The 72089-nt window shown below is 41.9% G+C and overlaps 1 long non-coding RNA gene across 1 annotated transcript; it reads left to right on the top strand.

Moving 5' to 3' along the window:
- Positions 1 to 24575: 24575 nt before the first annotated feature.
- LOC140694548 (uncharacterized) lies at positions 24576 to 43841 on the top strand. The gene is made up of 3 exons (XR_012070152.1): positions 24576 to 24773; positions 27833 to 30430; positions 41940 to 43841. It is a non-coding gene; the product is annotated as an uncharacterized lncRNA (long non-coding RNA).
- Positions 43842 to 72089: the final 28248 nt, after the last annotated feature.

A 72089-nucleotide genomic window follows, 5' to 3' on the forward strand; every position in this document is an offset into this window, starting at 1 on the left:
TTATACTCAGTTTACAATGTTGTGTCAATTTCCAGTGTAGAGCACAATTTTTCAGTTATACATGAACAAGCCTTTATTCATTGTCACATTTTTCTCACTGTGAGCTACTATAAGAACTTGCATATATTTCCCTGTGCTATGCAGTATAATCTTATTTATCTGTTCTACATTTTGAAGTCCCAGTCTGTCCCTTCCCACCCCCTTGGGAACCACAAGTTTGTATTCTATGTCTTTGAGTCTGTTTGTTTTCCACTTATGGTTTTTTTTGTTTGTTTGTTTTTAGATTCCACACATGAGCGATCACATATGGTATTTTTCTTTCTCTTTCTGGCTTACTTCACTTAGAATGACATTCTCCAGGGACATCCATGTTGCTGCAAATGATGTTATGTTGTTTTATGGCTGAATAGTATTCCATTGTATAAATATACCACATCTTCTTTATCTAGTCATCTGTCAATGGATATCTAGGCTGTTTCCATGTCTTGGCTATTGTAAATAGTGCTGCTATGAACATTTGGGTGCAGGTGTCTTTTTGAAGTATGGTTCCCGCAGGAGCGGGATTCCTGGGTCACGTGGTAAGTCTATTCCTAGTCTTTTTTTTTTTTTTGTACTTTATTTTTTTATTTTTTTAATGATTTATAATCGTTTTACAATGTTGTGTCAAATTCCAGTGTTCAGCACAATTTTTCAGTCATACATGGACATATACACACTCATTGTCACATTTTTTTCTCTGTGAGCGACCATAACATTTTGTGTATATTTCCCTGTGCTATACAGTATAATCTTGTTTATCTATTCTACAGTTTTGAAATCCCAGTCTATCCCTTCCCACCCTCCGCCCCCCTGGCAACCGCAAGTCTGTATTCTCTGTCTATGAGTCTATTTCTATCCTGTATTTACTCTTTGTTTTTGTTTGTTTTGTTTTTGTTTTTTAGATTCCACATATGAGCGATCTCATATGGTATTTTTCTTTCTCTTTCTGGCTTACTTCACTTAGAATGACATTCCTAGTCTTTTGAGGCAACCTACGGAATGGTAGAAAATTTTTGCAAATGATGAAACCGACAAAGGCTTGATCTCCAGAATATATAAGCAGCTCATACAACTTAATAACAAAAAAAAAACCAAACAACCCAATCCAAAAATGAGCAGAAGACCTAAAGAAGCAATTCTCCAAGGAAGAAATACAAATGATCAATAGGCATATGAAAAAATGCTCAGTATCACTAATTATCAGAAAAATGCAAATCAAAACTACAATGAGATACCACCTCACAACAGCCAGAATGGCGATCATTCAAAAATCCACAAATGACAGATGCTGGAGAGGCTGTGGAGAAAGGGGACCCCTCCTACACTGCTGGTGGGAATGCAGTTTGGTGCAGCCACTGTGGAAAACAGTATGGAGATTCCTCAAAAGACTAAGAATAGACTTAATGTATTTATCTACTTTTTAATGGAGGTACTAGGGATTGAACTCAGGACCTTGTGCATGGTAAGTACATGCTCTACCACTTGAGCTATACTCTCCCTTCACTCTTTCTACATAACTAGGACAGAGATCCTTAAATTTCTGGAAGCCACAGATGCCTCTGAGAATCTGATGAAAGTTTTGAGCCTAATTTTTTCCCCCAGTGGATTTGCAGGTATCTATAGTTAAGAACAATATGGTTATTAAAACATCACTGGAAGTCCATATAAGGACCATGGCTTTTTAAGTCTGTGTTGTGCTCATTTTTGTTTCTCTCTTGAATTTAATAGGAAAGCTCAATAAATATTTGTTACAATAAATCATATTGAAATAGTAAGGTGGTGAGACTAAAAGAGAATTATGTGTTTTCTCCTTGGGGCTTAAGGATAAATTTCATTAGTTTCTAGTCACCTTGGTGTTAAATCTCTATTCATGTCAAAACACAAAAAAGGCAAACTGAGAGGCCTTCAAAATACATTTGAAATAAACTGTGATCTTAGTCTTTTAAGCACCATTAAACATCAAGCATTTTGGTGAATCCTTCCCAGCAGTTTGCAATTTCAGATTTCCTCAGTCAGAGGACTGCAGATCTGTAAGCAGTTACAATCTAATGTTATTCCTCCAACATAGATTTGTAAGAGATTAGTTCATGGGGTAGGGGTAGATTGGGAGAGGATAAACCAGGCATTTTTCAAATAAGTCTGCATTTTCAGAAAATACAAAAATGCTCTCTGAATGAAGAACAGTGTTTATACAGGCTTGCATGAAAAGCCAAATCCTGTTGACAGCTCTCGAGATCCTTTCTGGCGATGTCACGACAGGGAAAATATTTATAAATGCCATTAACCCACAGGGAGATCTGGCTCTTGAGGCTGGTGGCAGTAGGGAGCAGGGATTTGCCCGCTGTCTTAACTAACTGATCCACACTCCTGCGCTTCCTGTTCCTAGACTGCTTCTTGTTTGTTTCCCCTTCTTTCTTCATAGTAAAGTGAAACTGATGCCACAAAAGGTGCATAGTTGGTTTGGGGGGCATTCATCTTTTATTTTGAGCTTGGGGTTTTTCCGCTCGGTGCAATCCCGTGTGGTCGCTGAGAACAGCGACTCGGTCCTGTGTCCGGGCGTTCTGTTACTTACTTTCTCTGATTGCACCTCCATCCATGCAAACAAATGGACCCGCAGTTTGACTTACCACGCGTGACAGTAGGAGCTCAATATTTCTGTTGTTGATGCTGGTGTGTTGTGACAGCACAACAGGCACAGATGGGAAGGTGATGCTCTTTTTTGTTTGTTTCTTTGTTATTTTTATTTTTATTTTTTAATCTTTTTTTTATTGAGTTACAGTCATTTTACAATGTTGTGTCAAATTCCAGTGTAGAGCACAATTTTTCAGTTATACATGAACATACATATATTCATTGTCACTTTTTATTTTTTTGCTGTGAGCTACCACAAGATCTTGTATATATTTCCCTGTGCTATACGGTATAATCTTGTTTATCTGTTCTACATTTTGAAATCCCAGTCTGTCCCTTCCCATTCCCCACCCCCTTGGCAACCACAAGTTTGTATTCTATGTCTATGAGTCTGTTTCTGTTTTGTATTTATATTCATTTTGGGGTGGGTGGTGTTGTAATTAGGTTTATTTATTTATTTGTTTTTAATGGAGGAACTGGGGATTGAACCCAAGACCTCATGCATGCCAACCATGCTGTCTACCACTGAGCCATACTCAACCCCCTTGACGTTCTCTTTTATGACACCAGTTTTCAATCTTCCGTGTTGCTCTGTCATTCCCAGTGACCTGAGTTTGACTCATCTCCCCACAAGTCATTGGACCCAATTTTCTGCAGCTCAGTCCTAGATTTCGTTTGTTCAAACTTATCCTTCTAAGAAAAACAGTGCAAAACCCACCTGGTTTATGGACAACATACAAGAAGTTGAGCCCCTAGCTCAAGGGACAAGAAGTTGGCTGAAGTGTTCCTGTCTCGGAGAAACTGGCCCTGAGTCTCAAGATGAGGTTGGGCCCTGCTGTTAGAAATTCTCATACCACTTAGTTCTTTACAATTTTAGGATTATCACAATCATATTTATGTAGTTAATTATGAACTTATTTGTTTACTGTATTTCTCCATAAGGAACTGTGTGTTTTTTTTTTAAAGAAAAAATTTCTCTATACCTAGGGTTGAAAAAAATACCTAGAATATAGTAGATGCTCAAAAAGATTCTTTGAATAAATTATTGTTATTACTACTACTACTACTACTTAAAGTAGTAAATATTTGTAGAGTTCTTTAGGTTTACAGAGCACTACATATTAACTAATCATGGAGAGATCTTAAAAACAGTGCTGAGTGAACAGTACACAGTTGAAGCTCTATATCCCAATACTCTTTATGTGTATTTAAAACACATAAATATACAGATCAGCCCTTTATATGTTTTAAGGATCCCTACTCACCTAAGCACATATAATGAACATATTAGAGAGAAAGCCTGTGGGAAGACAGCAGTGGTGTAGAAAATAAATTGAGAAACATAATCAAATTAAGCAGGAGTGAGGCCTCACACAGACTACGGGTAATAGGATATTGGGGACTGAGAAATTATCTCAACTCTGACATAAGGCCAAAGAGAAAGAAAGAGGGGAGAGATTTGCCTAGAATCGATTTTGGAAAAAAAAATCTAAAATAATTCTTTGTACCATATTTTGAGTACATTCAATTCCTCCAATACCTGACTCTGGACTCAACATCCCCTCCCTCCTGAAAACCTTTGTCCTGGTCCTCTTCCTTGTCTCTCTCTCTCTTTTCTCTTGCTCATACAGTCTCAAAATGTCTTCATCAAAACGAACGGATTATCCATGCAGCAACATAGGTGAAACTCACAGCATGATGCTAAGTGAAAAAAGCCAGTTTAAAAAGGCTCTAACCTGTATGAGTCCATCTATATGGCATTCTGGAGAAGGTGAAACTCTAGGAACAGAAACAGCTCAGTGGTTGCCAGGCACTGAAGGTGGGGAATGAGATTGACTTCAAAGGTGGAATGGTGGAATGATGGAATGTTCTATATCTTGATTATGGTGGTAGTCACATAACTATATTAGTCGGGTAGGACTGCCATGACAAAATACCACAGACGGTGGTTTAAACAACAGAAATTTATTTTCTCTTAGGTCTGGACATTGGAAGTGCAAGATCAAGGTGCCGGCAGGGTTGGATTCTTCTGAGGCCTCTTGTCCAGGCTTGCAGATGGCTTCCTTCCTGCTGCATCCTCATTGGCCTTCCCTCTGTGTGAGCACATTCCTGGTAGCTTTTCTTCTTATAAAGGCACCAGTCCTATTGGATTAGAATCCTCCCTTATGACTTCATTTAATCATAATTACCTCCTTAATGGCCCTGTCTCCAAATACAGTCACACTGAAGATTAGGACATCAACACCTGAATTTTGAGGGGGTGTATAATTCAGTCTGTAAGAACAAATGTATGCTCAAAATAAGGTGCACAACATAGAACTGTACCCCTTAAAAAGATGACTTTTACTCTATGTAAATTATCCCACAATACATAAAAAGAATGAATTATTCATTTATGCAAAAATAGTACTGTGCATCTAGAAAAGAAAACGATTTCTATGAGTATCCAGAGAACTAAACTTGTTCATTTTTATGATTTCTTTAATGTGGAAAAAAAACCAAACCTTAGACACCTCCCCTGCAGCAGTAGTACTGAATGAGTTAAGTGTATCCTTGAAGTGATAACTGTTTTTGCTTCTGGAATATGGTTAGTAAAGAGAACAACTCAGGGCAGAGAGTCCTTGCAGAAGAAGGCTGCAAATGTAGGCTACCTTAGGAAGCCACTGGGAGACTGGTCTGGAGCAGCAGATGGGAAAGGCTGCAGACAGCGGTGGTAGTCAAATTCACACTTTCCTGGGTAACTTGTTTGAGGGCTAGTGGAAGTCAAACTTGAAATAACTGAGGACAGATTCGGGAGCAAGCAGTCTGGTGCTATGCAACGTGTATGGCCTAAAATTAAAGCTTGGATGTAGATGGGTTGACATTGGCTTTAATATTGGCATCTCCACTTATTTCCTTGGAAAAGTGTCTAAGGAGTGATGAAAAATTTTTTTTTCCTCCTCTAGAACCCCAGAGCTTCTTTCTGGAATTTTTTGATAAGAATCTTTCCCTTATTATGACAAAGTTAGTACCTAAGACCTAGGGATGTGTTTTTTTTTTTCACCCAGGAGCATTTGGCCTCTGAGTCAAAAGTACTTCTTCTGCCCTAATTGGGGTTTCCACAGGATCTCCCAGGCTTGAAAGCAGTAGTCCAGTTGTGGGGTGAACACACGTCATTGGAGAATGTTGGCTGGGAAGTCCACTGCTCCATGTGGTGGGAAGCGTTCTGCTTTAGAAAATAGGAAATCTGGGCCACTGAGCAGGTTTTTTTTTACCCTATGTAGGTGATTTGAGGTAAGGAATCATTCTTCTTTGGATTTCATTTTCTGACTATGTGAAGAGAGCATGTTGAGTTAATTGATTTTTTAGGTCCTCTCCAGGTAAGATATTCTAATATTCTATGGTTCAGAACTGGAGAAGGACCTTACTGATTGATTTATACAAGGCTTGACATAGTATTGTCTCTAAGTGGAGCCCTGTGTGGTGTTCTGGACAGTCAGTGATGAACAAGCCAGACCCACTGCTCTCCCAGCCTGAGCCTGTACTTCTGTGGCAATGCTACCTGTCCGGGGTCAACTCCTATTTAACAGTCTTATCAGTGACATAGAAGGCATGTTCATTCCATTTGTGGGAGGTTCAGAGCTGGGAGTGGTGACTCTGTAGAATCTGATTCTTGCCGTGTCAGGCTAAACAGCAAAACAAAACAAAACACTTTTTAAAATTTGGAAAGACGGACCAACACTCACAAGATAAATACATAAGGTACAATTAAGTACAAGTCGAAGGAAAGTCTTTAACTCGGCTTAAAAGAATTTAACTTTACAGGTGCAGAATACGACATACAGGGTGATAGCTTTAAGCATCTGACACGCTCTTCTGCTTAGTCACTGGGGGTTACAGAGTCACAAAGTGACATCAGTCACAAAGTTGGAAAAGAAAGGATTGAGTCTTCCCAAGATCTCTCCGCTTGACAGTTTTATATCACCAGCCATATGGTTGGGAATCAGGCCCTCGTCTCTCCCTCTCAGCACTCCTGCCTCCTCTTTCTTTTCTTTGCTCCTTTGAGAGCAGGATGTGCCTTATCTAACACTGTATTCACTCCTGCAGTTCTCATTTGCATCTGATAGGCAACTTTTCCCCAGTGAAATTTACTCTTGATTTGGGGACCAAGGAAGGTCCCCACACAGCCCTCAGCTCAGGGGATGGAGGCACCAAAAAAAATGGAATGAGGACCCCAAGCCCTCCCCAGATGCGGCAGCAGGGAGAGGAATCCCATGATAGACAATTAATACAGTAAAGATAACACCTGATTTTTACATCAGTCCATGTTAATTTTAATCGATATCAGTTAACCATGTGGTGGAGCTGCCAGGAAATACCAAGATCATCTTGGCCTGTGTTAACAGAAGTGGACAGTGGGCAATAAAAGAACTCTGCATGCTGTGCTGGGCAGACATGTTCACAAACATTGTGTCCCATTCAGGATATCACATTGAATGAAAGACAGTAAAATCAGAGACTGTCCAAAGAACACTGAACAAATTGGTGGTTATCCACTAAGGCTATCCACTTTGAAGTCAGACAGACCAGCTCAGGTCCAAGCCCTGGCACTTAACTAACTGCATGCACTTGGGGAAGTTACTTAACCTCCCAGAGCCTCAGTTTCCTCATCTATGCCATGGAAATAATGAACTGTACCTGTCTTGTGGAACTCTGGCAAGGATTCTGATGATGATGGTAAATTATGATCTGCATTTGAAGGAGTTAGAGTTATTTAGCCAGAAAGTTGAAGACTTGATGGTGGCGGGGGTGAGGGAAGTGAATGGGAGGTGAGATCTATCTTTAGATATTTGAACAACTGCTATTGGGAAGAGTTATCAGACTTATTTTGTGTGACTCACATGACAGAATTAGGTCAAAGAGAAGGATTTGCAAAGAAGATAATATTGCCTCAACACGTGGCAGAAATTTTCGACAATTAGCATCGTTTAAAAATGCAATTTAAGACCATGCCTGAACGCTGAAGCAGGTGCTGGTTTTCATGTCTTAGGATGGTTCAGGGGGGAGTCCTGTACTGGGTGAGTGAGTTCGGGCTTTTAGGTTCACAAACTTGGCTGTGACTCGGAGCAGAGCTTAGGAAATTCTAACAAGCCCTTCAGGTGGTTCTGATCATGCCAGTCCCTACACAGGCAATTTAGACCCGTTGCACTGGAGTATGGGTCCCCTGGCACTACATTAGGATTCTGGTGGGGAGGTCCTGAGAGCAAGGGGACAGGAAGAGAAAAGAGTGCCAGACATATTTTGGAGTCATTTGGGTCAAATGGAGATTTCGAGTAGAAGGGTGGTTGGAGTCTGGTGGGAAAGAAGTTAGGGCCAGGGTGTGGAGAGCTTTAGATGTGAGGTTTGGGAGTTTGAAGTTACCAAGCAGGGTTCCATGAAACATGCAGAGTAAAGGAAGTTATGAAAATTCCTCATTCTGAAAGGGTGAACTGAGTGATGAATAAAGGTAATTCCAGACTATTTCTTTCCTCTTGGAGTTCACCTATCTTGGAACCCACAGCTTGAATTGTCACTCCCATTTTCCTCATTCCTGAGCTGCTGTTAGTTGGACAATGTGTGGTGACTGATCCATGACATTAAAGCACCTTTTCATCCCCAGGACGTAGAAAGGAAGGGAGGGCTTTCCCGTTGGTACTTCTCCCAGGTAGTAGAGGATGCACCCACGAGTCTGCTCAACTGAAAAGCAACAGTCTCAAGATCACAGGCTTGAAGACGTCAGAGATGCCTAGGGCTGGAAGCCAAAGTTCAGCGTTTTCCACTTAAGGGACAAGTTCTTCTGCCTACGTCCAGCCTGCTAAATTCCTTGATGTAAGCTCTTTCATTTTTAATCTCAAGGCACTTCTGAAGTTAATGAGTTGCAGTTATTAGCCCTGTTGTAGTAGAATGCACAGTAACAGAAGGGGGAAATGAGGCCATTAGGGAGATACAGTTGGGTGTTCTGAGACAGCATATGGAGGAACTGCAACTGATCACACTGACCAATTTGTCTTAAAAAAAAAAAAAGTCTAAAACCAAAACCTACTCCCAAATCCCTAGAGAGCCAAGGACACACGGAAGTTCAACATGTGAGGCAAATACTGTACTTGCACAGTGTCCCTTCTGACATCTGCTCACATACTGAAGGCAATGTCCCTGAGGATTGTTTCTTGTGGGAATAAATCTCACCAGGCAGAAAGAACAGTGGAGCTTGTCAGAAGCTCTAAGTTTAAGGGCTTGTTTCTCTTTCTCAACTGTGGGATTCAGGGCCAGCCAGGTTCCATCATCTGTTTTGGGGTAGAGATAACAACCTTGCAGGGTGTTGTGTTTTGTGTGTGAAACACCTATGGCCATAGCTACAGTTTGATGAATGCAGATTGAGTTTGTGGTGGTCTCCACTGCAGCCTGGCTCTCCAGCTGGGCCAACACATGATTTGCTTGACTCCACCTTTGTGCCCTTCGAGAAGACACTACCATTTTCTAGGATTGCCCCCACTTCTAGTAATGTTCCTGGCCAAACATGTCTATATTTGCATCTTTTCAGTGAGCACTGTAAGAATGCGCTCAAGTGTTTGGGAGTTCTACTGGTTTCTTAGAGCTTCTCTAACAAAGTACCAAAACCTGGATGACTTAAAACAACAGAAATGTATTGTTTCATAGAAGTCTGAAGCCAGGGTGTGAGCAGAGACGAGCTCTCTCTGATGGCTCACGGGGAGCATCCTTTCTTGTCTCTTTTAGCTTCTGGTGTTTGCTCTCAATCCTTGCTGCTCTCTGGCTTGTACATGTGTCATTCCAGCCACATAGCTGTCTTCTCCCTGTGTGTCTCCACATCATCTTCCCTCTGTATGTGTCTAGCTCTGTGCCCAAATTTCCCCTTTTTATGAGGACATCAGTCATTTTGGATTAGAGTCCACCCTAATGACCTTATTTTAACTTGATTACCTCTATAGAGATGCTATTTCCAAACAAAGTCACAATCTGAGGTACTGGGGATTAGGACCTCAACCTAACTTTTTGGGGGGATGTAGTTCAAACCATCACAGAAGCCACACATATCTGGGTTCAAATCTTGGTGTTGCCATCTCTTAGACACGATCTTGGTCAAGTATTCATCTCTGTAACCCTCAGATTTCTCATCTGTAAAATCAGGACTATATTATTAACCACCTCAAAGGGTTGTTTTGAGGATGAAAGGAGATACTGTTTGCCAAGTGTTGGCAACTGATGAAGGAGAAAGGCATTTTCATGGACTTTTTTGGGGGGAGGGTAATTGGTTATTTATTTATTTATTTATTTATTTATTTTTATTTTAATGGAGGTACTGGGGACTGAACCCAGGACAGTGTGCATGCTAAACACATGCTCTACCCCTGAGCTTACACCCTCCCTTCTGACCCCCTTGATATATCACTGCTTTTGAGACAGAGAAAATCCTTTCCAGAAGCCCCCTAAAGAGCTGGGTTCTGTTCCCATGTCCACAATACGAGAGGCTGAAAGTGAACATCTGATATTGTCAGTCTCAACAATGGGAGATGGGCCCTGCCAGCTGTAAAAAAAAAAAAAAAAAATTAATACCCTGAAACCTCAATTAAATATTAGGGCTGGGAGACCAGAAAAGGATATTCTCATGCCCTGTGATGACATCAGAACATCAGAGCCCAACAGGAAGAAGGAGGACCCCTCTTCTTTCCTGGTAAGGACAGGACTCAGCCAGTGAAAAGCCATGGACACTGTTTACTGTAGCCTTCCCCACTTCCTTTTCTTCTCTGCAAAAGCCTTCTCTTTCCCTTGCCCTGCGGGGACCTGCACATGGCTCACATGGTTCTAGACCCCAAATTGCAATCCTCTACTGATCCTGAGCAAACCCATCTTTACTGGAGAAATATCTCGCCATCTATTTGTTTTAGGTCAACACAGCAGAGAAGAGGTGGGTATGGGTGGGAAATAATCACCAAGTAGGCAATCAATGGCGTCTGCTGGAGCTAGATAGCCAGATACTCTTCCCTGCCAAAGGGAACTCAGGCTTTCTCTGGATATTTTGTACAATAGATACTCAGGTATGAGTTGACTAAGGGTGGACAGTGGTAGAAGTGATGTTCTTTCCACAGTGATATACAGGGTCCTGAGTGGTAGTCCCTTCATCCCTTTGTGACCTGAAGTATCAGGTTTAATTGAAGAGTTGTCCTTTCCTCAGACAAGGATACAATTTTGCCATCAAGGGCACTTGATACATTGGTCCCTTTTCCATCTCAATAAAGGGCTAAGACAGAGACCAACCAGATAAGTTGGGAGCTTACGGCAGGGAGAGGTTATTCCTCAGACTTTGTTCAGCCTCAGAGACTAGACTTCAGATCCCCAACTGCCCAGGAGGGTTTAGGAAAAATAATAGATGAATTCAGGAGGATAGAAACAGTTATTTTCAAGCATGTTTCTTAACATGGAATACCTTCTTCAAATAGAAGTTTACAGAGAAGCTCAATATATAAAATATATTTCAGCTGAGCTATTCTGCTTGGAACAGGGTTGGCTGGGAGACCCAGGCCTCATGTGTTTACCCTATTCGTTTGCAGGGTCCTTAGCGACTCAGCCACCCAGGTGTTCAGAGACCACCGGGTTCAGCGTTCATTGATGACAATGCTATTTCCAACCCAGCTCCATCATGTTGACATCTGATTTTAAGTATGAGGAAGGAGACTGGAACCTCTCTAAAGCAGCAGGGAGCCCACAGGCCAGCTCTCAAGGTCCTGCAGACCTGTGGGCAGCCTCCTTCTCTGTGATTTCTTTGGAATTCTACAGGGCTCCCTGATGGAGAGGGCTCCCTGTGTTCAGTGAGACCGCCATGTTTCCCCCAGGCATTGAATCAGACGCAGACCCTGATACTGACTTCAGGGTACAGAAGATTTCTTGGCCTTTTGGTACAAAGCTTCTAGAACCTACATGGTTCAGTTTTCCTACAATGCCCCCAAGGTATACAGAGGGAACCAGCCTTCTCCATAGCATTGCTTAGGATCACAGGCAAGCATTCAGATCCTTGCAACATCTGAATGTGTATTCAGATCATAGTCTGGCACAAATCTGGTTGTGTGCCAATGTAGGCCAGAAGTAAAACCCTACACCTGCCACACTGATTTTCAACCTGTCTTTGCATCTTTCTAGCTGTACAAACTTGGATCAATTGCTTCTCTACTTTAGTTTCATTATATATAAAAAAGGAACAATCGTATTCCCATCTTAGGACTGTCGTGAGTTTTAAATGAGGTAATGTGTTTAAAAACACCTGTTCTGGTGTCTACTCTCACTAAGCTCCCCTATTGCTGCTGGGGTAGCATCTGGCAGGTGTGCCTTCAACCCCGTCAGATACTTTGAGTTCCCAGCTGAATCACTGTCACCATTTTTACTATTAACATTACCTTCAACCACTTGACCCTTCTTTCAAAAACATGATCATTGCTGAAAAAGCCTCAACCATCCCATGAGGCAGGCCAGTTAGAACGTCCTGTAGTAACCACGTCACCACTTCCAGCTGAGTATCACAAGTCGAGGGAGAACAGAAAGAAACTGGGTGGGATCTTATGCATGCCTAGGTACTCTGTTATCTTGGCACAGGCGTGGGCAAAGCAGCTGAGAAGTACACAGTGAGACGGACAGGAAAGGCCACAGCAGGAAGAAGGATGTGCTGTGAAAAAACAAAACAAAACAAAGTAAAACAATGACCTTCTGGCTATCTAAAGCCCCAGCCTGAACACTAAATGACTGGGGACACAAAGGCAATTTACGTTTCTCATAAAATCCAAACCTGGAGTGATAACGGTATTATAGTTACAATGGAGTTGGATGCTTAAGTAGTTAAGGGTGAAAATCTCTCCCAGACTTCTGGTCCCAATCCCAGATCTGCTAAAATAGACTCTTAATAATGGGACCTGAGCATCCACGTTTTTCAAAAGCCCTTCAGGTGATTCTGTTTAGCACACTCGGTGGTTGATTAGGGGGACCCATGGTACCTACTCCAAACCCGCATGCTTGGTTATGTGCCCTCCCAATGTGGTGTAGAAGTTCAGAGGCACAGGATTTCTTTTGATTTTGAATAATGATTATCATGTGGGCAGCATTTCGTAGTAACTGAAGGAACTCCAGTTTGGGAGTCTGAGACCTCAAGTCTGATCATCAATTTCTTTCAATTTCCCATGGGAATTTGGACTAATCATGTAACTGCTGTTTCTCAGAGATAACGATTGCTCCTTATCCTACTTTATAATCCTCACAAAGTGTTTGTGTAATCTCAGGGGCAACCAGGATTATCTCTTGTATGCAATGTTACAGAATTTCTTCTAATCTTAGATTTTTCTATGCTTCTCAATTTCTTTAGGCAAATTATAGGCTGTCACATTTTACTTATCCTGAGCTTGACTTCACACAATCACAGTTAAAACACCAGAAAGGAAAAGCACATTTATATATCCACACACATGCAAACATACACTCTGTGTGTGTGTGTGTTTCTCTCTCTCTGACATACACACCTTTAATTAAACAGCAGACCACATTGCACTAAGTCTCAAGAAACAGGCCATGGCAGTAATCTTAGATCCTTATTCAGAGCTGATTTGCTCTTACTTTACATGTAATTCTAAAAGAACTTGGGGATCTGACTCCCAAGACTCATGGAGAATAAAAGCAGCAAACAGAACAAAAATGAGATAAAATGGGTAGATATGTTGACAGCATCAAAATCTGAGCATTGAATGTTCAACAGTTCAAAAGCAAGCAGAAAAAGAAGAAAGAAAATGATTATCACAGAGCAATCCAGAGCCACTGAGTCTGGGGACATATTACCCTTTGTGCCTCTGTGGACCCCAGCAATACTGTGCTACAGCACAGTCTGATCCCTTCTGTTTTGAGGGTGACCCCGCATCATCAAGGAGGCTAAATTAAGTTCTGTGTTTTCTGTTTATGAACTATGGACATTGGGTCCTCTAGCTAAGAAAGGTTTATATCTAAAATGACAAAGAACCTTCAGACGAGCATTGATTTCTGAGAATCATTAGAATCGTAGTTTTAGAATTGAAAGGCACCCCAAGTACAATAAAATTATAACAGATTAAGTAGCTCTCAGACAATGACCTGCTCCGTTGAGCTGACCGACCTGATGTGACCTTCTGCTACTCATGCATTGAAGCTGGTCACCCAGACAGAGGAAGTCTTTTTGCCATCTCAGTGTTAGATAAATCTTAGGATCTTCTCCAAAAGCATAGAGAAGGAAGTTAGAGGTAAAGGAGAGAATTTATAAATTGCAACACAATAGCACATGTTCAAACAGCCTTCTTATTTCTTCCCTGTAAGTACCTGGTATTCTCCACCGCACTGACAGCATCCTGTCCGGATTCTATCTGCTCCACCCTGCCCCGCCTCAATGGCCCAAATCTCTCTCTATTCTTCAGTCTAGCAGTGCCATCTCCTCCAGGAAGCTGTCTGGAGCCTTCAGCTGTAACTGATCTCGCCTTCCCTGAATTTCCGTGGGATGTTACTGCTCTCTCTCATGGTACATTTCAATCTCTACATTACATTACAGGGTTTTTTTTTTTAATTATGGCATCTTCCTCTAAAGAATCTGTAAATTGCTCAAGGACAGAATCTAGACTTGATTCATATCTGTGTCTTCAACAGCACCTGTCGTGCTGTCTCACGTATAATAGGTGTTTGATAAAAACCTATTGAATAAGTAAATGAATGAATCAAGCCAGTCAGAAATCTATCCTTTGCACTTGTCAATGCTCCCTGGTTGACATACAGAAATAGGAATTCTAAGGGAAACACGAATTTATAGAGAAAGGCATTAATATAGAAAATGTGTGCTCTGATTCCTTTCCCCTTAGGAGAGTAACAACAGTCCCTCTTCTTAAAAAGTGGGTCTGAAGACTGGTGTCTTCTCTCAAATGAAGAGAAAGTCATTGAACATCATGATGTGGCTTTGCACTTACTGTATCTTCAAAGCACATTTGCTTGACACTCTGTGGTTCGTTGGTTGTCTGACAAAAGCAGTCTAATGACACCTGATTCTTGCATAACAAATTTGGAGTTTTCAAAATACTTTAATATATGCAATTGCTCTTGGCTGTCATAACAAAGTATGATGGCAGGTAGGACAGTAGTTAGTAGCCTGGATTTTCAGGTGAAGATTCTGAAACTCAGTGACCCAGTATAAATTCCATGTGAGAAGTGTCAGAACGAGGGCCATTTTTGCCCCCTCTCGGTCTGGTGCTCAAGCCAGTAGAACACACAGAAATAACGAATTCAGACCTTTCTTGTTTGGTTCAGTCCCAGCGTCCTTTTGCGTCTTTGAATACCTCCAGTAAGCCCTGACCTTATCACCCATTTTACGTTTCCTAACTTGTATTGCCAGTTTTTTGTTTTGTTTTGTTTTGTTTTTAAATACAGAGATAATGTGATGGTTAATATGATATGTCAACTTGGCTAGGCCATGGTACCCAGATGTTTAGTCAAACATCAGTCTAGATATTGCTGTCACGGTATGTATTTTTTAGATGAGATTAACATTCAAATCAGTTGGCCTTGGGTAAAGCATATATTACCTTTCTTAACGTGCGTGGGATTTACCCAGTCAATTGAAGGCCATAAGAAAAGAAGACAGAGGTTCCTCGAAGAAGAGGAGGTCTTGACTCCAGAAGCCTTGGCCTTGAGCTTCAGCGTCAGCTGTTCTCTGGGTCTCCAGTCAGCCTGCCTGCCCTGCAGATTTTAAACTTGCTGGGCCCACAGTGGTATGAGCAAACTTCTTAGAATAAATCTCTCTCTTTCTCTCTCTCTCTCTATCCACACACATCCTACTGGTTCTGGTTCTGTTTCTCTGGAGAACCCTGACTACTGTGGACAATTCCTAATTTGTGAGGATAATTTGTTTTATAAATGCATTTAAATTAAAGGAGGACCCGATGAATTCAGCATGGTACCAGACTTTCAAAAAGGAAGTAGAAATCTTCCCACCGAAAAACAGCAAAAAAAAACTTCAAAAAACCAAAACAAAAAAACAAAATAGAAACTGTAGACCTCACTGGAAACAACTAGGGTTTCAACTCCTTACTCTGAAAATTGACCATTAAAGGGAAAGAGACAAGTGTTTATTCAGCCCTTACTATCCTAGAGAGTAAGTCCTAATTGATAAGGATCATTTTTCTCTACAAAAGGATTCCAGTCAATAAATTTGGAAGGAATAGTGTAATTAGACCTATTTTCTAGCTTCTAATGCAACCATTCATTCACGGATGAAACCATGAAATGGTTGAATGAATGGATGAGAAACTTTACAATGACTCAGTCATGTGGACACCACATGAATCCACTTGTCAATGTGTGTATTACTGAAAGCAGGGCACCCAGACACTGTGTACCTCCCTACACGAGGCAACATACAGCACCCAGAACCATCTATGAAGGATTCTTGCCAAAAAAGAAGTTGAACGTGAATCAAGCCTTTAACCAACTTCAACATAGAGGAAATGCAGCAGCTGGAAGAACAAATGTGAAACAAGCGAACAATGAAACAAGTGAGCGAACTCCAAGTGGGTAGGGAGAATAAGAATGAAAGGGGTGTTTGTTATTCATAATTGTGCTGAGACCAGAGGCCCACTGGGACTGCACCACGCAAAATGAGAAGAATGCTTATCATAAGAATCTGAGTTTGCTGATTGCAGTAGCTTGACCTGATTTTGCTCACCTATTTCCTTCTTCTTGGCATTTAGTCAACATTCAAAATCCGTCTCCTGAGTCAGGCCAGACACTAGTCCTTTGTCTGCTGAGTCTGCAGTAGACACTGAAAAAACTTGCCCACTGGATCCTTGGAACCTGGAAGCATTGCATCTCCTCGGGCTCCCAGCCAGAAGTAGCCCCATGCCAGTCTGTTGGCGTGGAGGCTGCAGGTGAAATGCTCTCCCAAAGGCCTTTTGCCTTTCTTTTAAATACTTGTAAAGGTAATAGATAGTCATTGTAGAAAAAATTGAAGACTGTATCTAAGTAAAAAAGAAGAAAGTTTTGCAATTGCCCAGGGTTCAATACTGTTAATATTCAAGTGCATGTATAGAAATGTTTATGCCAGTTATAAAACTCTGGGTTTTGAAGTGAAAAAAAAAAGTGAATGAAGGGCCACAAATAGCAAAATATCCTTCTTTCTTATGGGTGAATTTTATTGCATTACATATATGTGCTGCATCTCCTTTATCCATTCATCTACTGATGTGCACTTAGGATGCTTCCATATCTTGGCAATTATAAAGGATGTTGCTGTTAAAAGTGGGGTGTATGTATCTTTTTGAATTAATTTTTATTTTGTGCTTGGCTTTATTCCTTTGATAACTATGTAAGTTTAAAAAGCTAAAGCTCTAAGTGGTCCTAGAAACAATGAACAGTACATATATGTAAATTTTTTTAAATGTGCAGTATAATGTGTATATAGATTTACATGCAATACATTGTATATGTGCAGTCAAATTGTAACAATTCTACCTAATAAAAGTGAAAAATGAAACAAAAAAACAAAAACAAAATTAAAGGAAAAACTAAAAAAAAGAAATTCAAGTGCATGTTCTTTTAAACAGACATATGTACATTATACTTTTTGTACCATAATGGAATCATATTGTAGATGCTACTTGGAAATTTGCCTTTTTTCACTTAATATTATATCATTAACATACTACCACATTAATGAATTCACTTGTACCATGAATGTATACTATTCCATTGTAAAGATGTACCATAAGTTATTAAACTACTCCTGTTTTTGAACATTTAGCTTGTTGCCAACATTTTGCTCTTTATTCATCTTTGTGTGTATTTCTTATATACTCATTCAATTTTTTCCATAGAAGACATTTCTGAAATTGGAACTACTGGGTCAAAATGTTTTCAAATTTTAAAGGCCTTTTGGCATATATGTGTATATATATATATGTGTATATATGTATATATCCATATCTGGTCAAATTGATTTGTAAATAACTTGTACAAATGTACATGCCCAGCAGCATCATGTGAACACTCATCATCCACATTGTCAACATCATCACCACCACCATCAGCAGCAGCAGCATCATAACAGCTAATGTTTATTGAGCTCTGAATATGTGCCTGGCAGAGCATTCTAAGCATTTTATTCATAGCAACTCATTTAATTGCCACAATTCCTCTCTGGTGGATACTATAATTATTCAAAATGTATGATGGGGAAACCAGTTATATATGATTGTATTTTAAAAATAGAAGTAGGTGAGTGAAAAAAGGAAAAAAAAACTACCCTTCAATAAATTTTTTTTAAAAGTTATTTCCCCGTCTTAAAATTCCACTCTATTGAGCAGCCACTGTTAAGTTTGTGTGTACTTGTCTAGATGTGTTCTATGCATACAAAAATATGTGTGTGAATGCACTTTGTTTTTTAAAGACAGAAGAGATCATACTATATATATCACCAAACGCCACTGCAATCAGCAGTTTTCTTCCACTGCTATATCATGGCCATCTTTCCATAACAGTTCATGCAAGTTTACCTCACTCCCCTTTACAGTTGCATGACATTCCATTATTTGTACGAATGCGCCATATTGGCTCAGGTCTCTCTCACCTCCCCAACCGGGCTGCAAATTCTGTAAATCTCTAGCACCATTCTTTGTCACTTCGCAAGGTCTGAGCTCATAGACAATGAACACTGAATGGAAAAACTTGTTTTCTGTAGAGTGAATATTTTCCCTGAAAATCCAGGTATATACAATGGAACTGCCTGTTGGAGAAATGCCATCCTAAGCAAGTTATGAATCTCTAAGCTTTAGTTAATGCCTTTAACAACTGGCTGCAGTTAGTTGCACATTTTTGTAGGCGTTGTAACTCCTTTGAAGTTTACCAAGCAGTTGCATCATTCCAAGCATCTCAAGTAGTTTGGAAAATCACTAGAAGTTACTCGAGAGACCTGGGTTCTGGTTATTGATCATGCTGACTGTGACCCTGAGCAGGGCACCTTTCCTTTCTGCTTCTCTTCACTGCTGCATTGGGGGTTGGGATGGGGGTCATGAGGACCCTATCTAGCTATGAGATCCTATGAATTTACAAGCCAGGGCAGAATCCACCTCTGTGAGCTCTGCATCAGGATGGGCATGACGGCTCATGTTCCCCGAAGAAATCATTTTAACTCTTGGCATGGACGCTTGACATTTTTTAAGATGGAAAAATACAGAAAGGAGAGCATGTCATCTAGTCTTAGTGCATGAAAGAGAAGTGAGCCCCATTTGCTGTAAGGTCCCCCAGAAGCAGAGCAGGAGAAAACCAGCCAATGTTATTCATCCTCTCCTACTTCAAGCACCTTCCAAACAGCTTTGCAACAATGATTTGAAATGCTCTGTTATGAGGGTGCAGGGAAACACTAGGTAGGGTCGTATATAAATTCACTTATTTTATTTAGAAAGTGAAAAAAGGTACCAACTGATACATACACTATGATTAATAATATGAAAAATAGATATAAAAGTGGCAGAAAATGCAACAAAATAGTTTAATGATTATCTCTGGGTTATGGGTGATTTCTATTTTCTTCTCTGTACTTTGCTCAAAGTTTCCCTAATAAATAGACATCCCTTTTATAGTCAGAGAAATACAATCAGAAAAACACAAATACTAGTAAAACATCAAAAATACAATTACATTACATTAAAAAATAAAACAATTACATTAAATGCGACTAGGGATCACTAAGTTAAAATCTTTCTTTAACTTTAACTTTACCTCATTCTTTTCCATTTCTGTAAACAGGTATTAATTTTAGAAGGAAAAACAACCCCGCTTAGGGCAGTTGCCTACCCCAAGTTCATTCTCTCCCTTTTCCTTTCTCTCCTTTTCCCCTGAATTTGGTGGGGAAAGTGTCAGTGTACCCTGAAAAAAAATCTGCATCTTCCAGGCTTCCTGGCAGATGGAGGTAGACATTTGGTTTAGTTCCAGCCAATGAAATACAGGTAGGTGTTGTTGAGTGGGCCTCTCAACTGACTTGAGTGCCACGTGCCGGTATGCCCTTCCCTTCTAATTCCTCTCCCTGCCTGGAACTCAGATGTGAGGTCTGGTACTGCAGTGGCCATCTGGTAATGAGGAGACAATTTCAGAGCTAGAAATCATTACATTAAAGCTAGTGGGGCAGAAATAAAGGTCACCTGGGACCTTGGGGGCATCTTGGAGCCACTGGACCACGCTGAACTATCTCCCTGCCAACTTCAAGCCGTAGGAGAGATAATAAAGTCCCCGTCATGTTTAAGCCACTGTGTCTTCTGTCTTTGTTGGTCATAGCTGAGCGCAATTTCCAAGTAATACATCCACTTAAAAAAAAAAAAAGCTTTTAAACTCCTAATCACTCTGACCATCTTAAAACAAGGTTTTAGGAGGAAGGGAATTGAAATTCACTTAGGATGAAAATAAAAAGCAATGTTCTACTGAAAATTAAGGATTGTCTCTGAGGCTCCAATAGATCTAATCTGTTTCACATTGTCAATGTTCCACTCTTGGTGGTAAGTTCATTATTTTTACATCTGGGGACAATAAGTTTGTTACTACATCCTGGCAACGAGGAAATCAATGCAGGGCCATATGCCTAATCGGAGACCATTTGTCACGGTGTATGCTCCTTCCAGAGAATGCAAAACAGACCTTGACAATGTGAGGATAGTTACTCGAAATGTCAGATGGAAAAACATGTTAGAATATGGGGTGTGTGCACGTATCCTGTGAGAGAAAAGGACCCAGCCCTCCGTTCATGCTTCCTCTGCAGCTCCCTGGTCAACAGCAATGCCACAACCCAAGGCACGTTTTCAGGACAAATCCTCCTGCTTCATTCTAAAAGGCCAGGGGAGAAGAAAGGAGAGAGGCAGGGTCAAAAACGCCAGAGCTGGAAGGACCTTGGAAGGTTGTTCATTAACTTCCATGCTTTCTTCCTCTAGGTGAGCAAGTGAGGCTTCGTGCCTCCCAGGAAATTAGTGACTGTTAGAATTGGAACCCAGGACAGCAGCAGAGTCTCACGGCACAGAGGGACGTGGCAGTACCAAGTCGGGGAGGGACCTGCAGCCATTCTCCTGGTGGTTCTGTACAGGCATCTCCATGGAGGAAGAAGCAAAGAGGGAAAGAGGAAGTTGGGTGACTTTGGGGGCCCTGGGGCCAGGATGGGTAGAGAGGTGGGAGGACTTGCCTCTATTGCCCCTGTTTCCCAGCCCCCCTCTTCATTGTGCCTGTGAGGTGACAGCCCTGGTGTCACCCAGGCTGCTTCATCCATCTGCAGATGACCTGCTGCATGTTCCTCATCTTCCATGTCTGGAGACATCAAAGAGCCCAGCCGCCCCCCTCCTGTGTCTGGGGAAGTCTGTTAGGATACAAGATAGTAATAACTATTCTACAATTGAAATAAAAAGTCCTCTTTTTTCCAACAGGACGAAGATTTCCTAATGCATTCAGTCCTTTACTGGGTCCTATGGGGACTGAAACAGACAGACAAGGCGCTCACCCTTTTGTTGGAGATATTTAAGATTCAGGCAGGAAAGAGAATTCAAAGGAAAGGGGTAGGGTTTACAAAAGGAGAAAAACTCACCTTTGCATATTAAAAAAAAAAAAACCAAGAAACTCATCAAGGAATTCTGCCAAAACATCCTTAGCCATACAAAAACCTAGTCTAAACTTGAAAACTACTGCTCTTTATTTGTTTATTTGTCTTTAATTCCATAGATCAAGCTCTTAGACAGGGTACCCATTCCCACTCATCCAGAGCGAAATCTAGGGTTAGGTTGGGAAGGGGAGATTGGAAGCAGATTATTCCCACTGGACATGGACAAAATCAGGAAGCCACACGGTGGTGTGTCTTCAAGGTGAGTGTACGGGGAGGTCCATATGATGTACATAAAAAGTGTAAGTATATGTATACATGTATATACAAAGTATAACTATCTACAAACCTAGACTTATTTAAATATATAGAAAAATGTATACTTATTTAAATACACACACAGATGAGCAATAAAGTTTTCTACACTGAAAGGAACATATGCCCAGATGTGCTTGGAAGCTGCTGGTTTAGACCGTGAGCTTTAGAGTCTTAGCTGCCCCAAACATGTACGATGGGGAAACTGACAGTAGTTCTTAGGGTTGTTGTGAAGATACAGACAGTATATGAAAAGCACTTGGCTGGTTTTCCTGCTACCTGGCAAGCTTCTTGAGGACAGGAACTCACATCTGCTGGCAGCTGGATGTACCCCCCGGGGCCTGGCACCAGGTCTGCACTGAGTGGTTCAGGTATCTGTCAAAGAGGTGCGTGGTTAATAGGTACACTCAGTGGCTTCCCCGTCACCACACCGGTATCTGTGCTGCTCCGGCAACAACACTGGAGCATACACAAGTCAGAATGGCACTGTGAACGAGATAACCTTCAATTCACCCCCTATTTAAAAATAGGGAAATCATTCACAAGCTTAGGTTCCTTATTTTTAGTAAAAGACGACTTGCAGACACCTCATCACTGATGGTGATTCATCAGTGTGCTATGACAGTTGTCACCGAGCTTACACCCCATGACCTAATCTGATTGGTTCTTTCATGAGACATGTTTACACAAGTCACCATATAAAGAGTGCTTTTTAAATAAAACCCAGAGAGGTAAAGGAGATGAAATGTATGTAAAGTATCAGAGCAGGGGAGATTCAGGTTAAATTTAGGGAGACTTTCTTATTGTCATTTGAGAAATCATTTGCTTCTTGTCTGGACCTACTGGTTTTCCTGCTGAGTATGTTTCTAATGACTGTTACATACAAGTTTTTCTCCAAAATTCTATCCATCACTATATTTATGTCTTCCTCCCCTAACGGCAAGCAACTTTTCACTGATAAATTTCCATGGTAAGAATGTCCTTATCTTTAATTAATTAATTAATTTTTTAATGGAGGTACTGGGGATTGAACCCAGGACCTCATGTGTGCTAAGCATGCACTCTACCACTGAGCTATATTCACCTCTTGGATAAATTGGGAGTTTGAAATTTGCAGATACTAAATACTATATATAAAATAGACAAACAACAAGTTTCTTCTGTATAGCACAATATCTTGCAGTAACCTATAATGAAAAAGAATATGAAAATGAATCTATGCATGTATACAGATGATTGAAACATTATGCTGTACACCAGAAATTGATGCAACATTGCAAATTGACTATACTTTAATAAAAAGGGAGGGGAAAAAAAAGAAAGAAAAGGAAAAAGAACATCCTTATCAATTCTGACAAACAGTTCAGATTCCAAATTCCACTGCCACGTTTTCCTTGAGCCCTTCTTGGGCAATTTTAAGCCTCCCCCACCCCCACCTTGGAGTAGCAGGCTTTTCTCTCCCTTCGTCCCCTCATCCTTCCAACCAAGTCCTCATCTTTCTAGTATCTTCTGAGCCTTGCAATGTCTGTCAACCTTAGATTGCAGCTGAGGCCACCAGGCTGCAGATATGCCAAACAGAGAAGCAGCAGATCCTGGCACATGGCTGGTGTTTAATTAAATAATGGTTGAGTACAGAGAAGCTTTGAGAAAAAAATGTCTGTGCAGACAACTTCCCACTGTCTTGGGAGGATGTGAAATAGCTGAATAGCTGAATAGCTGAATAGCTGAATAACTGAGATCTTTCTTAATCTTAGTGTCACAAAACCCTCATCTGGAAGCCTGACAGCCCAACAAGGTCAAAGTCGAAATGAAACTGTTACAACAGAAGTGGATAATAAGTGCCTTTTACTTTCTTTCAACCACTAGGGTTCTCAGGAAAGATGGAGTCATAAGCCAAGGGCTGTGCTTAGTATTCTTGTGCAATACTGGACCGTGTCTGCCTTCTAGTTTTCAGGGACTTCTGCCCTCATCAAGAGGACTTTGTTATCAGTACTCCCTGAAAAAAAAGGCAGGGAGAGACAGATTGCAAAAGCGTGGACTTTCTGAACCCAGCAGGCCCCATCAGTCTGTTATGCTGCCTGAGTTCTGGAGAGCCATGGAATTATAGGGGACACTCAGGACTGAGTAGGAATCCCAGGGTCTGCTCATCCCATTCTGCCAACCTAAAAGTTTATGCAAAACAATCTGAAACTTCCCTGGTATCTAAGATAAGAATAATGTTTCCTCCTCCCACGAATTTTCAGGCTGATTAAATGATGCATCTGGCCCTCACCAAGTGGCTTTTGAAGTGTCTATGGGGTATCTGGAGGAACTTGGCTTCCTTTTTAAAAAAATTTTATTGTTTTGTTGAAGTATAGTCAGTTTATAATGTGTTCATTTCTGGTATGCAGCATAATAATTCAGATATATATATATCTGTGTGTGTGTGTGTGTGTGTGTGTATACAAATATATATATTTGGTTGAATTGAAATTGATAATTCTCATTTAAAAATAATTATATTCCAGAAATATACTTTATATTAAATGGAATTGATGATTTTTACTTACTTACATTGTTTATATAAATAAATATTAATTTAATTCTGATGATTGGCTTTAAATATTTGTATTACTAATTTTATTTTCTATTATTGTAAAATAATAGATATAATGTACAATAATCTTTCTGAGAAGGATTCTATACTATTATTTGAATTAAAAGATTTAGTATATATTTCCTGAAGTATTTTTATTTGTGCCTTGAAATGTTCTTGTAAAGAAATACTCCACAATTCTTGGTGGTAAACATGTCTCTTCTTTAATGTGTGCCTCATATTTATATAGCTTTTATTCATTCATTTATTATAGTGCATTGCCTCATCCAATCACAGTGGGGCTGCGTTTCTTCAGGCGGCGCGGAGGGCAGCCTGACCCGGGGTCCTTGGAGCGGGCGCCGTGGCCACGCCCCCTTCCTGGGGCGGGCCCTGCCTTGTTCCAGTTGCTTCCAGAGAGGATGTACGCCGAAGGGGAGCGGAGCGGTGAGCGCTGTGTGTCCTCAAGGCCTCTCCGCGAACGTGGAGTGGCTCCTGGGGCCCCATGGATGCAGAGTCAAGAGAAAAGGGGTGTTGGAGCCATCGAGGACATGGGTACTCTTCGAAAAGGTAGGCCCCGCGAACGGCTCCACGAAGCGGCGGCGGCGGCGGCGGCGGGCGGGGGGCGGCGGGCGGCGGCGGGAGGCGGGCGGTGGCGGGAGGCGGCAGCGGCGGGCGGCGGCGGCGACGGCGGCACCCAGCACGCTGCTGGCATCTCTGTGAACGACCAGGGCCCGGTTCCCGCTACCGGAGCGGGAGCGCAGCGGGCTGCGGGCGGCAGCGGGAGGCGGCGGCGGGCGGCGGGAGGAGGCAGGAGGCAGCGGCGGCGGGCAGCGGCGGCGGCGGCCCCCAGCGCACTGCTGGCATTGCTGTGAACGAACAAGGGGGAGGAGGAGATGGAGGAGGAGGAGGAGGATGTGGAGGAGGAGGATGTGGAGGAGGAGGATGTGGAGGTGGAGGAGGATGTGGAGGAGGAGGAGGATGTGAAGGAGGTGGACGAGGAGGTGGAGGTGGAGGAGGAGGAGGAGGTGGAGGAGGAGGAGGAGGGGGAGGAGGAGAATATGGAGGAGGAGGGGGAGGATGTGGAGGAGGAGAATGTGGAGGAGGAGGATGTGGAGAAAGATGTGGAGGAGGAGGTGGAGGAGGACGAGGAGGAGGTGGTGGAGGAGGAGGAGGAGGTGGAGGAGGAGGATTAGTCATACCAATCATGATTGGGGGCTTCGGAAATTGACTGGTTCCTTTAATGATTGGCTCCCCAGACATGGAATTTCCACATATGAACAACATGAGCTTCTGGCTCCTACCCGCCTCATTCCTACTACTTCTAGCATCATCCATAGTTGAAGCCGGGGCAGGCACTGGTTGAACTGTTTACCTCCCCTAGGAGGGTAGGAGGTGGTGGAGGAGGAGGAGGATCTGAAGGAGGAGAAGGAGGTGGAGGTGGAGGAGGAGGTAGAGGTGGAGGAGGAGGTGGAGGTGGAGGAGGAGGAGGAGGATGTGGAGGAGTAGGATGTGGAGGAGGAGAATGTGGAGGAGGAGGTGGAGGAGGAGGTGGTGGAGGAGGTGGAGGAGGAGGAGGAGATGGTGGAGGAGGAGGTGGAGGAGGAGGAGGTGGAAGAGGAGGAGGTGGAGGAGGAGGTGGAGGAGTTGGAGGAGGAGGACGTGGAGGAGGTGAAGGTGGAGGAGAAGGTGGAGGAGGTGGAGGAGGAGGAGGTGGAGGAGGTGGAGGAGGTGGAGGTGGAGGAGGTGGAGGAGGAAGAGGAGGTGGAGGAGGAGGAGGAGGTGGAGGAGGAGGAGACGGAGGTGGAGGAGGATGTGGAGGTGGATGTGGAGGAGGAGGAGGAGGAGGATGTGGAGGAGGAGGAGGATGTGGAGGAGGAGGAGTTGGAGGTGGAGGATGTGGAGGAGGAGGAGGAGGAGGTGGAGGAGGAGGAGGTGGAGGAGGAGGTGGAGGAGGAGGAGGTGGAGGAGGATGTGGAGGTGGATGTGGAGGAGGTGGAGGAGGAGGAGGAGGTGGAGGAGTTGGAGGAGGAGGACGTGGAGGAGGTGAAGGTGGAGGAGGAGGAGGTGGAGGAGGACGAGGAGGTGGAGGAGGAGGAGGATGTGGAGGAAGAGCAGGAGGATATGGAGGAGGATGTGGAGGAGGAGGAGGAGGATGTGGAAGAGGAGGAGGATGTGGAGGAGGAAGAGTTGGAGGTGGAGGAGGAAGAGGAGGAGGAGGAGGAGATGGAGGAGGTGGAGGAGGAAGAGGAAGAGGAGGAGGAGATGGAGGAGGTGCAGGAGGAGGTGGAGGAGGAGGTGGAGGAGGAGGTGGAGGAGGAGGTGGAAGTGAAGGAGAATGTGGAGGTGGATGAGGAGGTGGAGGAGGTGGAGGAGGAGAAGGAGGTGGAGGAGGAGGATTAGTCATACCAATCATGATTGGGGGCTTCGGAAATTGACTGGTTCCTTTAATGATTGGCTCCCCAGACATGGCATTTCCACATATGAACAACATGAGCTTCTGGCTCCTACCCGCCTCATTCCTACTACTTCTAGCATCATCCATAGTTGAAGCCGGGGCAGGCACTGGTTGAACTGTTTACCTCCCCTAGGAGGGTAGGAGGAGGTGGAGGAGGAGGAGGATCTGAAGGAGGAGGAGGTGGAGGAGGTGGAGGTGGAGGAGGAGGTGGAGGAGGAGGTGGAGGAGGTGGTGGAGGAGGTGGGGGAGGGGGAGGAGGAGGAGGTGGGGGAGGAGGAGGTGGAGGAGGAGGAGGTGGAGGAGGAGGTGGAAGATGTGGAGGAGGAGAAGGAGGTGGAGGAGGAGGAGGATGTGGAGGAGGAGGATGTGGAGGAGGAGGTGGAGGAGGTGGAGGAGGAGGATGTGGAGGAGGAGGAGGATGTGGAGGAGGAGGAGGATGTGGAGGAGGAAGAGGAGGAGGATGTGGAGGAGAAGGAGGAGGTGGAGGAGGAGGAGGAGGAGATGGAGAAGGAGGTGGTGGAGGAGGAGGAGGTGGAGGAGGAGGAGGAAGTGGAGGAGGATTTGGTGAAGGAGGAGGAGGTGGAGGAGGAGGAGGTGGAGGAGGAGGAGGTGGAGGAGGAGGTGGAGGAGGAGGAGGAGGTGGAGAAGGAGAAGGAGGAGGAGGTGGAGAAGGAGGAGGAGGAGGTGAAGGAGGAGGAGCTGGAGGTGGAGGTTCAACAGTTTGTTGCCCTGTATGTGATCTCTATGGAAACTAGGCCTGTTCCTTGAACTTTTGCTATAAACCACCCCCTGCCCACACCTCCCCTCCTCAGCAGGCTCACAGTCTTGGAAGTATTAGCCCACATGATTCCTTTGTCCAACAAAGAAATAAAGCTGCCTCTTCTACTTCATCCAAAACTCTGTCCTCCAGTCTCAATTCAGTAAGCTTAATAAGGAGGCTGTGTTTTGGCAACTGGTTCATGTATCAGTTTTATGACTTTCCAGGCCATTACCTTATCTAGGTTGCTTTCTGCTCAGTGGCAGCCTCATTGTATTAAATGAAGTTAATAGTGCCTACCTCCGAGGGTTACTATGAGGATATAATACAAGTCAAGTGCTTAGATTAGCCCCCGGCAGGTACAAAGGTGAATTCTTAGGCTCCATGAGTTACTGTATAATTTCTGTCTTCTAGGAACTGACGGCAAGATACACTGAAATGGACATGCTTCTACGATACATACAGTCAACAAAACAAGAACAACATAAAACAAAAACAAAATTAGATGATGGATATTTTATGGCTTTTCTTTTTATAGGTTCTACTTGTTTGTAAAATTAAGTGTCAGCTCTTTAGCTTGGCAACAAAGTCCATCACAATCTGATGCCAACGTTTCTATACACGTAACACATTCTTCCCCACTGACTAAATAACCTATACTCAGACCAAACCAGGCCATTAACTGTGGGCTCAGTGGACTCTACATCTAATCTCTACAAATCTATTCATGATATTTATTTAATCTGTATATAAAATACTTTTCATTCACATTTATTGGTAAATATCTTCTCATCTTTTACCAACCAGGCCAGACGACTTTCTCCACAAAGACTTTTTTTTTTATTGATTTGTAATCATTTTACAATTTTGTGTCAAATTCCAGTGTAGAGCACAATTTTTCAGTTATACATGAACATACGTATATTCATTGTCACATTTTTTCTCTGTGAGCTACCATAAAATCTTGTGTGTATTTCCCTGTGCTATACAGTATAACCTTGTTTATCTATTCTACAATTTTAAAATCCTGTCTATCCCTTCCCACCCTCCACCTCCTTGGCAACCACAAATTTGTATTCTATGTCCAGGAGTCTGTTTCTGTTTTGTATTTATGCTTTGTTTGTTGGTTTGTTTGTTTGTTTGTTTTAGATTCCACATATGAGTGACCTCTTATGGTATTTTTCTTTCTCTTTCTGGTTTATTTCACTTAGAATGACATTCTCCAGGAGCATCCATGTTGCTGCAAATGGCATTATGTTGTCAGTTTTTATGGCTGAGTAGTATTCCATTGTATAAATATACCACTTCTTCTTTATCCAGTCATCCGTTGATGGACATTTAGGCTGTCTCCATGTCTTGGCTATTGTAAATAGTGCTGCTACGAACACTGGGGTTCAGGTGTCATCCTGAAGTAGGGTTCCTTCTGGATATAAGCCCAGGAACGGGATTCCTGGGTCATACGGTAAATCTATTCCTAGTCTTTTGAGGAATCTCCATACTGTTTCCACAGTGGCTGCACCAAACTGCATTCCCACTAGCAGTGTAGGAGGGTTCCCCTTTCTCCACAGCCTCTCCAGCATCTGTCATTTGTGGATTTTTGAATGATGGTCATTCTGACTGGCGTGAGGTGATACCTCATTGTAGTTTTGATTTGCATTTCTCTCATAATTAGTGATAGTGAGCATTTTTTCATGTGCCTATTGATCATTTGTATCTCTTCCTTGGAGAATTGCTTGTTTAGGTTGTTTGCCCAATTTTGGATTGGGTTGTTTGGTTGTTTCTTATTAAGTCGTATGAGCTGCTTATATATTCTGGAGATCAAGCCTTTGTCAGTTTCATCTGCAAAAATTTTTTCCCATTCCATAGGTTGTCTTTTTGTTTTACTTATAGTTTCCTTTGCTGTGCAGAAGCTTGTAAGTTTAATTAGGTTCCACTTGTTTGTTTGTTTTTTTTTCCACAAAGACTTTCTTTAAAGCCCCAGCAGACAGAATGTATCTACCCTTTCTGTAGCATTAACACTTTTTGCCTCCATTATCATATTTATCATATATGCTCTTGGGTTAGAGTTATTTTGTGAAGCCCACGAGGTTTCAAGTACCTGCATAGACAGAAATTGCTCCTTATTGGTCTTTACACCATCCTTGGACTGGGCTCCACCACCACCATCTTCACAATACACACAGTGCAGGCTACCGTGCCTTATACACTGCAGGCATTTGACAAATATGAGTGGGGTCTGTGAATTGCTGGGATGTAGGAAAGTATAAGTGGAATGGAGATGGGGAAGAATTCCTTATCTTGACCAAATGGGGAAAGGAAAAGCGGGTGGCTATAACCCAGGGGCAGCAACCGCTTATTAAAATTAGATCTTCACTGTCAGAACAAATTCTCACACGTGCTTGGTATTAGGTATCTTTCAGGGGCTGGCTACTTTCACACCCCCTTCTAAGAAAGCTGCCTCCCCTTCAGCCCCTGATGAAGTGGTGGATGAGTCAACTATATTTGTTCTGCCGTAGTCCACCCTCCAGCCTGGGTTAATTGGATCAGGGCAGCCAATTCACAGGAAGCCTGGTTACGTGTAGCCTCACATAACAAGATGAGTTCAGTCAATGGCTCTTCCACTGAGAATGTCAGATTGGGACTTGGAGCAAGTATTCAACCAGGAGCTATAAACACCAGAGTTTCTGTAACAATAAAAACAACATAGCTATATTTATCCAGCATGTACTGTGTGCCATGACTAGGCTGTGTATTTAAGGACAGTATCTTACTTACTCCTCACAGTATTCCGTGAGTTCAAAGCCATTATTAGCTCCCTTTTATACATGAGGAAATGACACAGAGAAGTTACATGATAAATCAGGAGTCAAACTCGAGCAATCTTTCTCTAGAGTCTGTTCCCCAACCTCTGTGCTGACATATTTGTTTCCCCAGGACGGGGCAGGGTGGGACAAAATGTCCTGAAGACCCAGAGATGGGGCACCCCTTTGAAGGTCATGGACAAGACAAGGAGTAAGTGGAGGAAGGCAGTCTACGGAGGAAAACCAAGCAAGCAGGGTGGGAGGAGGGTCAAAGAGAATGTAAATAAAAGATGATGAAGTCACAGATAGACCTCATTTCCCGGCAGCTGTAAAATTCCCAGGGGCTTGGCAATATTGTGTTTCCTGCCATAGGATTTTGTAACCCGGCTGCTTATGATAAACTGACTTGTGTGTGACCTAAATCGAGGGGAACTTTGCAGTGACAAGAACTCGTGTGCACGTGCTCAAATCCTGTGTGTTCCCGCATTGAAACACAGTTAGTTGTGGACTCAGAAGTCACAGTTATTGCCCGGCCCCCAGCTCAGCTCTACTCCAACTCTGCAGGCCCTCCAGCTCAGGAAATAATTCCTTACTCAGAGTCAGAGGACGTGGTTGGAGTTCCATCTCTGCTGTCTTATTACCTGTGTGACCTTGAACTGGTCCTTGATGTCTTTGAACCTCAACAGCATCATTTAGCAAGTGTGTGGGGGAGGGGACAGCTAATAACAAAACATTTGCCCTACCTCCTGCCTCTAGCCAAGAATCGTGACTGCAGCTTCACTAAGACAGAGTAGGTGAAGAGGCTGTGCAAATATGGAACTTTTTTTTTTAAGCTTAGCGTTCCTTAGGGCTTGGGTGTAAATTATGGCTTTTATCAGTGGTGCTGGGCTAGTCAGTAAAGGAACACAGTAATGTTATCACCATCGCATTTCCCTTACTCGTGTCTCTGTTTACAAAGTCACAGTTATTGCCAGAAAATACTCACATTCCTTTGTTCTCATTGAGTCAACTCTGGAAGCACCAGTCCCTTTATCAGTAAGATGATCTGTTTTTCCTCTGCTCTTTTATTCATGAGCAGAAACACCCTCCTGGGCTGGCTCTCCATGGGCTTGGCTCTCCATAGTCTTCCTCTGTTTCTCCGCTTCACCAAAGCTTACCTACTCTGCCAACTTGGGCCGAAACGGCCTCCTCCCCACCTACAATGAAGGGGTGTCTGTGACTGCTGTCTAGGGGACCCTAATTGATTGTTGGAGAGAAACTTGCCTGGCCACAAAGAGATGGGCCAGATAGATATTAGCTTGAGAACCCAGCCAACTGTGTGATTCTCTGATACAATTAAGATCAATTGCATCTTGTAATACAAGACACAGAGGGGTTTTGAATTTAGTGTAATTTCTTTGATGGGTTTGTTTGTAAATGAATCATGTCTCCTTCATAAGTATCATTTTGTGGGGTTTTCCCAACTTCAGAAACTTTTAGTGTCTCATCAAAACCACAAAACTCACTAAATCATAGTCTTCCTTTTGGAACTCATACAGACATAATCCAAGTTTACTATAAATAAATTATGAGATAGTTGATGCTTGCTTTATTAAGTTTGGGAGTTGGGAGGGTCCTGAGACACAGGAGCCCTGAGGTAGGCTGGCAGATAAAACACAGGACGCTCAGTTGAGTTGAATTTGAATTTCAGGTAAATAACAAATAAACAACTAACTGTCGATGAAGGATGTTGAGGCCATCAAGCCATCGGCCACTGTAGCTGTGCACCCAGAGGGGATTCAAGAGGGAGAAAAACAAGATACTGGTCCTAGATAGTTAAGGTACATATCAAAGGAATGATTTCAGTGAGCCCAGATTCTTGCACCTTCCCATACATAGAAAAGCACTAAATTCATTCTCCTGAGATGTTTGTTTTCCTTTAATTAGCAGCAATGTTTTGATATTCTGACTACCCTAGTTTTGTTTTGTTTATTTTTGTTTTGTTCTGTTTATGCAAAAACTTCTATATATCCTGGCTCCTCCCTTACCTCTTCAGACTAGTCCCTCAGAGTTATCTGAAAAGCTGTCTCCTGGGCTTAAGTCCGCTGAATAAAACATAATTCTCAACTTTTAGGCTGTGCATTTTTTCCAGTCGACACAACCACTACTAAGCTTTTCCAACAGGAACGCAGAAGGAGGCTAGGTCATTCCAGGAACATGGCCTTGGGCTGCTGGAAGCCACAGAGTGTTGGTCTCTAAGTGTAGGGGTTTGAATGAAATCCTTGTGTGCCCAAAGCTCTTTGTAGTTCTTGCCTTCAAAAGTGCCTGGCACAGGAAATTGTGCTTAACAAAAATAGTCGTCCTGTTAACAAGTTAAATGTGAGCCCCAACCCTGACCTCCAACCTTGGAGCTCTAACTGAATCAAAGCCCCTGGCCTGGTGGTCAAGAAGTTCTTTCCTGCTCAGGGTCATGCTGTCAATTATGAAACTGAGTTTGGTGCTAGCAAGACAGATGTTTATTCAATGCCAGAGAGTGAAGAAGAGGAGCTCAAACTCTAAAGATAACTTCTCCATGAAGAGAGGAAAAGGGGGGGAGATTTTAAGGGGTAAGAGGCAGGTGCAACATCAGAAGCTGAAAAAAAAAACAGAGCTTTCCAGGAACAGATGGCATACACAGGCCCTCAGGCCCCCTTGTACATGGCACAAATTGTCCCTAGCCGGATACACATCCCCTCTTTGGATGGGGATCTTAACACGGTAATGAAGCAAAAGCTGCTTTCAGATGCTTCCAGATTTCATCTGCACAGGTGCATTCCTGTGGTCAAGTCACAGCTGGTTTGATGCAGTTGACCACAGTATATCTCTCAAAGCAAATATCTCTCAAAGGATAGCTGCAAAATATCTCCGCTAAATACCAGGTAGTCTTGAAACAAGCACAGAGATAAACCAAGGCAATGAAACTGGGGACCTTTATCCTACTTTGCTTCCTATCTTGGATCTAGATGGTTAGGTCTAGTTTTGTTGCCAGCCTTTCTGGCACCCTGCAGATAAAACACAACTGGCTTGCATAGTTAAAGACAACTTCTGCCCCCTGGGGCTTGGGTTGTATAGCATAGGGGACCATTTCTTTATTAATTCAAAATACTATAAGATCTTTCATAATCAAACTGTATCCAACCAGAATTTTTTACAACTTGTGTGTGAACAAAGGGCTTTTGGCAGGGGTGAGTTTAGCTCAGCAGTAGAGCATGTGCTTAGCATGTGCAAGGTCCTGGGTTCAAACCACAGTAACTCCATTTAAAAAAAAAGGAGGGGAGGGAGCTTTTGATGCAAACTTTCAATGTTAAAAAAAAAAAGGGACTAGGAAACTTGTTTAACTTGCTTAAAATATCATTAACTCTTAGGAAATTGTTCACAAGCAATGGACATGCTGCAGTTTAAAATGAATCTCATTTTTCCACTGAGTCGTATTTAAGACTTGCCATCAATGTTTTTATTGACGTAGAATTGGTGATCTATAGGTACAAAATACACATATTTAAATTAGTCTATAATTTGTACCATATGTTAGTTCTCAGCTTGCCCTCCCTTAGTCCAAAATACAAACATTTCTCAGTTTCTGAATAGGTCAAGGTACTTCGTTGATTTAATTATATCTATATTGCAGCCAGTCTGAGCTGGGTCTGGAGAAGAATGTGTGTCCTATTTTTGTTTCTCTTTACTCATTAGATTTCTATTTTTAAATGGTACTGCATTGTGAGTTTAACTTAATGCCCACAGAAGCAGCCATGGATGGAATTCTATTCCTCCTTGAGTTTTCACAGATTCAGGCTTTGTATAAAGAGCCTGTTTATCCTTCTCAGATTAGCTTCTTTCTCTTTACTCTGACGGCATTACCTTAGTTCTGACCTTCATCATTTCTTGGCTGGATTATTCTAATCATATTTCACCTGGTAATTCTCTTTCTGGCTTTACTCACAGTGTCTGATATGATAACTTGCATGTGACAGAAGCCCAGAATAAGAGTGGCATAAATGAGATAGAACTTTACTTCTCTGGTTCTCAAAAGTCTGGCTAGAATGGCAGCTCTCGACCAAAGCCATGGGAGCCCATCTCCGTCCATCTTGCTGTTCTGCTCAGCCACATACTCCCCGCATTGCAGTTCAGTCTTTGGGGAAGGGGACATGGATGAGAGGGCAGTACAACTTTACCTTTAAAGGCATAACCCAGACGTTGCACTTCATCTTCCATCCCATTGCCCAGAACTTAGTCATATGGCCCACCCTTAGTTGTAAGGCAAGCTAGAAAATGCGATCTTTATTTGGTGCCCAGCTAAAAAATTGGGGTCTCTATTAATGCAGATAAAGAAGAGAAGGATATATAATGGTGCTGTCCAATATGGAAGCCACTAGCCACATGTGGCTATTTACATTTAAATTTATTAAAATTAAATAACAGCATAAATTCAGTTTCTCAGATGCACTAGCTGTATTTCAAGTGCTCGGTGTTGTGAGTGGCTACATGCCATGAGATTGGGCAGCACAGATATAAAACTTTTCTATCATCATTGTAAGTTCTACTGGATAGAGCAGATATAGAAAACCAACAATCTTATTGTCACCCCACCAATTCTTCACACAGAATTTCACATAAAACTAATCCCCTTGTTTGTGTGTTTAAAGAATTTCAATGGGTCTCTACTGCTTTCAGCATAAACCCCAAATCTCCCTAGCCTAGAACATCAGCCCTTTGTTTAATCTGAACCTTTCTTACCACTCCATCTTCATCTACTACACTTCTCCATAAATGCCTTTTACTTATATCATGTGGCATTGCAGGTCTTGAAACAAATCATGCTTTTGCACATGTTGTGTTCTCTCTGTTACTGGAAAACTGGGTTTGCCTCTTGGTGGGTGTCAAGCCAAAAGACCCCCCTACCTTATCTGCTTACAAAATTCCCCCTTGATATATTTCACTGTTAAGTCTAGAGGTCTATCTTCTGTAATTGCTTTCTGCTGAGAATGGGTGTTGTAGTCTCCCTGGTTAGAAGAGTGGAAGTCTGTCAGTGCTAGAACTAGGTAAGTTTTGGGGTCCACCAAAGTACTGTCTGAATCTCGCTTGAATAGCATTATTCTAGCAGATGTGGGAGAGACACAGCAGGAGAGAAAATTAGCATCTTTGCAACGTCATCAGCAAAGACTTGAGGCAAGGACGCCCTAAACCAAACCATTTTCCTAATATTTTCCCAAAACTAGGAAGGGGATCATTCCGAAAAGAGATTTGATTTTTCATTTGCATGATAAGGTGAGCCACATTAGAAGACTCATCAGGTATAGAAAACAGCATTTGGGAAGTTTTATAGTATAAGTTCCTCCTTGAGAGGCTGTTAAGACATCAGGGGCCATGTGGTTTTGTAGGACCATATTTTTTATCTGAGAAACATTTGCATTCAGCTGATTGGCAACCTGATTATTATCTCTTTAAAGCTTGCTGGGTAAAATTTGTTAAGCACGCTATGTGAGGGATGATGTCCTCTATTTTTTATCTCTAAATGCATGCCTCTTCTCAATGGCCAAAGCAGATGTAAAATGCATGTTCAACAGTCCACAAAACAGGCCATTCTGGTCAATGTAAATTTAAATCATGTAGCAGTCAGAATGACTTCCCCATACTTCAACTGGAAATTTTTTTTTATCACTTCCCCTTTTGATTGCCAAGCTTTTGATAGATCAGAATATTTTTCCCTTAATGACAGGGTGGTTGCTGCCTGCTATGGGTCCATCATGTCATGTCCGTTGGTGCTAGGCCTCCTTTTGTTCAATATTTACCTAGTTACCCACGTTGAGGGAAAGCTAATCAGACACAGTGAACAAGTTCAGAGTTATGTTAACGGGGAAATGTGTTTTATAAGCTGTACATGTCATCAATCATGCCAAATTGTCACACAAACGTTATACATGCGCTTTTAGCAGTAGACTTAAATCAAGCCATGATACATATTGTGAGTAGTTAGTTATACTCTGTGATAATTTCACCGGAGAATTTCCTTTCCATCCTAAACCCTGGGGAAACTTTCAGTGTTAATAGGGAGACAAACATTTGATAAACACTTCAGTTAAATTAGTAGGGTGGGTCTTAGAGTTCTGGTCCGGATTTTTGGGTCAACTGCCTGCCACTGCTGTTGTCTTTTTCTCCTCCTGCTATGGATGTCTTAAGGCATCAGCACTCCTCTCTATAGACCAGTCCAATGCAGAGCTCCTTGTGCATAAGGGTCTGATAAGGGTCCTTTTAATATCTCAATTAAACTTTACAATAATATAACATAACAGCAAGGAGATATCTTGAAAGTGAGTCTTAGGTAGTAAATATAGACCTCAGTTAAGAAAACCAGAATTTAATATCCACTGAAGCATAATCTTGTTCCCTCTAAAATTACCCCCATTTCTACCAAATACAAATAAGACTAATTTGTTTGCAAAATAAGTCTGGTTAATGGGCCACATAGGCTCTTTAAATTGGCTATGCTGGAACTTTTCATAAGGTTCCATCACATAAACTTTCTGTTAATAGTCTTATGAAGCCATCAGCTTTTGCATTAGGACTTTTATTTTCTTATCCAGTTCTACAGTATGACCTGAAATTTCTCAGAAACCTGTACTTGTCAAAAGTTCTTCCTGTGAATCTTCTTGAAGATGAAACATTTTTGCAAAACATCAGAGTAAAATAATAACTATCTATAAATGACAAAAGACTTAATAGTCATGATTAAACCCCTGACCACAATGCAATTGACAAAAAAACTTGGTTACCATAACTAGACTTATGACTGATAATATTTTATAAGGACATACCAGATTTTTTGGAATTCCCCATAGTTTTTAGAAATCTATATTAATATTTACCCATACAGTATAACCTGAAGAGGCTTGTTACCACTCATTTGACAATGCTTCCCATGTCATTTAACATATCAAATAATCCTATTTAATTTAGTCTCTCTCTGAGATGCCTCGGGGTTCCTTGGAAGAATCTTAAAGTTAGCTAGAGGTCAAAAGAACTTCAATTAGTATTTGCTATTTGGGAAGTTGTCAAAAATATCAAAAATTTTCCAAATACCTGGTCAAATAGGATCATAGGTCACTGTGAAATAACCATTCACTTAACCAAAGTGACAATAAAAGATCTCATAGGCAAATATAGAAAGTTACAATCAGATCTCTCAAAAGGCAGAGAAAGTCATAAGCTATTATCAAAAGCAGCTCAACACCGTAAGAAAACTTTGCTTTCCCAGCAGAGACAGAAAACCAAATTCTAGTCTTGCTTAAGACTATTTTCAATAACAAAATTCATTTACTTCATTATGTTTAATCTAATCTAAGCCAATCCTGACCATGTACGGAACTCTTTTCTCAGTGATCCTTCTCCACAAACCTTCTAACTTTTTGTATCCATATTATTTTGTCCCTTATTTTCTTTCCCATTTGGAAACAACCAGCTCTTGGACAAAACTACCTTTTTTCCCTTTTAGCAAAATACTTTTCCATTCCTCATACCTCTTTTTACTGAAAATATGTTTCCTAGTTTCCTTGCATACTGAAACATTTTCCTTATTATTTTAGTAGCTTTAATTACATATATTACAATTTTAACCCTTAAAACCCCTAATCTCTAGCAAAAACCAAGAAGCAAGTAATTGTGAACTGTTTGGCATACCAGTACTTCCTGGCTGGCAAACTTATGAACATACTCTATTAACTGTAGAAACACACATTTTCTCATAGCAGCATTTCTTCCCTTAATGTGTTACAACATGTGCATTTAATAAAGCCAGACATCTTTACTTTCCCATTTCCCTCCTGTAAGATGACAAAAGTGGGTAAACTTAGACCTGCTTAGCAATTAATGTTCCAGTATTTTATTTTATTTGAAATGACCTGGATAGCCAGTGAACTCATTTAACTTTATATAGTTTCAAGTTGCCAAAATCTGGAAAGACTATTTTTAATTATTCATAAAATGAAATTACTCCTAACAAGTTTACCTTAAAAAAAAAAAACCTCATCTCATTTATATTTAATTTACCTAAAAGTTTCATCATATCAAGTTATTTTCCTTTCTGACAACTTTGCAACAGATATAATTTTATTTGACTTCTAGTAAACCTAGGTACAATAAAAGTATTATACTTAATATTGATGACTCTAAAGACGTGTTTATATTAATTAAACCAACAAGATTTTTTTTAACATTTTTTATTGATTTATAATCATTTTACAATGTTGTGTCAAATTCCAGTGTAGAGCACAACTTTTCAGTTATACATGAACATATATATATTCATTATCACATTTTTTTCTCTGTGAGCTACCATAAGATCTTGTGTATATTTCCCTGTGCTTTACAGTATAATCTTGTTTATCTATTCTACAATTTTAAAATCCCATCTATCCCTTCCCACCCTCCTCCCCCTAAACCAATAAGCTTAAGCTAGTTTCATAACTAGATATTGATTTAATATTAAATATTTTCTAGATCACATAAACCCTAAATTCATGCTAGGCAGTTTCTTTTATATTTCTGGGAATTTATATAAGCACTCAATTTCCCTTAAGACTATTAAATAGAGCTCATTCCCAAATTAATTTTGATAATACTATCTGGATGTAAAGACATTTCATATCTATAATGAACATAGACATACTTACATCCACATACACAGAGATCTCATAGTTCTGCTTGAGTTTAAAAAGGCCCTTTTTTTTTTTCAGTCTCAGAAATTAAGAATGGTCTAGAGGAAGGTTCCTGAGAGCCTGGGTAGAATATTTACATCTCAAAAGCACAGGGAGAGATATGCAAGTTCCTCCGCAAAGCAAAACGAGTTTTGGAACAGTTAAGGAATCTCAGAAAAGAAATGGAGCTATTAAAAAATTGAGCCAAGTGGAAATTCTAAATCTGAAAACTGTATGTTAAGGAAAAAGTTTATTGGCGGGGTTTAACAACAGATGAGATACTGCAGAAGAAAAGAACTTGAAAATGGACAGGCAAGCCCCAGCCTGGGAGAAAACATTTGCACTCTCTGTGTGTCTGCCAAAGGTCATGTATCTCAAATATATAAAGGACTCTAAATCAATAATAAAACACTGATTCTGTAAAAATGGGTAAAACACTTGGACAGACACTTTACAAACAGGAAGGCACACAAGTACCCAGCAGCCCTTGAAGAAGCGCTCAGTGTCACCCGTCACCAGGGAAATCAAGGAAATGAAAATTAAAACCTCAGCACGCCAGCAGTGTACACCCTGTAGAATGGCTAAAATTAAATCTAAAAGACTGATGCCACCAAATACCAGCAAGGAAGTGAAATAACTGGAATCCTAACACATTGCTGGGGAGAGTGCAAAACGGTAAAGCCGCTTTGGGAATTCATTTAGCAGTTTATTATAAAATTAAGCATACATTTATGACTCGACAGGTATTACCCAACAGAAATGAAGACATATAGCTACGAAAGGACTTACAAAATAGTATAAGTATGAATTTTTAATTCATGATAGCCCCCAAATGGAAAGAATTGATAAATTTTGTTAAATCAATGGAATGCTAAGTAATAGAAAGGAATGACCGTATACATTAGCACATGCGTGAATTTCAAAACCATTATATTGAGCAAAAAAGAAGACAGACACAAAAATGTACATACAGCATAATTCCATTTATGTGAGGTTCTGGAACATAAAGGCTTAGTCTGTGGCAACAGCAGTACAAACTGGTTGCCTTGGTGGAAGGGATTGTCCAGAATTGGGAAGGGGAACCAAAGAGCTTTCTAGGGTGTTAAGATACTAGTGTATCTTGGTGGGGGTATAGGTTACGTAGGTGTGTGCATTTATTAAAACTCCCTGCTCACTTAAGACCTATGCATTACACTATGTAAATTAACAATTTTTAAAATGACCACCTCCCCCCCACCCTCTGCCAAAAAAAGAAAACAGTGAATGTAATTTCAGGAAACTGACCACCTTGGTTCTCAGTTCAAATCCTGATTCTGACACTTAAAAGCTATGTGACCTTAGTCAAATTATTTAATCTGTCTGTGTTCTAGCTTTCTCATCTGTAAAGTTGGGATAAAAATAGCACCTAAGTTAGGGTTGTGAAGATTAAATGAGTGCTTCAAACAGTTCCTGGTACATGGAAACACAGTAATGACCATAATTAAGAAGACATACCTGTTCCGTTTGTTTTAGGATTAACTATGTCCTGGTTCTTTGAAAGTGGGTAAGGCAGGTGTTGTATCTTGAACTATTAGCAGAACATGTGTCAAAACCAACCTGCAGGCTTGGTTTGGTCAGTTGTTTATTGTTTCAGCAGAGGAAAAGAGTGATGTCTTTGTCCAGGTTACTTTGTGTCTCTGGCCTTAGTGTCTTCATCTCTGAAATAAGGGGGTTGTGTGGGATGAGTGACTCATCACTGGGAGTCAGATGCCCCTGTCCGATTCCCGTGAAAACCTTAACCCTCTCAGAAAAATGCCCCTAATACACGTACACAGTGAATATTGTGTAATTAATGGATATTAATTGCTTTAAAACCTTTAGGAAATAGTGTGTGGGGGGTTATGTTTTGCTGTGTTTTCCTTTTTAAAGAAAATGAAATCTGGGGTGGTGAGATGTCCGGTATTTGAATTGGCCCCTTCCTCATCTTTTGATCCCACAAAATCCATGGTCCTTATGAGAGCTTAGACAGTAGGGCTGATCCTCACCTTGGCCCTGGACCTCACAGCTGAATCTCAGCTCTTGTCCTCCATGGCTGCCGTGGCTTTGGCCTGGAGCCTCCCCGCATTCCCTGTGAGGCTTGGCCTCAGGGACCCGCCCTGAGGCTCACAACGTCGCAGCTGTCAGTGCCCTGGCCTCTGGGACTTCCACACGCGTGTCCCCTCTCAAGGCTCTGCCGCGACCCAGCTTAGGCTTCCACTCGCCCTGCGGAGCCTGAGACCTTTCTCTTCCTGGTTCCCAGGAACCCTGGCTTGTTTCCTCATCCACTTCCTGAGCCCTGCCCCTGTTCTCCCCTCTCATTCATACATCCCCGTGAACCTTGTAGGTCTTTGGAAACCAAGGGCCGCCTATGCGTTCTCCTTTTTGTGCTGAAGCACACACGACGGTTAATTTCCTGCTAAGCTAAGAAACTCCCAGGCCCGAAGACAAAAAGGCCTGGCAGCATCTAGAAGGCTGGAAGTCCATTGTTCACCTCGCACCCCAGGTCGCACCTCGCAGTGACTTCCTGGTCAGCCCCGAGGAAGCTGTAAGCTCGCAGAAGAGGGAGGAGTCTCGGAAAAGGGATTAGTGTAGCCCAGTGTCGGAGGAGGACGGAGGGTGTGGGTTGTAGGTGGAGTGGCGTGGGTGCGCCTGAGTTGGGAAGAGAGCTCTTAAAGGGGGAAGATGAGAGCTGGGATTGTACTTTATTAAAATGGACCGTCCTGTCTGGTTCACCTGCGGTCTACGGCAGGTGGCGCTGCTTTTCACCGTGGAACCTGTGACCTGACTGCTTGGTCCAGTCAAGACTGCCGACCCAGATAGGAATCCAGGTCGATGTATGAGACAGACTTCTCAGTGTTGCTCCTGTTTACAGAGCAGGATTCTGTCTCTGCAAAGCTGCTTCATTGTCTGGAAACTCAGGAGGCTTAGGGGGAGTTGCAATGAACTCTTTGGCTTTTAACCTCAGCGTGACGTCATTTTTCCTTCTATCGACAGAATAACACCGATGGACTCCACGAACTTGCCTGTGGGGGCTTAATTTATTGCCTGGGAGTTGTGTTCTTCAAGAGTGACGGCGTCATTCCGTTTGCCCATGCCATCTGGCACCTGTTCGTGGCCACGGCAGCTGCCGTGCACTACTATGCCATCTAGAAATACCTTTACCGAAGTCCAACAGACTATGCGACACTTATGACCAAACTGTACTAGGTCTCCAAACCAGTATTATTTCAATTATGGCACTTAGGAGTCGGGTAAGAGCTGAAAATTGCACAAAGGAGGAAAAACAAAAAAAAAAGAAGACTGCACTGACTTTCTTTGTATCTTTTGAATATAATTACTGTGAAAGTGTAAAAGCTGTGTTCTGGAATGTTCCCCCCTTACAGCTAATAAGGCAGTGAATTAATTATTCATTCCATTCCACTATCATGAAGGACTCTGGATAGACTTGGCCAGCTTGATGTTTACAAACCAGAATTTTGTATTTTAATTTTACAGATTTTACTACATGATTTTTTCTAAATTACTAGGTCAGGTTTTCAAAGTCAGTGCAATAACAAAACTTCCTTTTTAGGAGACAGTGGTTTCTATCACTTTCCCATTAGCTGTGTGAAGAATCATGGACAGAACTTTCACTACTTTTTTTACCATGTTTCATCTTGGCATGATGTGGTCATTTTTTAAATAGAAACTTCAGTTTTTTGTAAATTTTTTTAAAAAATACTTCATTGAAGTGCATCTCTGTGGTTCCTCATCCTTGTGAATTTTTGCAGCAAGCTGTCAACATTCCACAAGTGAACAGACAGACCTCTTCTGATCGTTTTATTAAACATGGAGAAATTGCTGATTTTGAAAAACCGCGAGTTTTCCAAACTTTTCTGCCAACCTCTGACTCTGAATTCCATGCTGCTTTGGGCCACATACTTGACCTACTTTGGTTTACCCGTGATGGAAAAGTATTTTGATATCATTAACTTTTTCAAAAGACTCAACTTTTTCTCTGTGTCTTTGCCATGTTTTCTTCAGGGTCTTTTTCCGCAGTGGATGAGAATTCAGTCTGTCCTGGGAGCATGTTGTTGGGCTGACCGTCCGCTGGACTCCAGTGAATAGTGGGAATGCCTGTTTGGTGCCCAGTGGTTACGTCATTGTCACTTAGCTTTATATTATCAGTTTGATATTCGTTTTAAATTGTGGAACTAGATGCATAAATTCACATTTCTACCTTTCCTTTGCATCTCCTGATATACTTTTTTCCTTTTTTTATAGAAAAATATTTAAAGCGTTGTCTGCCAGATAGAAACTCATGTGTCTATGGTCCATGGGTTATATCCAGGCTCAGTGGAGTGGTATTTAATATATTGTTTTGGTTTTCCCTCGGTGTCTTATATTAAGATTAACGTATTAGTTGCTTTGTTGATTAATCTCTTGTTGGTGTTTTAATAAGTGGGATAACCTTGCCTTTTACTTTTAGATCAGGTGCTGATACTGCCTGTGTTCTAGTAATGGGTTTGATCATTGGAATTGTTGGATTGACAATACATTGAATTCAAATTCATTGAAATTGTGTGCTGTTGTGGCTTTAAATGAGGGTTTATTTTGTGGGTGTATGTTTAGAACTCTTTGAATTTGGTATATTATACGGGAACAGAAGAACTGCTTTTTGCTGGTGACTTCTTAAATATGCAAGGTATACCCAGTGATGACACTGACCAGACCACCCCTGGCTGCATGATCCTGAACATCTGAATGCCTATTATTTTATTGAGTATATTTTATTTTTAATATATTAACTTTTGTGGATTCATTTAAAGTCTGCTCAGAAGTAACACTGTCAGAACCACTAAAATGTATGTAAAAAATTGTGCTGTAGACTAAAATAAAATTGCTACTTGGATTTGTTCCACTGCCTCTAAATTAGATGACTATGAAAATGATAATATATTTTTGAAAGCTTGAGCTCATCCAGCATTTGTAATTCGTATACTGGCCTTTTTTTTTTTTTTTTGGTAAAGTCAGAATGGAAAGAAAAACAAAAGTGCCCTATCATCTAGAACTTTCCAGTCCACTTTTTTATGATAATGGAATTGCCAGAGCCAGCGTAAACATTAAAATCAACCCACATTTTCAGTTTAAAACATGCTGGTCTGGGCCTAAAGCTTATCAGTTTTATAGATGATCTATCTTTACCCAGAGAAACCTTTGGTTTAGTTTATGTAACATATTACACTATAGGGCTGAGGTCACAGGCTTTTCTGTTACCAAGCAGACACACATCATGTTGCAAGCCTAACAAGTTTGTAGTGTTAGAGTTCCCTCTGCCTCTTTGCAGGGCAGGTAACAGAGAGCTTCCACTGCTTCATCCTTGGTCCAGGAACTGGGCCAGGAGCCCAGGTCTACATCCAGTTCCAAAGCCTCTTTACACCACAGCATTGGTAGGGTCAGCAGAAACAAATGACTCGAAAAACTTGACCTGAAAATTGGCCAGGCACGCACACGGAAAAGAAAAATATTCACACAGTTTAGAGCCTCCGTGAACCGTTAGGCAAGCCTCCGTCAAATCGAATTTTGAAGATTGAGGATCCTGAAGTGTAATTATTCCCAAGAATTCTGTCCTCCATTCCACCGGGGTAACCTCATGTCTTTCTGGACAGTCTGCCCACTTTTGCCTTCCTTGATCAATATCTCCAGCCTAAATCTGTTTTCTGAAGGCCAGACCTCTCTGATCAACTGCCCAGATGACCCCCGCACAGGCACATTTTACTCACCCTGCCCCAAACTGAATTCATTCTCTCTCCTTATTCCCCACCAAACCCACTTCTCTGACATGTCCTGTCCTGGTTAATACCATGGCTGCAGCCATAGCCGCCTGTCCATCCTTGATTTCTCCCACCCCTCAGTTCCAGCCGGTCAGCCAGAGCTGCCACTTACGTTCCAGCTGCCAGCTCCCTGATCTGAGTCCTCGCCCCCTCCCTACTTCGGGGCCCTAGAAAGCCCTGCTTAGCAATCCTCATATTCCTGCTGCTACCTTCTCATTTATCCCCCTGCCACAGGTTACACCTCCAGACACGTCCACCCTCCACCCTGCTACCAGGGTTTTCCTAAAAGAATCCAAGCTTGCCTCTCCCTGGCTTCAGAACTGCCATTGACTGTGAAGCCGACCACCTCCGCATGGCCTCTTCACACACGAGTTCTTCCTGATCTTCCTCTTCCCAGCTGAACCCCACAGACCAGCCTCAGCACACCTTGCCCTCACAGTGCCTGTGAAACTGCACGTCTGTCCCTGCTGCTCCTTGGCCTGGAATGCCCTTCCCCTGCCCTGGAAACGTTGGCTGGGTCCAGTCCTTCACCAGGACCACCTCTGCTGTGCAGTGAGCGGTGCCTTCCCCTGACTCTGCAGCCCTGACACTCCGTGGCCCTGGCGTGTCACCCTGGGACACATCTGCTTGTCTGCCCTCTCTCTGGCCCGGGACTGACTTCTCTCCAGGCAGAAGCTGAGCTGAGGAGCATCCATGTTGGTCCCCAACACAGCGCTGGGCTCAAAGAAGGAGTGGAAAGAGGGCTTGTGAATGAAAGGAGAGCCAGATGGGCAGTTTGGAGGATGGTGTAGTGGGAAAGAGATTGAAAATAAAGTGGTTTTAGGACAGACTTGGTTTTCACCCAGCTCATCTGGTCCATGAAAGCCAGGCAGTTCTCACTGACTGGCGGGAGCCTGACTTCCAGTTCCTTGGCCTCACTGGCTTCCCTGACCCAGGGTCAGCTAGAACGTCTGTAGCAACCACAGCAAAGCTGCTGAGAAGTTGACATGGAAACATTAAACAGTGTGTCCTAAATAAGGAAGAATCCAAGCTTGTTTACTGAAGGGTTCAAAGAACCGAGTATTTATGACTTAAAAGTCTGGAGTGGGGAGCACCTAGCATGCATAAGGTCCTGCCTCAATCCCCAGTACCGTCTTTAAAAATAAATAAACCTAATTACCCACCCCCAAAACAAACAAAAAAAGCCCCCCTTCCCCCCACAAAAGGAAAACTAATTTGCCTAGCCTGCCTCCCTCTGGTCGTCTTTTCTGAACACAATAAAATAACTGGAGGTAACAGTTCTGCAACCCTTGTGCCTCAGTGCAGACTACACTCAAAAAGGAACAACTTGAACGTAATTCTAAATACTATTTTGTATATTTTTACTCAAAATCATGCAACTATATAAAGCACTTTGGAAAACAGAGAACAGGAAACCAACGATTACACAGTTTACTCATCCTGATGAATTTTCATGTCATTCTCTTTTTCCCTCTGTTTATGGGATTTGGTGTTGGTTTTAACACAGTTGTACATATGTCACAGATGCAATTAGAAACAGTTTTTTCCCGCTTATAAACATTTAAAATTTATCATATAGTTTTCAGAGCCAGAATTTTTATTCGTTCCATCATCTTTCCAGACCAGACATGCAGCCTGTATTTTGCTTAGTCATTCACCTAATTTGTGGTTTTTGGATTCAGATTTTTCATTATTGTCATCAGTGCTGCATTGAGCAGCTTTGAGTAAAACTGTCCATGTTTCTGTTTGGCTCTTGAAGGTAAAAATGAGAAACAATGGAGGGCTTCCTGTGTTTGGGGGACTGGTACTGTGCTAATTACCTGCATTATCTCACTTCATCTTTACAGAAAAACTTATGGGTAGATAATTCTATTATCTCCATTTCACTGATGAGGAAGCAAGCACAGATGAGTGAACTTCCTCGTCCAAGGTGAGTATCAGGGTCAGACTGAACCCAGGAAGCCTAGAGTCTCCATGTTTTCATTCTCAGGAGGGGATTCCCTGGGACAAAGGCTTACTAATGGGTTTACCCAAAGGAAGACCTTTTAAAAATAAAGCTCATCCAAACTTCCACTTTTTACTTGGCATCTTCAGGTTATGTCTACTCTTCTCGTGGGCCAATTAAATGGAGAGCGGTAGAGGAAAATCTCCAAATGAAACTGACCTTGAAGAAACTTGTTCACCTCCCTCCTTGGGAAGCAAAATAAAGTTTCCCAAGAGGGCCCGAGGAATCTTTTTAGTTGAACGAGGTTAGGATTATTGCATGCATGTCTTTCTGCTGCTTTTGCTGGTTGAAACAGACAGCACCAACGCAATCTCACACACTATAAACCTTCCTCCTGCAGCCCCGTGATGTGTCTGTGGGTGGGGTGATTGTCCCAGGAAACAGTGCACCCTAGCCGCTTTGCAAAGGGAGTTAAACTCTTCTCCTCAGGGGCCCGTTCCACACAACAGCACATTCTCGTTCTCCTACACAGTCCATCATCTGTCAGACATCACCACACTCCTGGTCAGAGGTCCCTTTGGTTCTGTGCCCGGCCAAACTTAGTACACCCAAACAAATGTGTCAGTCCCTGAAAAAAGCTGGAAAAATGTTTTCATCGGAAAGGTTTGGTTCTCTTAAAATCACGAGTGTTTTCTGAATCTCACTTGCGAGCTGCATGTGGCATCGGCATGGACTCAGCCAGCCTGTGACAGATCGGCTGGTGAGCTCAGGCAAGTTCCTCATCACCTTGGGGCCTCGGTTCCCATCAGCAGAAGGGGCCCAGCACCTCCCGAGGATCAAGTGAGACACCAAAAGTGTCTAGTCCATGTATCCTGCTGTATGACCAGCTCTAGACGAATGTTAGCTTCCTTCCCATACGGCTAAGCTTTTAAAATGATGGTTGTAGCCCACCTGCAGAGATATTTCTGCAGACACAACCTGAAGGAAGGGTGGCTAGCACACTTCAAAAAGTCTTGTGCACTTTTTGGCTCTTAAAAATGGTCCTGGATCTTACTGTGGCCAAAGTTAAACTGAGATACATGTGGCCACCCCGGCTTTGTAATGATTTTTTTGCTCTTTGTAACAAATGTCCTTTAAATATTCAATATTTCTTGAGACAGGCTGAGCCCTCCATGGACAAAGGGTGGATGAGGAAAGCTGAGTGGTTCTACGTCTGTGCCCAGGTGGGAATGAACATCTTCCACTTGGTCAACCCAAAGGCCTTCAGTTAACGGGGCCCCCACTCTGGGCCAGTCATTTGGTCACTGTCTGTTGTTGTATGAGTGTGCCGCTTGGGAGACTCACCCATCAGCCCCACTTTTGGTGGCTTATTAAAAAATTCCTTCTGGGTTGGGGGAGGGGATAGCTCAAGTGGTAGAGCACATGCTTAGCATGCATGAGGTCCTGGTTCAATCCCCAGCACCTCCATTAAATAAGTTAATAAATAAATAAACTTAATTACCTCCTCCCACCAAAAAATAAAAATAGAAAGGTTAAGAAAAGAATTTATTAAAAAAGAAAAAATAAGAATTCCTTCTAACCATAGGGCTACACGGTTTCCTTCATCTTGTTCCTTTCCCAGTGATGTTGTCGGATCCTCCTGTCACACATTCATTCAGCAGGTTTAATGGGTGCAGGTCTGTGCTGGGGACTAATGTAGCACTGGGGATGCTGGGAAAAAGACAAAAACCCCTGCCTGTTGCTCAGGCTAGATGATCCCCGGGCTCTGCTCCCTTACCTGGTTCTGAGGCTTGGTGGGTCTCGGCTGACCTGCTTTTTGGCACTTTCTGGACGACTGTGGGCAGCGAACACAGCAGTGGGAAGAGGCACACAGAAACCCATGCTTCTCAACAGGGGTGACTTTATGCCACAGACTTGTGTTTGCTGGGCCACCTTCGAATTCCCTGTCTGAAAAATCAGCCCTTGCCTTGGAGAGCACTGAAAGCAGCTAATGATTTAGAGGCAGTGTGTGTGGACTCTGCCCTCAGATGTGGGAGTCCCTGAGGAAGCTCATTTGTTCATGTGTGTCGGCCACCTTTGAAGCAGGCTTTCCCCAGCCTCCCAGGCAAGGGGTGAGGAAGGAGAAACCTGCCTTGGTGTGGACAGTGGCTGGGCTGCCTGGAGCCCCTCCATCTCTCCCCCCTAGTCCTGGGGTGTGTCATCCACGTGTCAGTGGCTGGGGAGACAGTGCCAAATAAGGGATGTCTGTGCCCTCCAGCCTCCCACGGTCTCTTGGGGAGAAGGACGTGGGAACAAATTAGCAATGATAATGCCACCTAATTTCAGTGCTTGTATTGGGTGCTATTGTTGGAGGAGAGAGATGAACTCTGCCCAGGGGAAGTGCAGAACCCTTGGAGGCAATTTCAGTTGCGACTTGAAGGATGAGTGAGGAATTACTAGGGAGACGAGAAGTGAGGGGGCAGTGGATAGAGACAGGGTGGGGGAAAGATAACTTCTGGTGTAGGGACAGCACGGGCAGGGGCGTCTGGCAGGAGAAAGCATGGTAGGTTTCAGAAAGAGTGTGGGGTGCCCAGGGCATCTGTAAGGGGAGATGATGATAGCAGATAAGAAAGAACAGCTTATATCGACTGCGTGCCAATCAGGGGCCTGTCACACATGATCTCTCAGGAAGGGAGAGAGAGAAACAGAGAGGGAGAGACACAGATGTATCTATTATTTTGGAGTGTGAAGAAGAGGATCTTGTATGCATGTGAATTTTTCTGCAGCAAACTCTGAATCCTAGAAGGGGTTTCTTGGTGCCAATATTTCTGGGCTTCCGTTTCCTTTTCTCTACCCCTCATAAACACACCACACCAGAGAATTATTATAGAAGGCGACTATTTCAAGGTTCAGCTGAGCTAATTTCTGTGTTCCTGTATCAAAAATGAAATACTGAACGGTAGAGTACACTGGGAGTTGGTGGGATGGATCCTCCGTCATTGGGCATTATTATCCTCTGCTCTTGACAGAGATAATCGAGATCTGAGGGTGTTGTGGAGACTGTCATCCAGGCACCCAACTCATTCAACAAAGAATGAGCCTCTCCTAGGTGCCAGATGCTGTTCCAGGTATTGGGGATACAGTAGTAAACAAACGAGACGCAAGTCCCTGCCTCGTGGGACTGACGTTCTCATTAGGGAACTATAAACAAAATGTGAAAGGAAAACATACAGCGTGTTAGATGGTGATCAGTGCTATGGAACAAAATCAGTCAGGAAAGAGGCAGGAGGAGTGCTGAGGGTGAAACAGAGCAGGACCCTGTGGGGTCCTCCCTGGTACAAATCTGTCCCCTGTTTCTTTGTTATAGGAAATAGGCTTCATTCAGCCTCGTCGACCTTCCCCTGAGTTCCAAAGGACAGGTTCAAACAGCTGCTAATCAGGGAAGGGAGAGAAGGCAGGAACAGTCAAAAACAATAGTGCCTCCTCAAGAAACTAAAAATAGACTTATATGATCCAGCAATCCCACTCCTGGGCATATATCCAGAAAGAATTCTAATTCAAAAAGATACATGCACCCCAGTGTTCATAGCAGCACTGTTTACAGTAGCCAAGACATGGAAACAACCTAAATGTCCATCAACAGTTGACTGGATAAAGAAGTTGTGGTATATTTGTACAATAGAATACTACTCACTCATAAAAAAGAATAAAATAATGCCATTTGCAGCAACAAGCATGGACCTGGAGATTATCATACAAAGTGCAGTAAGCCAGAAAGAGAAGAAAGATACCATATGATATCAATTATATGTGGAATCTTAAAAAAAGACACAAATAAAATGGAAACAGACTCACAGATATAGAAAACAAACTCATGGTTACTAGGGGAGAAATGGGTGGAAAGGAGTAAAATGGCAGTCTGAGGTTCTGAGATTTGCAGATACCACTATATATAAAATAGATAAAAAATAAGTTTCTGCTGTATACAACAGGCAACTATATTTAATATTTTGTAGTAACCAATAATGAAAAAGGATATGAAAAGGAATATATATGTACATGTATGACAAACATTATGCTGTACACCAGAAACTACTAAATTCTGTGTTCTGTATTCCATGTTCTAAATTCTGGGTTCTATGTTCTCTATTCTATATTCTGTGTTCTACATTCTATATTCTAAATTCTATATTCAGTATTCTCTATACTATATTCTAAATTCTGTGTTCTGCATTCCATGTTCTATATTCTATTTTCAGTATTCTGCATTCTATATTCTAAATTCTGTTTTCTGCATTCCATGTTCTAAATTCTGGGTTCTGTATTCTGGTTTCCATATTCTATATTCTGTGTTCTATATTCTGCATTCCATATTCTATATTATATATTCTATGTTCTACATTCTATATTCGAAATTCTATATTCAGTATTCTGTACTCTATATTCTAAATTCTGTGTTCTGCATCCCATGTTCTAAATTCTGGGTTCTATATTCTCTATTCTATATTCTATATTGTGTGTTCTTCATTCTATACTCTACATACTATATTTTGCATTCCGTATTCTATATTCTATATTCTAAATTCTATATTCAGTATTCTGTATTCTATATTCTAAATTCTGTGTTCTGCATTCCATTTTCTATCTTCTATTTTCAGTATTCTGTATTCTATATTCTAAATCCTGTGTTCTGCATTCTATGTTCTAAATTATATATTCAGTATTCTGTATACTATTTCCTAAATTCTGTGTTCTGAATTCCATGTTCTAAATTCTGGGTTCTGTATTCTTTTGTCCATATTCCATATTCTGTGTTCTACATTCTATATTCTGTATACTATATTCTGCATTCCGTATTCTATATTCTATATTCTGTGTTCTACATTCTATATTCTAAATTCTATATTCAGTATTCTGTATTCTATATTCTAAATTCTGTGTTCTGCCTTCCATGTTCTAAATTCTGGGTTCTATATTCTCTATTCTATATTCTGTATTGTGTGTTCTTCATTGTATATTCTACATACTTTATTTTGCATTCCGTATTCTATATTCTATATTCTCTGTTCTACATTCTATATACTAAATTTTATATTCAGTATTCTGTATTCTATATTCTAAATTCTGTGTACTGCATTCCATTTCTAAATTCTGGGTTCTATATTCTCTTTTATATATTCTATATATTGTGTTCTTCATTCTATATTCTACGTTCTATATTCTGAATTCTGTACTCTATATTCTATATTCTGTGTTCTACATTCTATATTCTAAATTCTATATTCAGTATTCTGTATTCTATATTCTAAATTCTGTATTCTGCATTCCATGTTCTAAATTTTGGGTTCTATATTCTCTATTCTATTTCTATATTCTGTGTTCTTCATTCTATATTCTACATTCTATATTCTGCATTCCGTATTCTATATTCTAAATACTGTGTTTTACATTCTATATTCTAAATTCCTTATTCAGTATTCTATATTCTATATTCTAAATTCTGTGTTCTGCATTCCATGTTCTAAATTCTGGATTCTATATTCTCTATTCTATATTCTGTGTTCTACATTCTATATTCTAAATTCTATATTCAGTATTCTGTATTCTATATTCTAAATTCTGTGTTCTGCCTTCCATGTTCTAAATTCTGGGTTCTATATTCTCTATTCTATATTCTGTATTGTGTGTTCTTCATTCTATATTCTACATACTTTATTTTGCATTCCATATTCTATATTCTATATTCTCTGTTCTACATTCTATATTCTAAATTCTATATTCAGTATTCGGTATTCTATATTCTAAATTCTGTGTTATGCATTCCATGTCTAAATTCTGTGCTCTATATTCTCTTTTATATTCTATATTTTTGTGTTTTTCATTCTATAATCTACATTCTATATTCTGCATTCCGTATTCTATATTCTATATTCTGTGTTCTACATTCTATATTCTAAATTCTATATTCAGTATTCAATATTCTACATTCTATATTCTGTGTTCTGCATTTCATGTTCTAAATTCTATATTCAGTACTCTGTATTCTATATTCTAAGTTCTCTGTTCTGCATTCTATATTCTAAATTCTATATTCAGTATTCTGTATTCTATAAACTAAATTCTGTGTTCTGCATTCCATGTTCTAAATTCTGGGTTCTCTATTCTGTTTTCCATATTCTATATTCTGTTTTCTACATTCTATATTCTGTATTCTATATTCCGCATTCCATATTCTTTATTCTATATTCTGTGTTCTACATTATATATTCAAAATTCTATATTAAATATTCCATATTCTTTATTCTAAATTCTATGTTCTGCATTCCATGTTCTAAATTCTGGGTTCTATATTCTCTATTCTAAATTCTGTATTCTGTGTTCTACATTCTATATTCAAAATACTATATTCAGCATTCTGTATTCTATATTCTAAATTCTTTGTTCTAAATTCCATGTTCTAAATTCTGGATTCAATATTCTCTATTTTATATTCTGTGTTCTACATTCTATATTCTAAATTCTATATTCAGTATTCTGTATTCTATATTCTAAATTCTGTGTTCTACCTTCTATATTCTAAATTCTATATTCAGTATTCTGTACTCTATATTCTAAATTCTGTGTTCTGAATTCCATGTTCTAAATTCTGGGTTCTATATTCTCTATTCTATATTTTATATTGTGTGTTCTTCATTCTATATTCTACATATTTTATTTTGCATTCCTTATTCTATATTCTATATTCTGTGTTCTACATTCTATAATCTAAATTCTATATTCAGTATTCTGTATTCTATATTCTAAATTCTGTGTTTTGCATTCCATGTTCTAAATTCTGGATTCTATATTTTTTATACTATATTCTGAATTCTGTGTTCTACATTCTATATTCTAAATTCTATATTCAGTATTCTGTATTCTATATTCTGAATTCTGTGTTCTACATTTTATGTTCTAAATTCTATATTCAGTATACTGTATTCTATATTCTAAATTCAGTGATCTGAATTCCATATACTAAATTCTGGGTTCTGTATTCTGTTTTCCATATTCCATATTCTGTTTTCTACATTCTCTATTCTGTATTCTATATTCTGCATTCCGTATTCTATATTCTATATTCTGTGTTCTACATTCTATATTCTAAATTCTATATTCAGTATTCTGTATTCTATATTCTAAATTCTGTGTTCTGCATTTCATTTCTAAATTCTGTGTTCTATGTTCTCTTTTATTTATTCTATATTTTGTGTTCTTCATTTTTATTCTACATTGTATATTCTGCAGTCAGTATTCTATATTCTATATTCTGTGTTCTACATTCTATATTCTAAATACTCTATTCAGTATTCTGTATTCTATATTCTAAATTCTGTGTTCTGCATGCCATGTTCTAAATTCTGGGTTCTATATTCTCTATTCTATATACTATATTGTGTGTTCTTCATTCTATATTCTACATACAATATTTTGCATTCCGTATTCTATATTCTGTGTTATACATTCTATATTCTAAATTCTATATTCAGTATTCTGTATTCTATATTCTAAATTCTGTGTTCTGCATTCCATGTTCTATATTCTATTTCCAGTATTCTGAATTCTATATTCTAAATTCTGTGTTCTGCATTCTATGTTCTATATTCTATATTCAGTATTCTGTACTCTATATTCTAAATTCTGTGTTCTGCATTCCATGTTCTAAATTCTGGGTTCTCTATTCTCTATTCTCTATTCTCTATTGTGTGTTCTTCATTCTATATTCTACATAGTTTATTTTGCATTCCTTATTCTATATTCTATATTCTGTGTTCTACATTCTATATTCTGAATTCTATATTCAGTATTCTGTATTCTATATTCTAAATTCTGTGTTCTACATTTCATTTCTAAATTCTGTGTTCTATATTCTCTTTTATATTCTATATTTTTGTGTTTTTCATTCTATAATCTACATTCTATATTCTGCATTCCGTATTCTATATTCTATGTACTGTGTTCTACATTCTATATTCTAAATTCTATATTCAGCATCCTGTATTCTATATACTAAATTCTGTGTTCTGTATTCCATGTTCTAAATTCTGGGTTCTATGTTCTCTATTCTATATTCTACATTCTGTGTTCTATATTCTATATTCTAAATTCTATATTCAGTATTCAATATTCTACATTCTATATTCTGTGTTCTGCATTCCATGTTCTAAATTCTATATTCAGTACTCTGTATACTATATTCTAAGTTCTCTGTTCTGCATTCTATATTCTAAATTCTATACTCAGTATTCTGTATTCTATAATCTAAATTCTGTGTTCTGTATTCCATGTTCTAAATTCTGGGTTCTCTATTCTGTTTTCCATATTCTATATTCTGTTTTCTACATTCTATCTTCTGTATTCTATATTCGGCATTCCATATTCTTTATTCTATATTCTGTGTTCTACATTATATATTCAAAATTCTATATTCAATATTCCATATTCTTTATTCTAAATTCTGTGTTCTGCATTCCATGTTCTAAATTCTGGGTTCTATATTCTCTATTCTAAATTCTATATTCTGTGTTCTACATTCTATATTCTAAATACTATATTCAGCATTCTGTATTCTATATACTAAATTCTTTGTTCTACATTCCATATTCTAAATTCTGGGTTCTATATTCTCAATTTTATATTCTGTGTTCTACATTCTATATTCTAAATTCTATATTCAGTATTCTGTATTCTATATTCTAAATTCTGTGTTCTACATTCTATATTCTAAATTCTATATTCAGTATTCTGTACTCTATATTCTAAATTCTGTGTTCTGCATTCCATGTTCTATATACTATTTTCAGTATTCTGTATACTATAATATAAATTCTGTGTTCTGCATTCTATGTTCTAATTTCTATATTAAGTATACTGTATTCTATATTCTAAATTATGTGTTCTGCATTCCATGTTCTAATTCTGGGTTCTGTATTCTGTTTTCCATATTCTATACTCTGTATTCTACATTCTATATTCTGTATTCTATATTCTGCATTCCGTATTCTTTATTCTATATTCTGTGTTCTACATTCTATATTCTAAATTCTATATTCAGTATTCTGTACTCTATATTCTAAATTCTGTGTTCTGAATTCCATGTTTTAAATTCTGGGTTCTATATTCTATATTCTATATTCTATATTGTGTGTTCTTCTTTCTATATTCTACATACTTTATTTTGCATTCCATATTCTATATTCTATATTCTATGTTCTACATTCTATATACTAAATTCTATATTCAGTATTCTGTATTCTATATTCTAAATTCTGTGTACTGCATTCCATTTCTAAATTCTGGGTTCTATATTCTTTTTATATATTCTATATATTGTGTTCTTCATTCTGTATTCTACGTTCTATATTCTGAATTCTGTATTCTTTATTCTATATTCTGTGTTCTACATTCTATATTCTAAATTCTATATTCAGTATTCTCTATACTGCTAAAATGAAATCAGCTATTAAGCCATGAAATGAGTTGGAGGGTCCTTACATGCAAATTACTGAGTGAATGAAGCCTGTCTGAAAAGGCTACATACTACAAGACATTCTAGAAAAGGCAAAACTATGGAGACAGTAAAAAGATCAGTGGTTGCCAAGGGTTAGTGGGAGGAAGGGATGAACAGGTGGAGCACAGAGGATTTTTTAGGGCAGTGAAACTACTCTTTCTGATACTGTAATGGTAGATTCATGTCATTACACATTTGTCAAAACCCACAGAATGTACAACACTAAGAGTGAGCCCTCGTGTAAACTGTAGACTTTAAGTGATAATAATTTGTCAGTGTAGGTTCATCGATTGTAACAAATGTCTCTCTTGGGTGGGGGATGTTACTGTGGGGAGGCAATGAGTGTGTGGGGGCAGGAGGTCTATGGGAAATCTCTGCACTTCTTGCTTAATTTTGCTGAAACTTTAACTGCTCAAAAAAATAAAGTCTATTTAAAAGGAAAAATTCAATCACAGTAACCATATCTCCAGTGCTCAACAGCCAACATGCGTGTGGCTAGTGACGATCATATTGGATAACACAAGCATGGTCCTATTGGAGAGACTCCCTTAAGAATTTCCAAGTCAGTTTCGTGTATGTTATCTGACCCTCACCAACTCTGCTGTGATGTAAGTTGTCAGAAAAAAGTGATCAAATCCATCTTACAGATGGAATGGTGGATCTGTAGAGAAGTTGAGTAAATTGCTTCATGGTGGAGTGGAGAAGCCTTATCCATAAATTAACTATGAGACAGGAGAGAGTATCTAGAATCTCATAGGTAACAATAAATTATACTTCTTTATTTGTTGATGTATTCATGTTTTCCTTTTTTTTTTTTAAATCATATCTCATCCATCAATTTATTCAGTGAACAAATATTGCATTTATCAGTGTGTTGAATACAGAATGAGGCACCGGGGATGCACAGGTGAACAAGTGAGACATGGCCCCTGCCTTGAAGGAGCTTACAATCTAATTTTCTTTACCCTTGTGTATTCCAAGGTCAGCCAGGGATATTAGCGAGCTCATTACCAGTGGGCTCATGATGGTTCTTTGATGAACACTGAGCCCAGTACATCAGCTTGCCTCACCAAGGTGAAACTTAGACGTTTCAGGTTGGAAACACTGGGCTGCAGGACACCTGTTCCTTGGGTTCCCTGGCAATTCCATATGCTCAGATGCCCTCTTCCTTACTGAAGTCCACAGCCTCAGTTGCAGAAACTCACAAAGGGAACAACAGTTGCCCAGGGCAGAGCCTTTCCTGTTCCATTCCCTAAGGGAGATTTTTAGCTCGTTTTGTGGTGGTGTCCAGGGCAGTTGGAAACTCATCACTGAATGCCACTTGACTTTGGTGAGCCCACCTTGCTTTCTCTGTAAGACACAATAGTTTTGCTTCTATTTCTTTAGCACCCAGCTTAATGCCCTACAAATAGCACAATTAACATTTTGTAAAATGACAAGATGGATGTTAACTCTTGACCCAGCGGTGCCCCCCCTAGCTGAACCCTAGCAATTACTCTAGTTAATTTCATTAGAATACCTACTATGCATCAGATATCTTCTATACCAGCACTGTCTAGTAGATGTGTCATATAAAGCACATAGTAATTTTATATTTTTAGTAGCTGAATTTTTAAATGTTAAAATAGATGAAATTATTTAAAATTTTATTTAACTCTTAATATAGCCAAACTATTGTCATTTCAACATGCAGTCAATATAAAATTATTAATGAGACCCTTGACATTTTTTGTACTGTGTTCGAAATCTAATGTGGATTTTTAAGATTTATCATATATTTTGATTTGATTAACCACATTTCAAGTACTCAGTAGCCACATACAGCTGGTGGTTACTGCACTGGATGGTGTGGCTTTAGACAGTATTTTCTTAAAGGTGCATAAGGATAATAGCAAAATGTTGAGTGCAAGCATTTTAGAAGGATCATCGTTTCTAAGCCTCCTAATAACCTCATCTATAGATGAGGAAACACAGGCATAGAAATGGTTTGTGACTTAGCGTTGGCCACCTAGTAGGTGGCAGAGCTGAGTCTTGAATTCAGGTAGTCTGAAGCTTCCACCTTGTGCCATGGATTAACTGGGTGGTCTTGAGCAAGTCATTTCCCTGCATTCTAGTTTCTCCTCTCCTATTTGGGAAGAGGGGTGGAGTGGATCATCCGGAGTGGATATTGCATGCCTTAATCTTCCTTTTTATTTAGAAACATCTGGCAAGACTTGCCCACCTGTTCTGCCCCCTGCTCCCCATGAGGACTTTAGGTTTACACTGTTCCTTCTCTGATTTACATAGAAGGCTCTCCTTAACCTGGACTTTTTTTTCTGGTTGGGGCTGTTCTGACCATAAATCTACACACCTTGCAGCAGGATGGAGAGCCCCTCCTGTGCCCAAGAACACTGCTGCATTTTCATCTGAGTTTCCTCTATTTTCAGCATATTGTCCAGCTTTAGTTTCTTGATGCTTTTTTGAAAGAAAGGAAACTTGTTGTCTGGGCACTCAGTTTTAATTTTCTAACTTCTTTCTTCTTAGGCATGTTGTAGAAAGCTCCCCTCTCCCAAAGAAATTCTACTATACATTTCCATAAATTTCCTTCTCTCCCTCTCCAAGAAACACAAAGGAAATAACTGTCAACTGTTTTTTGCATATATAAATTTTAACAGCCCATACATGTCAACTAATCTTTTATCCAGGAAGGAAAGGCTTATTTCAAGTGATTGAAAGTTGAAACGCTTAGGTTTTCTTTCTTGTTGTGTGATGGAATCACTGCGTGGATATGCCACCTTATGATTAGGTCATCAATTCCATTCCCCAAGTCCACTAACTCTAGTTAAAGTGCCTACTGTGTGCAAGGGCAGAGCCCCTGTTTTCAAGGAATGAATCTTCCACCAGGGAAGGTAAGGCAAATGCTCACCCAACCACAGCACAAGGTGGACAGAGTATATCTGTGTATGACCAAGTGCCTTAGGAAGGATGCAAAGTGCTAAGACAACTCAGATATTTGGTTTGGGGTAAATCAAGGTTCCACAGAGGAGTCTGAGAATGGACCTTTAGAAAAAGGTAGGGTTTCAATCAACAGAGAAGGCAGAAAGGGCATGGAGGCATAGGCAACTGTCCCTGTATCCTGTACGACAAGCAGGAGGAGATGTAGGAAGCAGCATGTGGCCTGGTCTGAGGATTACGCGTGGATTGCAGGGATTATGTAAGGATGCAAGGCAGTTCATCAAACTCCTGGCATGAGTGTCCTGCTCCTAATCCTCCATCCATGGGAGACAGCATGAATCAATCTCAGCCTACACCTTTCCAGCCAACCTCAGGAGCTCCTTCATGAGATGTGATCGATTTGCCATCCCTGGTGCAGGAGTGCAGGGATAAGTGAGGTAGAGTCTTGAATACCTTGTTGACTAGTTAGTAGTTAATTGGATAGGCGATGGGGAGCCATTAAAGTCTTGTAAGCAGGGGAGTGACATGGTGGGAAATGAGAGCTGTAGTTCAGGATAATTAACTTGGCAGTGCTATCTGGGATGGATTAGAATGGTTGTAAGACCACTGAAGGCCAGTTATTTGGAAGGTTACTGTAATGGTTTAGGCAAACAATAATGTCTGGAACTGGAGTAGGAGCCTCAGAAAGGAGGGGCAGATGTCACAGAGGTAGAGTTGAAAGCACTTGGCAAGTATGTTATTCCATGGAGAGCTAGGGGCAGGAGCCAGAGGGGGAAGTCAAAGCTAACTCTGAGCTTCCCAGTGATTACCTTGGGATAAGAAAAAAACTATTGTCACCATCAGGAAGGGAGCCTGCGATTGGTAGAAAGGTAGGGGAGTCCTGGTGAATTCCAGGAGGGCAAGACCAGTCTGCAAAAAATGGCCTTAGGCTTATGTCTTCTACAAAGCATAGGTTTTCTAAGCCAGTCTGTCTGAGAACTCAGTGCAAAGTAAAATAACCATTTTAAAGCAAACACTATTGCCCTTTCACAATGAACAGAGTCTAAAGAAGGCTCCCATCTTTCCAAATATTTGGGAAATTGGAAACCCTTAATTAATAATCAGGGAAGGGACATGAGGGAAAGAAAGAAATATAAACTTAATCACTGTGCTTTTCAGGTTTCAAATGCTCCCCCTATCCAGGTAATTTACACTTTAGTAACAATGATTGACAGTCAAGGAATGTTTCTAACTCGCTCTTATCTTTCCCTTGGGGAAAGCACTTGCGTTCCCAATTGTTTTAAATCGCAGAAGCAGTAACTGTTTGAGAGAGGCAGGAGAGATGGCTTTTTGGAGCAGGAATTTACCGCTGAGGGGAATATGAAACCTATGTTAACTGACTAAGGTCACTAGGGCCATTTTCAGGGTGGCCTTTGTCCCATGAATAAATAGCAGTTTAGTCAAAGAAGAACAGCAAAGGAACCAATTGAAGGCCCAGGGGAATAGATTTCACCCCAAAATGTTAACAAGTTGTTACAGGTACCTAAAGAAGAGCCAGGGATCTTTTCTAAGCCACTTGTATCCCAAATAGAATTATTGGTGAAATTTAATATGAAAAGTTTTTTGTTCTTTCACATATTCTAAAATAAACATGGGGCAGTGGATATATTTTGAGATACTTGTGTCCCAGAGGACCTTCTTTATTAAACTGTGCACTCTGATATATTTGTTTACTTAGAAAAGTCAAGTGTGACAAGCTAGGTCAATTACATCAAGAACATTATTAACAGGCTAACCCACTGTAAATGGTGTGAAGGCTGCTCTGGAAATCTGTGCTTTGATGTATGGGGAAACCCACACATCTCATTTGGGAGGGAGGAGACAATCATGGCATTGTTTGTGGCGCCAACAGACAGGCAAAAGCCAGGGATCCTTGCAGAGACTGGATTAAGGTATCAGAACTGTTCACATCTCATTTTCATCACTCCGAAGAGTGGACCACAGGTTTTGCTGATGAACACACAGACCATGGCAAATAGCATTGTGTATTTGAAATCAGACCAAGATCAGTAACAGTAACACAAACCATGTGTGAAGTTTGGCATATGGAGGTCCCTCTTAAGCTATTATCTAACTAGGTTTTTTTCCCCCTTATTTTTGAAAAGCATTTTTCCAAACCAGGAAGTTAACGAAAGCAAAATGTTCCTCCATTCCCTCCCCCACCCCACCCCCTAAATACACATATTTATGCCACCTTCTGGTATATAACAATATTTTTTGTTGTCAAAATTTGCAAGCCTTCTGAAAGGAAGGTGGGGGCGTGTGTTAAAAAATGTACTGATTTCATCAGTGTCTCTGTAGGCAAGAGGAAATGGTGGATTGAGTACTGAGGGAGAGAAATCAGGCTACTACCATCCGAATATTTTCCACTCATCCAATTTGTATTGTTCTTTCATATTGGAATTTGGGGTCAAAGTAACACAAAAGCAATCCTTCAATTTCTCTGGGTTTCAATAAGCACCTACTATGTGATGGGTGTGTTTCTGTGGAGGAGGGGCTGCAGAATGATGCCTACAAATATGTGAATTATTAAAAGCTGTTAATTATCTGAATTTTATCATCCAGATGTTATTAACGCCTCCAGTATATCTTTTATGGATGAGACTGTACATTTAATAGCGAAAGTACCAGTGGGAATTGACAATGAGCAGCCACACATGAACTAGATGCAGTGTGGCATACATCATCCAGCTTAGATAGTCACCAACCTAACAGGCCAAAGTTTTCTTCAGTAGAAATTGCCCTGCCAAGCAGCTTCTGGATCCTTCTCGGAGGAAACAGTAAAGGAGCTGAAAGCGACCTCTCTCAGCTACATTAGAAATTGGCTGTCTATGGCGATTCTAGACTCATAAAATTGGTTTTACACACATGTATCAAACCAAGACTGCAAACCCACTGGACGTCCCATCCCAAAGTAAGAAGTGCCACGTCCTTCGTCTTCCCATCCTTTGCCTTCCTTGGGGTGTCAGCCCATTTCTAATTCCTTTCCAGTTTCTCCTCAGTCCTGGGCTGGGCTGGCAGGGAGCTGCCTGCGATTCCCCAACGTGGATAATCGGATCTGTCTCTTCCCAGGCTGGCTGCGGATAGGGACGAGTTCTGTTCCCGAGAGAGTCTCAGAAGTAGGTACAGAATCATCTCGCCGATCCTTATTTCTGTCCCTGAGCTGGGGACAGGGGAGGACTGGGGCACGGGAGGCTCTCCCCTCCTCCTCCACTCTTTTCCCCACCTCCCAAAATTGGCAGCCAGTCGGTGGCTCTCGGTCTGGGGTCCGGAGGGTGGGGAATGTGGGTGTGGGGGCCGGCTGGAGAAGCTCTCGCTAGCGCTGCCTGTGGCCAGACCCGCCTCCCATCCCCTCTCGGGCGCACACACACGTCCACCCAGACACACTCCGCGCGCTCCCTCGCGCTCTCGCTCGCCCGCGCGCCGCCGCCTGCTCTCTCCCTCCTGCTCTCCCCGGTCTCCTTCTCCCCCTTTTTTTTTTTTTTGGTACCACAGAGTTGCTCTGAAAACAGAAGACAGAGGGAGTCTCGGAGCTCGCCATCTCCAGCGATCTCTACATTGGGAAAAAACATGGAGTCAGCTCCGGCAGCCCCCGACCCCGCCGCCAGCGAGCCGGGCAGCAGTGGCGCGGACGCGGCCGCCGGCTCCAGGGAGACCCCGCTGAACCAGGAATCCGCCCGCAAGAGCGAGCCGCCCGCCCCGGTGCGCAGACAGAGCTATTCCAGCACCAGCAGAGGTAGGAGGCTGTGAGAGGGGCTGAGGAGGGGGCGGCGGGAGCCCCGACGAGGAGAGGGGGGGCGGCCGGGAGCGGGCGCCCGGGGCGTCGGGTCGGGGGCCGAGCGCGAGCCTGCGGCGGCGCCCTGAGCCCGGAGCACCCCGTTCCCCTCCCCCCTCCGCCCCCCCAGAAATGTTGCAAACTTTTGCAGCCCGTTCTCGGGTTGCGGGAGGAGAGGGGGGGCGGGGGAGGCGGCAGGAGGGTTGACAGCCGGCGGGCTCACCCCCTGGCTTTGATTTTTCTGCAAAGAGAGGAGGAAAGCCGCGTTGCCGAAATTAAATACGCTCCCCCAAAATACGGAGAACCGGAGAGTGGGGGCCCGGGAAAGAAACTTTTAAAGCGGCAGTGTCCTTTTAAGAAGGAAAAAAAAAATCTGTTTATGGCCACCCTCCTCCCCCTTTACCTTTTCTCCTTTCGAATCTTGACAGTTCCGGCCCCGGCAGCCCGAGACAGGGTGGGTTTTCGGTCCCCCGCAGGGCTAAGGGGGACGTTAGGATTGAGTTACCAGGGCAGCCCCCAGAGGTGGAGAGGAGGCGTTCCCGGATTTGGGGGCGACCTGGACACCTTCTCTGGAGCACGGCGGTGGGCTTGGGATTTGGAGGAAGGGCTGAGGAAAGCGGGGTGCGGGCGCGCGAGGTGCTCTCCAAGTTGTCTGGCGGGCGCGGCGAGGGGAGATGCGCAAGTTTGCAGACCCGGGGTTCGCAGCCCGGCGCCTAGGCTGGCGAGGGGCGTGTGCACGCCAGCGCGCGGGGGGCGGCGGTCCTGTGGGGCGCCCCGCGCCCATTCGGAGTGAGCACCTGCAAAAGCAAACAAGCAGAAAAAGAAAGATCGCAAGGCACCCAAACTTATTTCTGCCCTGGGAAATCCTTCCCTCTCCGAGGTTGCAAGCGTTTCTGCAAGAACCTGGGAATGGTCAATGCAAGTTGAATGCTGGTTGGATAGTGCGATCGATATTCCCCCCTCTCTGGGCGATTTTTACACACTTCATTTTGTAGAATTTGTGTGCTTAAGTGTGCGTGTGTGTGTGTTTGGGGGGCTCCATTGCCCCTTTCTTGTTTTTTTCTAGTTGAAGTGGAGTGTTGGGGAAAGCTCACTCTCTTTCCTCTTTCTTAAAGATATCAGAACCTGGTATGGGGGTTTTTCTTGGGGATAGGGAGTTATTTGTTTGAATGCTCCTGGAGTTTGCGAAGAACCGGAGGAAGCTACGGCTTTAATTACTGTTGTAAATAATGTAGAAATCACGCCTGTCACTCTAGAGGAAGCAGGCTGGCGCGAGACCGCCCAGGGCTAGGGGCAGAGAGGCTCTCCAGCCCCGGCTTGGGCACTGGCCCAGCGCGCCCCCTCCTCTGGACATTCGGCTTCTGGCGGCGACTAGGGAGGGCTGGGGAGAGGCGAGTCGGGGCCCCAGGGAGCCGCTCCCTTCCTCTCGATGTTATAGTTGGAGGTAGGAATATGGCTGATCATGTGCTGGCTGTTTTACAGTATTCCCCGCCTCTCCACCTTAGCCACACCCCCTGTCCAGGCGCTTTCCCATTCACGGAATTCGAGTACAGTAAAAGCCATCAGGATGACACACGCGAAAAACATTTAATTAAAGGCGATTTCGGAAGAGTGCACACATCGAACCGCGGTTTGAGCGGGAGGGAGGGGGCAGCGAGGGTCTGGAGTAAAGGGAGAGGGGGATCACCGGGGCTGGGGGCCAGGACCTGCCGCTAGCTCGCTGGGTGAGTTTGTGTGTGGAGAGCTTTTGGCTGCAAAGAGTATATTTAGACCTGAGACGGTGGATTTGGAATGCGAGCGGGTTATGTAACAGGGTTAATCAGAAACACTGGAGAAAATCCCCTTCATGTGTTTCTGAGGCTTTTTTGTTTTTTGATTTTTGGAAAGAGGGGGGGGCATAGTATATAGGGAAGCTACCTTAATTTCTGGTTTGTGCTGCCGCCACCCTCTGTCTTAACCACCCCCCTCCCTCCTGTTATTAGCATCTTCAGGTGTCATTCTTGGCAGAAGGTGTTCTTGCAAGAGATCAGGGTGGCAGGCTGCAGAACTGACTAGCAAATTCGTAACTTGCTGTTCTTGCAAATTATATAATGCTGGGGCATTCAGTACCACCAGCCCCCTAGGCTCAACAAAAAGGGAAGAGGGACAAAGTAGGGATAGGATGCATCTTGCACAGCTGACCTGCTGACCCACATCCCCTTCCCCCCTAGAGGGCCACCCCCCACTCACTCTTCTTTGAACCAACCTCTTGTCCATGCCTCCAAAGATTTAATGGGGGGAGGGAGAGGAGGTAAGGCCCAAACACTCAACTCACATCCTGCACGCAGGCACTAGGTTATATAACAGTCTGAATGGAAAAAGGAAGGTCAGAGATGGAGGCATCCTTTAGCTAACACAGCAGTAGTAATAGCTTCCAGAAATTATGTGCATTTGCAGACTTTAACCTCAGATGCAGCGTCTCTTCCTCAGGGGTACCAATCTTTGTGTGTGAGAGCTAGGGAAAAAAGGAATGTGTAAGTATGCTTGGTAGATGAGAGTGATTTGAAAATGGGAAATGTTTGGGTTTTCAGATGATGTAATGGAGTTGGCAGAATATGCAAGTCGGCTCCCAGAGTGTAAGCAGCAAGAAAATTGGAGCTGGCATCCAGTATTAATGTTGCATAAATTACAATATTGGAAAGAAATTAACCTACACACTAGGTGATGACGCTTTTTTAATACTTCAAACGTAAAGGCACACAACTCAAAAGGAAAAGCAAACATCGTCCCTTTGAAATTGGCATTTTCAACCTCAAGGAGGGTTGAGTGGCGTTCTTGGCATTGGGGGATTTGGGACGCTTTCTGGTTTGGAGGATGCTTTCCAGAGAGGTAGCCGGGTTAGATTCCAGCCAGCCAGTGTGTGCAGTCCACAGAGACTGTGGTCTGGATTCTCATGACATTGAGGTGACCTCATGAGACATTACCTAGGTAGACTTGAAACTGGCTGAATTCCGAACTCCTGGGAATCTGTGGGCAAATGGGCCGTGCGCTGTTAGTGCCTGAGCTTCCAAAATCAGATGTGCGACTTGATGATCCGAAAGACGGCCTCCCCCTGTCCTTAAAACTGGGCAGGGAATGCTAGCAGTTTTAATGAAACTGTTCCATTTTCTGCGTGGTATTAATGATAGCTGGTGTCATTCAGTCCCGTCTTTACAGCACAATGCGAGGGGAGAGAGAAAGGCAAGCAGCAACATGGGAAGAACGAGGCAGAAAAACCACAGTGAATCTTTAATTTAACAAGGTTTTCAGGGACTTCAGGGAGCCATGAACATTGTGACATAACTGTTGTTAAAACCCCTTTTCCAGAATCTCATTATTATATGCATGCCAGGAGCTTACATATTCTGCCTCACTAAAGTTGTCCTCACCAAAGGGCTGTGTGCCACGCAGTTGGTTTGGAACCCCTGTGCCGAAGGTAGAAGGCTTTTAGGGCAGGCTGACCTCAGGGAAAAATTGAAGCCAAAAATTGGGATTAGCACTGAAAAGCTCAGCTGGGTTGAGATTGAACCCCTCTGGAAGCTCAGCTTAGATTGACTTAAAATCAGTTAACAAGGCCTGTAGTTTATCTGTAGCCCTGTGGACCTACATAAAAGTCTTCCCCTTTCAAAGTGCTTTACCTCCATTCCCCTCTTCAGTCTGGGCTGATTCACCTTCTGGTAGGTCTTCTTGCCTGGCGATTTAGAGCGCTTTCTAGAGATTGGTGCTCAAATCAACTTTTCTTCAGAGGACCTGGTTCTCCACAGTGAACAAATGAGAACCGCCAGTTTGAAAGAACTACGGGCTGGGATAAAATGTTTTGCCAAGGGGATGAAATAATTATTTTTTAAACTAAGGGGCTTTAATTTTCTAGTAAATTGCTCATAACAACATTTATAATTATACCCTTTTAAAATGTAATAGAATAATTTTAGAAAATGCATTTGGTGATGATTATGCTAACCTTTTCTGTTGCTTTCCCCTTCCTACTTAAAAAGAATTGAATTATTAATCCAGAAGTCAAATCCTTAGTGGCTAAGAATATTTACGGCAGACTTTCTTTTATGTTAATCACCTGCTAGGATTTTCTAAAACCTACTGGCATTAAGAGCGGCCCTTGGCTTTAGAAAAGGTCTCTGAAACACGGAGCGTGCGTGGAAGCCCCCTCGCCAAGGCAGCCGAGGTGGGGGTACAGCACAAACTGTGTGTTCCACACCAGACTCCTAAGTGGGATGCAGGGAAATGTGAGAGAGTTCACTGCAATAGTCGTGCCTCCGGATGAAAGTGTTGGGAGGGTCTTTGGTGACGGCTGAATCGCTTTTGGAAGCAAACTGACCCCTGTCCAGAGCGAACCTTAGGAATGTGCATGGGACAAGCCCATGGGTTCTTCCCTGTGGGCCATGCTCTGGTCCCTGCTGAGTTAAGATGCACTTTTTCTCTCCCGATTCTCCCACTTCCGCATTTAGGAGGTTGTGGTGTGATGTTGGGAGGTCGCTGAGAATTCTGTCGGTGTGGTGTTGTCTCTGACAGCGCGGGCTGCTTTTTCTGAGGGTGTTCTTCCTTCACCCCATCTTCCTGGTCCCCTTGGTGAATGGTGCTTCTTAGCGTATCTGTGTACTTCTATGTCTGTGGAAGCAAAATACATAACTCCGTTTCAGGTGTCTGGGGAAAGGGTTGTGATGTGACTGCCCCACGTGCAAAAGCATTTTTTCTGAAAGATGCCGCTTTCCGCGTATGACATGTCCTCTTGCTCTTGCGCTTCGTCTTCTGTGAGCTGGTGTGCAGGGATGTTCAGGGAGGCATCATTCTTCCCTCAAGAAGATTCCTGAGCTATTCATCCCAGGTTAGTGATAGATTCTTCCAGAGCAAGAAGAGTCTGCTTTGAAAGGCCTTCAGGTGCCAGAGTGAACACTAGCCTAGAATGCGGAATACCTTTCGGGAAATGAAGATTGTCTTCCTTGCTGAGAATTCTGGAATAGTCACATCTCTCTCTCTCTCTCATGTTTTTTCTGCCATAATTAAAAAAAATTTTTTTAATAAGGTTTTTTTTTTGGTATCTCATTCATAATGGGAAGGGTTGGTTTGAAATGAGCTGTTAAAATTTTCACCCATTTTATTAGGCTGTACGTTAAGAAAAATAAAATTGAGTTAACCCTTTGAAAAAACTGTCCAGGTAATCAGTGTTCATGTGTTGATCCATGTACAATAAACCATGATTTTTCTGTTAGAGTACCAAGGAATTACTCATGAATTAGTTTTTCTGGCTAACAGAGATTAAACAGAAATATTTTTTGCCTTTACCTTGTTGGATGTGTTTTTCAAATGTGCTGGTCCCTTCCCCTCCCCTGGAAAGAACACGGGGGATGTAATGGACTCTTTCTTGGAGGTTTGAGGATCTTGCGGTGCCACACGGTCACCGTTCTGAGGATGACTTCTGATTGTCCGTGATAGGAACCGTAAATGGAGACTGTCAGAGATGGGAGTAAATCGGTCCTGATCCAGCTTGGGGATTGTTTTTTTTCTTTTCTTTTCTTTCTTTCTTCCTTTCTTCCTTTCTTTCTTTCTTTCTTTTTGTTGTTGTTGTTAAATCCTCCATATCGGTATGTTTTGTTACTTGCCTCCCTTGTTGTCCCAGTTGCAAGTAGCCAAATAGAAACGCATTTGAATTAGCTGATTCTGGTTAATTGAGGTTTTTACTTTATAGGAAAATTTTCAACCCGAGTCTAGACTGTAATTCTTTCTCTAGAGGCATAGAGGATGTAAACTCATTCTCAAAAATTATAAAGGCTACTGTATTTACAAATAAATTATGGAGGGTGGGTATAATGTCAGTGGTAGAGCGCTTGCTTAGCATGCATGAAGTCCTGGGTTCAATCCCCAGTCCCTCTATTAAAACAAAACAACACAAAACAACCCAAATAAGTTATGTACTATTTTACCATAGCATTGTGTAACTTCTCCCCTGAATAATGTTGGATAGAAATGCCAGCTAATGTTGCCTCTTCCGTAAATATATTAAAGGGGTGCCATCAATGCTGAAAGGTAGGAAATTCTAGGAGTTGGAAGGAAGACTTTCAAGAATGTCAATGAAGAACATTTAGATCTCCCCAGAGGAAACCGTCCTTCCAAGCTGAGGGCTTTGTTCACTGGACCAGTACGGAGAGCATCCTGAGGACCACACCATCAGAGAGAGGCTGATGTTCGCAGAGCCACCTGCCTGACTTCATGGTTGTCTGCAGTTACCCTGTGTTATCTTGGACGTCGAGTGTTGGAAATTCAGCTTGGGAGTCTGGGGGCTCTTTTGTGACTGTCTCATTATTTTTATCATTATCATTACTTTGTGTTTCGAGGAAAGACATCAAGGAGATAGTCTAAAGAAATCCTTAGAAGAGGGGAAGAGGGCATAAATGCACCACGGCCCGTGGATTAGGCAGCTTCCGCTTCGGCACTGGCTTGTACATGCTAACGCTCAGAGAAATTACAGGTAGCAATTCCCTTGTGTTGGTGGAAGAACAGGGTTTTTTTTTTCCCCTAACAGATGTTTATGGCCTCAGCTGACACGTCCGTATTACAAAGTGTCTTATCACATTATGTGCTGTGGGACGTTGACAACAGCCCGGCCCTGCAGTTCGCTGGTGACTGTCTTGTCCGCAGACAGTGGCACTGTCTGCAGGGCGCACGGCAGTGGAGAGGACAGGTTTCCCGTGTCCTGGAAGGTGCTGGAGGCCTCCACGCTGTCCCAGGCGGTTTCTGCACCTGTGCTGTTTTCCCTGGCGCTCAGTCAGAGGCTGGAACCGAGGAGGAACAACCCTGGTGGAAAGGATTTAGAATCGCCCGGCCTCCGATCGTTTCTAACGGCGCGACTGGGCACTGGAGTTTTGATTATGAACTACCTTAAAGTTTTTTGGGAACAATTAGGAAGTTCCTCCATCCGTGAACAGACCGTCATAGATGGAAGTCTTGCAGGGTCACAAGGAAGGGTGCCACTTGGTAGAGGCTCCTCACGCCTGTGAAAGAGGCAGCACACTGTTAAAAATACCTAGCTCCCTTCGGGGGAGGACTTGGCTGAATGCTGATGGAGTTTATGAAATATGAATGTTGTGAAGTTGCGGTACGTAAGTGGTGGGCGTGTGTGAAAGAAGTAACAAGCAGTAAAATGGTGTATAAATAACACTCGGAAACTTGATGGACTTGTATACGTGACAAGCCTGGTGACGTTTGGGTCTGTGCCTAATGGGGGAAAATACACTGGCTTAAAATCTATCTGTCAGACTCGATGTGGGACTAAAAATTACCGCATATAAAGTCATCCGACTTATTTTATAAGCAAAGAATGCTCCCGAGGATAAACAGGCAGCTTGCAAGAATAGAGGTGAACCGGAATACAGGGAAAACAGGAGGGACCAACACTTGAATTTCTAATGAAGTATGGTAATCACTGTTTTAAATAATCCGGACTATTAACAACTGTGCCGCCAGGTAGAGAACTACTTGTGGCCAAACAAAAGGCATCAACATGAATTCTAGGCTGTGTGGGAGAAACCCTCTTGATCCCCAAAGCATAAATGCATGTACCGAGAAGCAGAGCTGCACACGGTGTAATTTTTTCTGTCCTACCCTGATTAATTGACAGCCAACTATATGCCTCTTTCCTGAAGGTGACTTTACAATCTCCAGACACAGACATTTCTCTCAGAAGTGGAGTGAAGGAAGGAGAACCACATGCTAAAGTGTGTTTTCGCTGGGTTAAGTATTTGGGGGGAAAGATGAGAGTGCTGAAGTCGGGGAACGGGGCCGTGCACACGGAGATTAAGGATGCCGGTTTGGGGCTGGGGAGTGGGGGCTGTGAACGAAGGCAGGGAATCTCTAGAGGGAAGGAGACTTCTGTGCAAAAGAAAATGAAATTAGCATTGACTCTGAAATGGCTGTGAATGTGACTTTCTAATTTTAAATTATCTTTAACAAGGACGATGAAAAGAGGAAAAGTTGACACTTTGAGAAGTGATGACGAACTTGTCGAGAATGCCAATTGACAAAGGCAGGTAATGGAATACACGGAGAAGCAGAGCCAGAGCAGGTCTGAAGGGCACATGATCTGCTTCCCAGAATGTGAAGGGAATTGGCGGGCGTGTTTATTGACTCTTCTGATTAGTTTTAAAGAAACCTGGAGAGGTGGACAGAGATGGAGAAAAGACAGCCGGATGCGATCCTGCCCTTCCAGAACCAAAGAGGCCTGTACCATCCCACACGATCGATGCCAGCCATGGGGCAGAGTGACTGCTTAGAAGTTAATGGATTTTCAACAGACAGATCACAGAAGAAACAAGGGTATATTTAGCAAGTCTAAAATCTCTTCAATAAACTGCATTGCTTTTCGTTTTCACTGTACAGTGATAAAGCCAGTGGATGGTAAGAAGGCCAGGGGATCAGTACAGCGAGTACTCCTGGGAACATTTGTGCGACAGGGGTATTAGATCTGCAAGGACAGGCACCTGGGAGGGTGAACTGCCCCAAACTCTCCAGTGTCCAGGTAATGAAGCTGTGGAGAAGCAAAGGCAAATGAAATACTCTGATAATCAAAAAAATGATGCTGCTTTTAGTGATCGTGTTAGTTGACCGACGATGACAAGGGTGACATTGCCGGAGTTATACGTTACCGTTTCTGGCATTCGTGACCCACTTCGGATGGGCCTGTTTCTGCCGAAAGTGCATGAGCTGCTAAAGGAGAACTGAGGCGACCCCTGAAAGGGCTCTAGAAAGTTCCAAAGCTAGCCTTGTAATCTTGAGCTTCAGACTGTACGTTGGCTATGTGACGCTAACTCATGAGGCTGCCGTGGGCCATGTTTTATTAGACTAAAGCCTGTTAGAGCTGGAAGGGGTCTTATGAGCCATCTAGCCGACACCCTCCCTGCACCCCACCTACCCTCTTCCCACTGAAATGGGCACCCATAGAGGTCTCAGAATGTGCCTGGGGTCCCACTCCTAGCAGGTAGCAAGGCTGTGACTAGGACACAGGTCTTCTCCTGTGTTCCCTCGCTAGTGATGCCACTTGTGTGCTGTGTCAGGATGCTCAGAAGTTCCAGTCGGGTGCAAA

Source organism: Vicugna pacos, unplaced genomic scaffold, assembly GCF_048564905.1.
Source record: "Vicugna pacos unplaced genomic scaffold, VicPac4 scaffold_21, whole genome shotgun sequence".
NCBI classification, from domain to species: domain Eukaryota; kingdom Metazoa; phylum Chordata; class Mammalia; order Artiodactyla; family Camelidae; genus Vicugna; species Vicugna pacos.